At 34.1% G+C, this 72,089-nt stretch overlaps 1 protein-coding gene and 1 pseudogene across 1 annotated transcript; one reads left to right on the top strand and one right to left on the bottom strand.

Annotated features, from left to right (window-relative positions):
* Positions 1 to 12,879: 12,879 nt before the first annotated feature.
* LOC132554755 (perlucin-like protein) lies at positions 12,880 to 15,897 on the bottom strand (annotated as a pseudogene).
* Positions 15,898 to 32,849: 16,952 nt separating this feature from the next.
* LOC132554750 (uncharacterized) lies at positions 32,850 to 43,320 on the top strand. The gene is made up of 9 exons (XM_060219060.1): positions 32,850 to 32,998; positions 35,616 to 35,740; positions 37,916 to 38,361; positions 38,648 to 38,701; positions 39,097 to 39,235; positions 39,671 to 39,786; positions 40,459 to 40,537; positions 42,600 to 42,937; positions 43,300 to 43,320. Exons 1-9 carry the CDS (start codon positions 32,850 to 32,852, stop codon positions 43,318 to 43,320), a joined length of 1,467 nt encoding a protein of 488 aa, XP_060075043.1.
* Positions 43,321 to 72,089: the final 28,769 nt, after the last annotated feature.

Below are 72,089 nucleotides of genomic sequence, written 5' to 3' on the forward strand. Positions count from 1 at the left end.
TTTTTTATCCGAATGGTGAGGTTGTGATCTGAAAGGTGATTTTTTTTTATCCGAATGGTGAGGTTGTGATCTGAACGGTGATTTTTTTTTATCCGAATGGTGAGGTTGTGATCTGAACGGTGATTTTTTTTTTTTTTTATCCGAATGGTGAGGTTGGTGAGGTTGTGATCTGAACGGTGATTTTTTTTTATCCGAATGGTGAGGTGGTGATCTGAACGGTGATTTTTTTTCATCCGAATGATGAGGTTGTGATCTGAACGGTGATTTTTTTTTATCCGAATGGTGAGGTTGTGATCTGAACGGTGATTTTTTTTATCCGAATGGTGAGGTGGTGATCTGAACGGTGATTTTTTTTTATCCGAATGTTGAGGTTGTGATCTGAACGGTGATTTTTTTTTATCCGAATGGTGAGGTGGTGATCTGAACGGTGATTTTTTTTTATCCGAATGGTGAGGTTGTGATCTGAAAGGTGATTTTTTTTTATCCGAATGGTGAGGTTGTGATCTGAACGGTGATTTTTTTTATCCGAATGGTGAGGTTGTGATCTGAACGGTGATTTTAACGGTTTTTTTTTATCCGAATGGTGAGGTTGTGATCTGAACGGTGATTTTTTTTATCCGAATGGTGAGGTTGTGATCTGAACGGTGATTTTTTTTTATCCGAATGGTGAGGTTGTGATCTGAACGGTGACTTTTTTTATCCGAATGGTGAGGTTATGATCTGAACGGTGATTTTTTTTGATCCGAATGGTGAGGTTGTGATCTGAACGGTGATTTTTTTTTATCCGTATGGTGAGGTTGTGATCTGAACGGTGACTTTTTTTATCCGAATGGTGAGGTTGTGATCTGAACGGTGATTTTTTTTTATCCGAATGGTGAGGTTGTGATCTGAACGGTGATTTTTTTTTATCCGAATGGTGAGGTTGTGATCTGAACGGTGATTTTTTTTTATCCGAATGGTGAGGTTATGATCTGAACGGTGATTTTTTTTATCCGAATGGAGAGGTTATGATCTGAACGGTGATTTTTTTTTATCCGAATGGTGAGGTTGTGATCTGAACGGTGATTTTTTTTTATCCGAATGGTGAGGTTGTGATCTGAACGGTGATTTTTTTTTATCCGAATGGTGAGGTTGTGATCTGAACGGTGATTTTTTTTTATCCGAATGGTGAGGTTGTGATCTGAACGGTGATTTTTTTTTATCCGAATGGTGAGGTTGTGATCTGAACGGTGATTTTTTTTATCCGAATGGATAGGTTGTGATCTGAACGGTGATTTTTTTTTATCCGAATGGTGAGGTTGTGATCTGAACGGTGATTTTTTTTTTATCCGAATGGTGAGGTTGTGATCTGAACGGTGATTTTTTTTATCCGAATGGTGAGGTTGTGATCTGAACGGTGATTTTTTTTTTTTATCCGAATGGTGAGGTTGTGATCTGAACGGTGATTTTTTTTTATCCGAATGGATAGGTTGTGATCTGAACGGTGATTTTTTTTTATCCGAATGGTGAGGTTGTGATCTGAACGGTGATTTTTTTTTATCCGAATGGTGAGGTTGTGATCTGAACGGTGATTTTTTTTATCCGAATGGTGAGGTGGTGATCTGAACGGTGATTTTTTTTATCCGAATGGTGAGGTTGTGATCTGAACGGTGATTTTTTTTTATCCGAATGGTGAGGTTGTGATCTGAACGGTGATTTTTTTTTATCCGAATGGTGAGGTTGTGATCTGAACGGTGATTTTTTTTATCCGAATGGTGAGGTTGTGATCTGAACGGTGATTTTTTTTTTATCCGAATGGTGAGGTTGTGATCTGAAAGGTGATTTTTTTTTATCCGAATGGAGAGGTTGTGATCTGAACGGTGACTTTTTTTATCCGAATGGTGAGGTTGTGATCTGAACGGTGATTTTTTTTTATCCGAATGGAGAGGTTGTGATCTGAACGGTGATTTTTTTTTATCCGAATGGTGAGGTTGTGATCTGAACGGTGATTTTTTTTTATCCGAATGGTGAGGTTGTGATCTGAACGGTGATTTTTTTTTATCCGAATGGTGAGGTTTTCTGAACGGTGATTTTTTTTATCCGAATGGTGAGGTTGTGATCTGAACGGTGATTTTTTTTTATCCGAATGGTGAGGTTGTGATCTGAACGGTGATTTTTTTTATCCGAATGGTGAGGTTGTGATCTGAACGGTGATTTTTTTTATCCGAATGGTGAGGTTGTGATCTGAACGGTGATTTTTTTTTATCCGAATGGTGAGGTTGTGATCTGAACGGTGATTTTTTTTATCCGAATGGATAGGTTATGATCTGAACGGTGATTTTTTTTTATCCGAATGGTGAGGTTGTGATCTGAACGGTGATTTTTTTTTATCCGAATGGATAGGTTGTGATCTGAACGGTGATTTTTTTTTATCCGAATGGTGAGGTTGTGATCTGAACGGTGATTTTTTTTTATCCGAATGGAGAGGTTGTGATCTGAAAGGTGATTTTTTTTTATCCGAATGGAGAGGTTGTGATCTGAACGGTGATTTTTTTTTATCCGAATGGAGAGGTTGTGATCTGAACGGTGATTTTTTTCATCCGAATGGTGAGGTGGTGATCTGAACGGTGATTTTTTTTATCCGAAATAAATCCGGTGAGGTACCCACAACCTTAATCTTCAATAAGTCTTTTTTCCCACGGGTATTGGTGTAAAATTTCTTTTGCATACATTTTACCCGCGCCTCTATTATTTTAACTACGATTATTACTGTTAACATATCGGTATTATTTAATAGTTCACCAAATCATCAGATGGTTATCGGAACTCTGAACGACACGGAAAAGGCTTATTTCTCTATTTGGGATGACCCATCGACTCCCGACTACCCGTTGTTTCTCTTCTCAAAACCAAAAACAGTGGCTCATCGATTACACAAAGGTATCTTCAATAAGAATTTGTAACATACTTGTTTAAACACTACTGAATACAACACAGATATACACCCTTACTAAAGAACATCATGTGCAACACTACTGAATACAACACAGAGATACACCCTTACTAAATTATACCATGTACAACACTGAATACAACACAGAGATACACTCTTACTAAATTATACCATGTACAACACTGAATACAACACAGAGATACACTCTTACTAAATTATACCATGTACAACACTGAATACAACACAGAGATACACTCTTACTAAATTATACCATGTACAACACTGAATACAACACAGAGTGCACTCTCACTAAATTATACCATGTACAACACTGAATACAACACAGAGTGCACTCTCACTAAATTATACCATGTACAACACTGAATACAACACAGAGTTGACTCTCACTAAATTATACCATGTACAACACTGAATACAACACAGATATACACTCTTACTAAATTATATCATGTACAACACTGAATACAACACAGAGTGCACTCTTACTAAAGAATAGGGTACATAACACTACGTGATCCGAGACACAACCCAACACTGTTGAATATAATAATCGATACCCCCACTAATACTATAGATACACAGCCCTACATAATAGAGTAATGAAATTTACTTTCCAGCGATACACAGCACCACTGAATATAACGCAAATATACAACGCTGCAAAATTAACAAGATATGTTATATTTGCTTGTTACATGGCTACAAAATAAAACAGTAATAAAAAGAAACTGATTTGCATTTACTGGAGAAAAACATAAATCAAAGCTTATAAAAATACCCCCTACATATTGAGTGCATATTGTAATAAGATACCAAACATATTTTATTTCTAATTCTTGTCGATATCAGAAAATAAATCGCTTACTGTATTTATTCAATGACCATATATTTATTTTATCATTTTATTTTTTCACGTGTAACAAGTGATGTAAGACGAATGATTCAATTACTTTACGTTTAAGCTGTGGCTGGGTCATATACATATGAGGGATGCTATCATTGGGGCGATACGATCATGGAGTATTTTATTCGAGATTCTGGCATCATGAGCTTGGATGTATGTGCAGAAGCTTGCGCCTCTTCATTGGAACCTTTAATCGCTGTAGAGGTATCATATACTTGTATTTACCAATTAAATAAATATCAAATGAATGATTTTTTTTTCAATAACAAGCGATACCTCGAGAAAGCTGAGTACCATTCAGGTACTTGGTGGAAGGGGCATAACTCTAAGTATAGGTTTCTACGCACTTCACGACCATAATAACCATTTTAAGCGCGCAAGTAATCTAGTCATCACCACACGGGCCTGTAACAATGTTTTAGGGGATAAAGGTTTGTATGGTATAATCAAACTAGTACAGGAGACCAAAATACCTGAAAGGAATTCACCACCTTCCTGAATGTCGCCGGTTTTCTGTGAAATACTGTTCAACCACACATCTTTTGCTCACTGTAAATGATGAACAAGACCGGGGAATTCCCCGAGGTAACATGTCTGTTGTTGGTCCCCGTTACTGGTCATGTGTACCATACTGACCCTCATTTCCCGAAAACATTGTTACGAGCCCCCTTGGTCATCACAGTCACATGCCTCAGACTAGCAGCAAAGATTTGACATTATTGTAAAGGTAAAGAAAAGAAGTTTTCAGTAAGACCATGCACTTTCTTTACTGGTTCTATGGTCATAATTACGTAAAACCAAACAACTTTTACTGTTGGTTGGGATTTTATTTTATACTGAATGCTGAACGTTCAGGAAACATGAACTACATCTGAAATATAAACGTTTGAACGATTTCTTTTTGTAACCCCTATTTTTTAAAGACACTGGTGCCATTAGTTTTTATATGCACACAGATAGACAAAAATAAAGAAATGAAAATAAAATATTTCATCATCTATTTCAATCAGTCATAATTAATACGTTTTTATTTATTTTAACGTTTTTTCTGTTCATTTCCCGACATTGTAATTCCAAACAAGATTAAATTTTAGTGTTGTATATATGTGAACATCTTTATCACTTGTTTGTTAGAATAACGAGCATTGCTTGTGTGGTAAACTTCGCGAATCAGCTTCCGATATGGGTGAGGTCCACTGCAATAGATACAGATGTACAGGATCCCAGGATCTGTGTGGTGGATCAATGGGCTACCATACTGTGTATTCACAACAATTAGGTAATATATACTTCACTTCATGAACTCGTTGTACATTCAAAAGTGTGTAACATACATTGGCTTACCTTTACATTGAATGGTGCGAGATTGTCAAGTGAAGGAAGAACTTCATTTTGTAGTTGACGGCAATCAACACAATACAAACAGTAAAAAATCAGCTTCACAGATATGCTAATGTATATAGTGTATTTGTCCGTTGAATTACGTTAAATGATATACAGCAATATGTCATTTAGTTGATTTTTTCCAACTGTAACACATCAATTTACTTAATGAGAAACAGTAGTGAGGACTGATCTTTATTTCACTTCGCCAGTCCCATCACCAATGTATATAAATACATGAGGTTCATCTCGGCAGTGTGCAGTGCAACTGTAAATAATAGTAATAATGATAAAAACCTGTTGAATCATATGTTTTTAATATAAAGGTTTTTATTAAGCAGCTATGATATGTCAATAGATAAAACCTGACAGTTATCCGAGGGCCTTCGTTAAATCTGAAGTATTTATGGTTTAGTTGTTTACGAGGCTATAACTTGGTGAAGGGTGAAAGTGGTGCCAAAGTCGTAACAGTTTCCTTTTGGAAAATAGTGTAAAATAACTCGAGGTCGCAGCAAAGGCTGATGTCTTAAAAGGATATGTTTTTATTTTATGTTTTATTCATGTCTTAACTGACATTACAACTTTACATTCCAGCGCCAGTACCTGACACAGTGCCGACAATGCCACAGGCAACTGGAGCAATTGCCTTCGCAACTACGTATTACATACACTCACCGGTAAGCGAACGCTTTCCCTCATTTTGAACAAATTTTAATTCCTGATTTCATGTGACGTCATGTTAGTATCATAAAGCTTTGGTTCAAGATATTTCACAAATCAATTCACAGTTTTACTTCATATTCACACTATAGCCTCACCCTTACAAGGCTAAAACTTCGACTTTAGTTCACCCTTGATCACTTTTAAAATAAGCAGCTTGCGTACAACATATGTCAGATATTTCAAAACATCCTCGCATCACAACATTACACTGTCAAGCTCTATAACAGATACGATTTTGTTGTCATCGGTCAAAGTTCAAATTTAGTAATATAAAGTATTGTTTTATTATCAAAGCAGGCAGTACGTCCTTACCTCTACACTTATAGAGATTTATTTCCGGCTTGTCAATGTAAATTGCGAGCTTGAATAAAAGCATCTATTCTACACCACTGTTTCAAACGCTGTGAAACGCTGATCATGATAACATCAGAACGAGGTTTCACTTAATATTTTTAGCGGTGTATAAAAGGCGGAGAGACATCTCATTCTGGGTCAGTTTTGTCAGAGATAGCAGTCGTGTTAGTTACTTTAAGTAAACACATTTGGGCAGTTCATATTGACAGGGAAACTGAAATCTTGGATATGAAATATGTCGGGGCCGTGTCTCAAAATAAGAAATACCTCGAGCTTCAATGTCACTGTTCTTACGTCATAGGTAAACAATGCTTCTGCTTGCAACATTAATTGCCGGTGAACGTATTGATTTGTATGAGTCAATTAATGGGGAAACGGAGAGAGTCTTGTTGGGTGCCTAACATACTCGAGACAATGTTGAAATTCTGAGATAGTATAGGGGTGATATAGTTGTGATGATTTGAGAGTAGGCACGTGAACGCGGACTCCATGGTATTGTACATGTTTAAGGATTAACATCTGATTTATAAGATATGTCAAGTCACACAATTTGTTATCGGTAACGGTATCATAGAGACGATTATGTTATTGTTGAATTTATTAGATCATAAACTAAACAAAATATTATGCTTATATTAACATTTCTTGGAAATACTTTGATGCATTAATCCGTCAGTTATAAATATTATGTGTAAACAATGGGTTATTTTGTTTATCGGAGGACAAATTATGGTATGTCTTGTAACATTCATTCAAATACTACTAGACTTCATCTAGTTTTCCTTTTGATTACGAAGCAAAACATATTTTCAATGATTTTCATAAAAAAATTTGTCACATGATTATATATTTTGACAAATCAATTCCATGAAAATGTATGTTGATTCTAATATCGAATTTCTGTTTAATAAAACACGTGATTTATGCAGCGATACAGTTAATGCCGAATAAACTAACATACATAAGAAGTTCATCATTATTGAGGCTTTCAAGTAGAAACACATTGCATGTATTTTGATTTATGAAATATATTCCGTCTTAATGTAATGGTAAGAGAGGACGTAAGATTAGAAGATATCTCGTGTTGTTTGTAGTATCGTCAGCCTGGAGAGGACGTAAGATTAGAAGATATCTCGTGTTGTTTGTAGTGTTGTCAGCCTGGAGAGGACGTAAGATTAGAAGATATCTCGTGTTGTTTGTAGTATTGTCAGCCTGGAGAGGACGTAAGATAAGATAATATCTCGTGTTGTTTGTAGTATTGTCAGCCTGGACAGGTCGTAAGATAAGATGATATCTCGTGTTGTTTGTAGCATTGTCAGCCTGGAGAGGATGTAAGATAACATGATATGTCGTGTTGTTTGTAGTATTGTCAGCCTGGAGAGGACGTAAGATTACATGATATGTCGTGTTGTTTGTAGTATTGTCAGCCTGGAGAGGACGTAAGATTACAAGATATGTCGTGTTGTTTGTAGCATTGTCAGCCTGGAGAGGATGTAAGATAAGATGATATGTCGTGTTGTTTGTAGTATTGTAAGCCTGGAGAGGACGTAAGATAACATGATATGTCGTGTTGTCTATAGTATTGTCAGCCTTGAGAGGACGTAAGAAAGAAATTTTGTGTTGTTTGTAGTATCGTCAGCTTGGAGAGGACGTAAGATAAGATGATGTGTCGTATTATTTCCTGATGTTGATAAATTAAACTGTTCCACAGAAAGTAACATCGGATTAATGATGATGCGTTGATACACTTGTGTAGGTGGATATTGGGACCCATGCTGCCTTACCATTTTACATGACAAAGATATACCTGCATTTAACCGATGTATCTACGTTTTACCACATATACTACAATCAATACCATCCATGCAATTTCACCAAAAGGATGCCATTGAAAGACCAGGGCGTCATCACGGTAATTATATTCAATTAAAAGTGAAAATTCTAGAACGGACAAGACGTACATTGGATAACTCGGTTACATTTGCGTGATTGTATGATTATTTGTCAGACTTCAGGTGAGTTGGTAACAAATATGGAGTTTTACACATGATGATGTGGTGTAAATAGGACTAGAAGACAGCTGAATCACCCAGTTATTACGATGCAGGTCGGTGTCTAGGGATCTCGGAAACTCTGTAAGTGATTGGTGACGGTCTGGATAACAAGGCCAGAATATCATTCAGTGTCTGTCTTGCTGTCAGAATGAAGACGGCGATTCATATGATATACATGTATTTGGTCTGCATTGAAATGTGTCCACATTGATCCACTCTCAAAATTTAACTCTGGTCTATCAAAGTCTGATTGCACCGAGGTCTAAATATTGCAAGCCTAAACTTATGACTATATTTTCACTATGTGTATTCACTTTACCCAAGGAATTTCAGACGGGAACTCTCTATTCTGTTGATATGGTTGAGGTAAGCTGTATTTGGATTGAGATTGCGGATTTGGCCTTGAACGGTACAACAGGATATTTGAGGTTAACCCACATTGGTGAGTAAAAGGGATAGACGTGCGATTAGGTAATAGTAAAAATAAAAAACGTTTATAACATCCAAATTCTAGCTGAAAAATCTGTAATTGATTTACCACGTGTTTACATCAAACAGTGCAGTTGTTCATTCTTGGTGAGATATAGATAATCTGTTAATGTTATTCTAATTTATCGCATTATCCGCCTGTTATCCGGTGAATTCATCCTTATGATATTTTTGTATATGTCACTATGAGTTATGTGAAACAAATTACCTTAACCTAGTTCAGGTTTTATATGAGGTTGTAACAATTTTACTTAGAAGAGTTATTTTTTGTAAGCAAAAATAAACAACTAAGACTCGATCATAAAATCTCATATAAAACGAAAATTCCTTTACGATTCTATATGGACTTGACATGGGCTAAAATGAATAGCTTTTGTTAGGATTATATTTATGTACTTAACATGGGTTACATACATGTAACATTATTACCTCTATCTCATATCCATTGCTAGAATAATTTTCTGGTTATTCTAAATTTTTTTTTTGTCTGTTGTTTGATATGGGGATACACCTCTTTAATAAAATAAGGCATTTTGACATGGTCTATATCAATATAAGGTATGCAGGCATTAACTGTTTAAATCTTACTAGGTCAGAAGAAACTGGATCATAATTTACAAAGGCAAGCATCCGACGGAATATAACTTTCACCCATTTTGTATTTTGTTAATAAACAGTAGCTGAAGTTTTAAGTTAAAGATGACTTATATGCTTTTGCATGTTATCACGATTGTAGGGCTAATTCAACTCTGTTTATCTGTATGTAGCACTTCTGTGATGTAGAACCTGATAACAAAACGCATGATTTCAGGATTTATGTTATATTATACCAGTTAATCAAAACAAGGTAGTGTTAACGAAGGCTAGTGGATACCAGGTCCTGTGTTTACCACAAGTGTAATTGTCTGACACAAATGTAAAGTCGGCAAACAACTGCAGAATGTAAATTCTATGACAAACTAAATAAGACGTGTAATGAATTCAAATAAGCTAATTTGAATTTGAAAAATCGAAATATTTTGTCTAATTGTATTATTGATCTTGTTGCTGTTTTGATAGATCCCGATGAACTGTTTATTTCCGCCCGCTACATCGCTATTTTGGGTTGGTGGTCAGGTGAGTGTAATGTCTTGTTTTTTTTATTTGTGAACATGTAATTGAGTCGTTACAGGAAACCTCCCTCACGGATCAAATAGGTCAATAGCACACATTTCAATAAAACCTTCATGTTATTTACCCATTAAATAAAATTAACTTTAAAAGGACGTTATAATAAATAAATAATAAATATTTCAAGAACTGGTGTCTAATAGGTCTTTATCGAATTTTCCTTTTTTAAATTAAAAAATACGGATACACGGAAGTAATTATAGTTGTTGATAAAAATTTAATTTATAAACCGAAACAAAAACCTCTCTTATGTGGATTGTTTTCATTTTAGTTAAAGCATATTTACGAGGGCAAATTATAAAACGAATTCAGGGTTTCTAAGCGATACTTGACATTAATCGTCCAAATATTACCATATAAAAATGCAGACCTAAACGTTTTGTGGATCTTTAGATTATAAAGCGGGAGGCTCCATTTCTTCAGTAGTCTAAAATAGTTCTTACAATGCAACAATAAGGTTTATAACTCAGCATGCTATGTGGCACGAGCATTTATCTTCAGATCTCATCTTGGTTGAAAATTTCATTTCATGTCACTTGTATGCAAAGTTGTTCTTAATAGCTTATATTTATTCTATCACTTTCCCTGTAACAACAGAAGTCTCAAGAACAACAACAACAACAACAGAAGTCTCAACAACAACAGAGGAATCATCAACAACAACAGAGGAATCATCAACAACAACAGAGGAATCATCAACAACAGCAGAGGAATCATCAACAACAACAGAGGAATCATCAACAACAACAGAGGAATCATCAACAACAACAGAGGAATCATCAACAACAACAGAGGAATCATCAACAACAGCAGAGGAATCATCAACAACAACAGAGGAATCATCAACAACAGCAGAGGAATCATCAACAACAACAGAGGAATCATCATCAACAACAGAGGAATCATCAACAACAACAGAGGAATCATCAACAACAACAAAGTCAAAAACAACAACAGCGGATGCAATGACCACAGAATCAGCAACAGACAGTACACTGGTAGCATTAAACGAGCATACAACAAGAGTAGAAAACACATTTGTCCCGGAAACCTCCTCAACGAAGACTGCATGTAAATGTCGATGTTACCAGAGCACAGCAAACAAAACTAAAGAGGAGCTGATTGCCATGTTGAAGGAGCTAAGAAATGAGCTCGGCGTGAATGTAACAGAACTCTCATCGCACGTTCGGAAATTTATAAGCGTTCCCGACAACCGTCCGTCCGCCGTAGGGGTAGGGGTCTTGGGCGTGGTTATCCTTACATTTGTGTTCGGTACCATTGTTGTATTTGACATCACAAACTTTTTAAAACCGAAATAATGGAGAATGTATAGCCTTTTACGTTTATTTCCGATAGTATTAAAAAGTAAAGTTAAAATGTTTTATTTTTTTTTTAATTTTTTTTTATTTTTCAAGAGTTTTTAATGTACATAACAATTACATCAACAAAACATCATCAAACATACAACATACAATATGCTCACGCACAATTAATAAAAATAATGACACTTTACTGTGATGTCTCTTTAAGAGGAATTCTCAGTAGGCGGAAAAACGAGAAAAGAATGAAACATTTATAAAGAAAATGAAGATCAAAACAGATGGGCGCTGAGTGATTTCTTGTTAAACATCTTTTCTCAGGGAACTTTACAACTGTTAATTTTCAAAAAGTTCATAGAAAACAGAAAGTATTAGCAGAAACATGATTCATTATTGTTTTATCAAGTTTCAATATAAATCTTTGCTGTAGAGCAACAAAATCCGCTATAGTGCCCATTGACGTGTAAGCAATGCATGTTTATAGTGATGTCAATACCTACACATTATAAATAGATTTGGATAAGCTTTTCAATATTATATTAGTTAGTTGTGTATTTCTCTTGTATTTGTATAACAATGAAACACCTGTTCTCTTTCTATTGTACTTTTTCCATAATCTGCACGTAAATCATGATCTTTGTTTTGCTCTCGTTTGATCGATATTGTATTTGAAGATGGATTTTATTGGTTTTATTGTATTCTGGTCTTTTTTATAATTGCTGAATAAAAAAAAGATGGGAACCTATGGGAAATAACTACGCCCCTGTTTTAGCTGACTTTTTTCATGCGAAGCTGAAATAATTGAAGATCTTATCAAAAACAAGTCATAAAGACCTTGCAAGGTCGTTTAGTTTCCCTTTCAGATTTATTGATGACGTCTTGTCTTTAAATAACAAGAAATATATTGAACACGTCCATCGTACATACCCACCAGAATTGAAAATCAAAGGCAAGACAGACTCAGCTTCATTATCTCTATGTATTTCTACAATGGAAGCAATATAGACAACTTTCCAACCAAGCTGAATGATAAACATGAGGATTTCAATGTCCCTATTTTGAATTTTCCATTTCTGGATCGCAATATTCCTGCATCCCGAACCTATGATGTTTACATTTCGCGGGTCTGTTCCCATTATCACGATTTTCAGCTAAAAATTGTACCTCGTTTCAGCTTACAACATATTTTGTAATCTGGTCTCTTTTATCACAACGTGTCCGAACCTTATCAAGTTAAAAAAATAAAAATATTTTAGCAATTATAACTAGTATTTAATCAATTACTTCAACTGCCTTTACAGCTGTTTGGTCATGCTGTATATCGTCCGTTCTATGAAGTGAAGCAAGAAGTCGGAATTCAAATGTAACATGAAATAAAAAAAATAATATTTTTAATCCGACATTTACATTCTTTTCTCGCTTTGCTAGAATGCGAAAAAAACAACAGCACGATCGTTGATGATACCACAGCTACCTTTTATTTATATGGGTTTCTAATATCCATGAAGCGATATACATGGCTTTTAAATCTTAAACCCTGCATTGACACATGTTGCCGTATCCCTGTTAAAACAGAAAACAGAAAATATCAGTTGAGAAGAAAAGATGCAGAACATTGGTAAAAAGTACTATATGTATATCAATGAATATTTATACCAGACCGTTTACATTACATTCTGTTTACATCCTTGAAGTCCCACAGGTGATCGGTGTCACCAAACAAAACGGACATATTTAATCATCTATAATTGTTAGTAACCACTAGGTATTTTATTACCGGTACTCCGTAATATTTTCTGTCGGCTTGTTACTGTGTATATTTAAGAATGATTATATTCAAGGTTTTTGAAAGAATTATCGGATAATACGTTAGTGCTTAGAGATATTCTTTCCGCTTTTTTTGAGTAAGTAAATAATGTAGTCATTTTGTCCAATGATAAAACCTTTGTCTCCATCAAATATTGGCAAGAATGGTTTAAAAATACACTCCAATATATGAGTATGAGAAGGAAAGAAAATATATGATAATGATGAAATATATAGTAGCCTCAACCCATCAGAGCCCAAAATTTTACCCCTAGAAAACTTGGATATTGGAAGTTAATGACAACTTAAAAAATGAGAATAGAATTGTTGTTGACTCTAAATCGCTTAGGGAAATGATAATTAAGAAATGTATCCTGACCACTCACCGTAATTTTTTCACAGATATAGTTCTTTTTAGAGCCACAGTCCAGGTCGTCCCATCGAAGTCTGCTCTGGCCCAGAGTAGCATACAGTCTTGGTTTCCATGGTAATTATCTGGTTGTCTTCTCTCCCAGTCCATACAGTCTCTGTTCACCCGAGTATTGTACGGGTGCCACACCCATTGACCCTCAATCTTTATGTCATTACCACCCATCCAAAAGTCACCACCTTTGGATTATAAACAGTATATAAAAAAATGATCTAGTGGTGAACATAAATTAAAGAATAACAATTCTTATTTTAAAAGGGACATGGTTCGATTTTGCCATCAAATTTACCGACACACGAGTAATATAGATTCCATAAATTCGTCATATGTTGAAAATGTAAGGTGGCTAATTTTCACGTGTCAAAATTACCTCGATTGAACGATCTAAAATATTTTCGCGAAATGAATTTCACGATATGGATGTAAAACGATATCTAAGACACACGGATCACAAAATATCAGGACAAAATTTTCGCGACAACGTTTATGAACCGCGAAATTGCAGAAATATCAACCCCGCGAAGATAACTAGTCATACCGTAATTTTTAACATAAGCAATGTATTTAATATTAATGTTACATTATAATTGAAGGCACATCTTTACTAATAGAAAGATCTAACTGTAATAATTCTAGAGAGCTATTGAATGTAAATGACTCGCTACTTTTATTAATAGGAGAAATTTGCAGGTAGAATGATGGAAATATTCTATTGATGTGACGTTGAACTTTCTTCGCAATTCTTCGGTATACTTCACGACATGAGTCTATTATAAAGATGTCGGTGACACTCGTAGGCAGAGCCGGTGCAGTGGACATATCTGGTACCCGATATCATCTAAAATATCCTATACCTATCATTAAGCCTAGTGACGATAAAGGTATTGTTCTATATCATGCAATGCATGGCGGATTCTTAAGTTCTATAAGGTTTTTAATGGGACTTTGAACTCACGGCACAGTTTCTTTGCATAGCCCTTCACCCATGATAATTCATATCTGTTGTTGATTGCGACCAAGGTACCTCCCTTTCGGGCACATGTAAACTGGAACAAAACGTAAACGTCAGGTCAGGTTAAACCAAATGAGGGATCAGAACAGTTGAAAAACAAATGAGGGATCAGAACAGTTGAGGGGAGACATTGATGTAGCATCAAGAATTTCCCGGCTAATGATCTATAATTTATACTCATTTATTGTAATTGCAATTCAAGTGGAATAAACTGCAAAATATCCCCCAAAACGACGAGCAAAAGGATGATCTAAACCTATATTTAATGAGTGATGATAACTCGTAGATATAGGAACTTAATACAAATAGCCAAAAAGGTACAAAGTTAATTTAAGGTCTGGTTCACTGTAAAAAGCATCTGGAGTCATAAAGTCAAACTTAATTACCCAAAACCCTGAGCGGTTGGTTCTTTGTCGAAATCTATCATTGAAAAACATGAGATTCGGGATTTACGACATCTTACCTTCTGGAGAAAGAGAATCACGTCAACTGATGAACGTAAATGACACAGCAATGCTAGTACGTGTATACTTACCGAGGCTTGATACCAGGACCGTTCGTCACTGCTAAAGAAGTAACAATGGTTACAAAACGACACCCAACCTTTATCGCATCTCCATGCGGACACTGAAACATTGTCAATTATTTTCTTTATAAAACCTCAAATGGACATTATTATACTTTACCACGTACTATTGGAGGAAATATCTTCTAATCGAATTTCAAAATAGTTTTTTCTTTGTTAAACCACTTCTATACGACTATAAGTGAGTCGTATTCGCCACAGAACGTCTCTGCAGTGGCTCTAATAATATCTCGTTAAACGTTACTGATGGCTAACTTGCTTGCTACAAACCTGCATTTTAAACCTTGTTCAGAATATATACACTTTTGTCGTTATATTAACATCGTTCTAACAATCACTGACTATTTTCGAAATTAACTAAATGTTTGAAATTCATATACACATTTATATTGATTTATTTTTTGTCTTCTTGATTTCGTTGAAGGTAAGCACAGGCTCCTGCATAGATTACGAAAGAGCTACAGGAACGAAAAAGATAAAATGCTGACCACATAAAACTTTTCTACAGGAACGACAATCACATTTTTTGATACGTGGTGACTGGTAAGCGTTATTTTGTGTTCTGAGTTTACCATTTGTTTACCACGTCAGTTATATATTGTATAGGATTTAAAAACATATTAATAAACATAAAAACCACTTATATGTACAAAGTGTCTTACCTTCAGAGATGGCGATAACACCAAAAAAGGTTGTAACCAAGAAACTGTTCATGATGGAAGGAGACCTCGAGATGGTAAAGAGGGATCAAAAAGTATTTATATACTGTGTTATTAACTCGGCACAACACCTTTTTCCACCTTCTAAAGCGATTACACATGTTAGAGGTGCCTTAAAATACCTTTAGTGTATGAAAAAGTACATGTAAAGTCGAATTCCCGTTGTTAACCCTAACAAAGCGTTACGTACTTGTGTATCATTATGTCTAATGACTTATCTTTCGTTGACTCATCCACACTGCTTTATGTTTTTCTTTAATGTTATCGATGCATGTATATGCAAGTGTCAACGGAAAAAAAACCCGACTTTATGACATTTTCGTTCATTTCACTTTCATAGTAAACACATATTCCATCACCTTCACAACTTGATCAGGAGAATTAAAAGGTGATTTAATATTTCCATTTGCAAATAAAATGTATCGAAACATGCCTTTTTTCGGCGTTTTATTTTCGGATTTGCGGGAAAATTAAATTAGATGATTGATAATTTGATCATAACCTGCAATCTTCGAGGTTGTAAACACTGTTTGTGGACTTTAAATCCCCGATACATGCTGACTATAAATTGCATGCCATGTTTTCATTCATTGAATAGTGGCACGGTTTAGAAAATACATAATTATTGAATATAAGAAATTTACGAAATTTTCCAATTCTCGGGCTAGTACAGCTCCCAATATAGATTTTGATATCATTTTCGGTTTCGGATTTGCAGTAACCGGACTGTGCACAGTTCAATTTTTTGAAGTATTGTTATAACACTTGTTCATTTCTTGCTGTTCGCCGTGTTTTTAGTGTTGTTATTCAACATTGGACAATTCGCAGTTTGCAAATTCTCCAGTAACACATGTAATGTTTCAGTACAACAATGGGAGCATTTTACAGGCGTTTCTTCAATATGATAATTCATTTCCCGTTGTTAACCCTAACAAAGCGTTACGTACTTGTGTATCATTATGTCTAATGACTTATCTTTCGTTGACTCATTCACACTGCTTTATGTTTTTTCTTTAATGTTATCGATGCATGTATATGCAAGTGTCAACGGAAAAAAAACCCCGACTTTATGACATTTTCGTTCATTTCACTTTCATAGTAAACACATATTCCATCACCTTCACAACTTGATCAGGAGGATTAAAAGGTGATTTAATATTTCCATTTGCAAATAAAATGTATCGAAACATGCCTTTTTTCGGCGTTTTATTTTCGGATTTGCGGGAAAATTAAATTAGATGATTGATAATTTGATCATAACCTGCAATCTTCGAGGTTGTAAACACTGCTTGTGGACTTTAAATCCCCGATACATGCTGACTATAAATTGCATGCCATGTTTTCATTCATTGAATAGTGGCACGGTTTAGAAAATACATAATTATTGAATATAAGAAATTTACGAAATTTTCCAATTCTCGGGCTAGTACAGCTCCCAATATAGATTTTGATATCATTTTCGGTTTCGGATTTGCAGTAACCGGACTGTGCACAGTTCAATTTTTTGAAGTATTGTTATAACACTTGTTCATTTCTTGCTGTTCGCCGTGTTTTTAGTGTTGTTATGCCGATTATCAACATTGGACAATCCGCCTCGCAGTAAGTATGCATGTAATATCTCCAGTAACACATGTGATGTGGGAGCATTGTGTACAGTCATGCCACGTTTCATTTTAATATGACTACATCTACTAAGGACGAATGTCCTGATAATGGGAACAGGCCCTTGAATATCGAATCAACAGTGACATGTAAATACCATAGGGACATTGCTATCCAGAAATAGAAAATTCACAATAGGGAAATTGAAATCATCACGTTTATCATACAACTTGATGGGGAGCTGTTAATGTTGGTTTCGTTGTAGGAAAAGATCGAGATAAGCAGCTGTATAACTTGATGGGTGTCTACATTTCCATTGATTATTGGGATATTTTTACGCATTTTCTTGTTTCGATGTTTTCTACAGTTGACAGGTTTTATATTCGATATGGTTTGCTGTACAATTGTATCTTATAATTGTTTGACTTTGTCATATCCGATATTCTGTATCCTAGGTGTTTTGACAACTGAATCGAATTTCTGATTTGAAATATCTTCGTCTAGTGTAGGATCTTCCAGTAGGGTATTGGAATACAACGTATACAAAAATCGAAGTGAAATGTGCAATATCTTGGCTGACTTATTTTTGTTTTCATACGAAATTGACTATATCGAAAACCTCAATGTTGATGATATCTTTCATTAATAAATAATAGACCATGTTTATCGTAACACCAATCGAAAGAAGTAGGTATATGCCGCTAAACGCTGTTATCAAAGCCTGTAAGGGGTTCGTAGGTTCGTCTTAGAAAACCGCTGTCAGTTTCGTCGTGATAAAAAAGGGGAGAAACTATCTATATTTAACAATCCAAATAAATTGTTCTTAATTATGTAAACGTGTTTAGTATTTTATGTATTTATTCAATCATAAGAACATTTCCACAAATGTACACCATTTTTTCTCAATTAGTATTATGAAAACAAATCGTATTTACAGTTTTTATTAGGTCAGATGAGACAAAGTCTCAGGGTGACCTACATGTATTGCGATCCCCTTTTGTCAGTTGTCGTGAGTCTTAAACTTTTAACCTGAACCGATTTTAATGAAATTTTACAAATCCTTCCGTGGCTAAAGGTGCAATGAAATTGAAAATTAGATGGTTGCCAACCCCAGGAGCTTAAGGGACGGGACTGAAAAGGGTCAAATCGATTGAAACTTCGAAAATCTTCCCAAATTCCACGTACGCTAGAATAAAATACTCTTAATGGATGTAATTAATTGTAAATTTCATGACCCCAGAGTCTCGCAATCTCAATGGGGAGGGTACTTTATATAGGAAATTAAATTTTTGAATATAATTTTTATATTTTCTCTTATTCTATTTGAACTTGGTTAAAAATATGAGCATAAGTTGAGAGTTCGAAGAGGTGCTATATTGACCTCGGCTGACCCCAGGGGCAAAAAAATGGGTCAAAATGTCTGAAATTTTAAGCATGCTGTACTTTTCATGGATGAAATATTTTATATAGGAAAATGCATTTTTTGAGTTTTATTTCTTTTATTTATAGGACAGCAGTTAATGTTATGCACAATTTACATTTGCAATATGTGTACCATTTAGATAAAGTTATCATATATTTTTTTTAACAAAATCATTTCTGACATGTTACAAGAAACATTTTAACTCAGGTGACCGTTAAGACACTTGGGCCTCTTGTTCAATAAACCAATAATGTACGAGTTATCTCCGCTTGATTAAGTTCAAAACGGAAACACTTGTAATCCTTATGAGATTGTATGTGGGTGGTAGACGCTGCTGGTGCACTGACGCCAACACTTTCTCCATAAATGTGCATACACTATGCCATCTTTAAACTCATTCAAATAGCTGCACGGTACAGAATAAACTCGTCTTTAATGTTCTTTTATCGTTAAATGTATTAACGTTTGAGATTTGTGCATTTCCTGTTCAATTTCTGGCTATTTTGTGTTTAATTTAAAATTTGTAGTGAACAGTGTTAATCAACTGTGTGTGTTTTGTGCAATCTCATCTTAACACCAGTTAGATCATTCGCTGTTTTAATAACAAATGGGGTATCGTCTCCAAGCTTGCTTTTGCTGACTAAATATACGTTTCCGATATATATGGAAATGGGATAAACCGTCCTTCCTCAAAGGCTTATACATACAAATGTATAAAATACCGTTATCAGATATGTATTGAATGGGAGATAAATCTTTCTTTCTTTAAATAAAATTAACCTGAAGAGGTAACTGCCTTGTACAGGTGCAGTCGGTTATTCTCACTTCCAATATGGTTATAGCATAATTTCCCCTATATATGTTACATAAATATTTTGGTAATAGATTAATTATCAAGAAAACTGATTCACTAATGTTTGGAAGTAAATGAAGAATGGTCTTTTATGAAGATATCGGATAATAGGAATGTTCTTGTCGGTTACTCAATGTTGACTCAGAATCTTGTAAAAACACATGGCTTTACAGTTTAATTCCAATTTCACACCATCTAAGTTGAGATTTCCCCCAATACTTCTGTGTGACTGATTTCAATTATGGCGATGCAATACCAGACATTCATCCTAGCATACCCTAAAAATCTAAAATAACCTTGCATTTGCTTTGTATAAAAACAAAAATAATTCGTGTCTTAATATTGAGTAGACATTTTCCCGATGTCATTATGGCGGCAACCATTATAGTTAGATAAATTTTTCATATGTATTATGTACATACACTGGGCGTTCTTTTCAATACTTTCAAGGGAATATTATAAAATTTATTGACATTTAGGGTTAATCCATCGCTTCATCCATATTTGTATATTTGTTTTGTCCAACTGTTTGCCTCACGTCTTTTTTTCATGTGTGAATAAAAAGCAATGAAAAATAATCATTCGTATCAAAAGCAAACATCGAACGATTCTCACTTAAAGTAGAAACAAAACAGCTCAGTTTAAATGATATAGTTATGAGCAGACAGAATAAGGAAAAAAGACTAAAAAATATCTATTTACTGAAAAAATGAACATAAAAGTCTTTTTGCGAGTATATTTTTTTATTTTGAATAAGTAACATTTCTGATCTCTTTGTGCGATATAAAAATTGACATGTTTTATGCTCGTTAGTTTGACTTGTTCTCTTTTGTATACGTGACACTGCTTACTTAGAATGACCAAGGTCTACATGGCAGGTGCCCCAAAGTCGACCGTGTCTTGTTTAAGAGGTGTTCTGACCAATAAATAGAACGCTAGTTGACTTGGTGAATGTATATTAGGTAATATTGAAGAATTTCACTTCAGGATGATTTACAGTTTTATATCTTATAACTAGGATGATGTCAATTTTTCTTATTATTAAGACTTTAACGCGGACTTCAGTATCAGCTGTCTTTATTTCATACCTTATCTTAAATAAACTTAAAAAAACCTCAGTTTCCGAAAGAATTTGTTTGCAACATCAAAGATTTATAGAATAACTTGCTAATGAGAGAGGCAGACCGAACAAAACCAAACACAATTTCTTGCCCGTCCGTCTAACCATAACTGGAGATAATATATCACCTAAATGGCCACTCAGGAGGCCGGAGACTTATATTTATAACGGCTACTTGTACCAAACAATGGTTTATGGCAATATATTATACGACTTGACTTTTAGAATATCGGCAGATTTATTGTTACGTTTTAAACTACCAATGAAGTACAGTAATTCCTAATTCTCCTTTTCCACTGAATATGTATTTTGTATAAAAACGCAGACTGTAACTAACTATTAAACAGTATATGTCAGGAACGTGTGTAATATGGAGGTACCCAATGATAAACAATCACCTGTATCAATGATTCCGGGAAATAAAGAAGTGAACTCCCCGGTAAAAGGAACCAAAAACAGAAGTCGAAGAAACAGGTATGATATAAGTATAAAATGAACATAATACGACTGGGTTTTAAGGCATTATGTGTGGTAACCATGGTTACTGAAGACAACACACCTTATGATATTCTTATAGAAGATATGTGTTGCCTTTTCATTTCCCATTTTGATAAGATGTTATAGCGTTATCAAAATTAAAAAATCAACATTTAATAAAGCAGATCGGAGATTGACATGTCCATTTATAACAAGTAACTTACATCGTGTGTCATGTAAACGTTTGCTGTCATTTACTGTGGGCCAGGAAGAGATTCATAATTCACAAAATTATGTTTTTGTCGTCCTTTGCTCTGATTGATTTCATTTGATAGCAGAGAACAATTGGCAAATTTGATCGTAATTATTTGACAAACAAGTTGGGGAAAAGTGTACAGTTAACATTCAAATCTTTTACGCTCAGAGAATCTTACAGAACCGCCTATAACTTACTTCAATTTGGTTGTATCACGGATGATTCTGTTTTTCTAATGAAACCGACACAACTCTGAGTTACTGTATAATGTAAGTTATGTTGGAATGTAAACCAAACAAAACAAAAAAATCCTTGATAACGCAGTTAAGTAATCATAACTTTTCTCGCCAGATGATAAGACAACTGAGGAAGCGATCTTTACTGATTATTACATAAAGTGTCTGATTTTAAAATCTGATAATTACAATGCCTAGCACACAATTTTAAAGTAACTAAACTTTTGATGATACTTTTGTATTGTTTGGGTTATTTTTCTTACAATTGAGAATTGAAAACAATATTGGATTCGATTTATATATCATTATAATACAGTGTTTTCAAACCGGGCGTATTCATTCGAAATGTGAAGAACTCAGTGTATTGTAGAGGCGCACAGAAACAAAAAGAAAAATTCCAACAATGTGATTAAATATGTTGTGTTTGGCCAGGCACTCATTCCCAGAAAAAATAGATGATCTAAGATACCTGATGCCATTGTATAGGACATTGATATTGGGAATCTTATTAGAAACATACTTTGAATCCTAAACCAGCGGAAGTATCTGACCATCTGATGACCTGATTTCATTTACTTTGATCTATAAGTGAATTACCGTTACAATTGTCAATTAATTACCGCTTTCTAATGACAAAAAAAGATCCAATGTCGTTCAAAATTATGCAATTCCCTTTATTATTTTTTCAAGGTTTTTATTTGCATCCCAAAACAAATTTTACTTCTTCGCGATGTATTAATTTTGACGTGTTCAGTGTTCAAATATATGAGATGGTTTCTTATCTATTGTTTCGGTTTTATTTTGAGATCATTAATATTTAATATTTTAACTGTTTTAGATAGGTATGGCAGTGTCGTTGCTAAAAGAATAAATAGTCTCGTCTCCTTATCTACTGTCACGTTATTTTCTATAATAATAAAAAATAAACCTTCATTTAAAGAATATATGTAATTGGGATTTGTTCCAAAAAGTAAATTTTTCTACAAAGTTTCTAATTGTTCTTCGCGGTTAAGCGAATTTCAATGCCAAAGCAGTGATCGGCTAATATCTTGTAAGGTATAAAAAAGCATACCATCATTTCTAAATACGATAACAGGAAATGTATTTACAGAATATCACAATACGCATAACTCTTAACTTTTCTTGTGTTGCCTAAGTAAAGGGATAAAACGTACGGGTGTTGTTTTCAAAATAACACAATACATGTATATACATACATAAAGAGAATCGATTGGAGTATAAGATTTGGCAAAATGGATGAAGAGAGTGAAACGTGTTCTGATCCTTTAATAAAATTCAAAACTTATGACGTTACTATCTCAAATTGATCGATGTGAAAATGATATATGTAATTGTGGCAGTGTTACATTCCTACATACACAAGCTGAAGGTGTAATTGAATTTAAACGTTTTATGCGCATACCTTGTTAATTAAATGGCCGTATCGGTAACGCCAAAAAAGTCCCTATTAATATTATTGCAAATGCATTAGAATTCAAAACGATTTACGTGTTATGTGACAATATTTAGTGTAATATCAAAATAGGTATGTTTCATCAAATTAACTACGGCAGATGCCAAAATAAACATTTTACAATGTCAATGAAAATGCAATGCATGTATAAAGGAAAACACGTAACATGTTAAATGAAGAATTTGTGTATTATGTTCTGGCGAAGATATCATAAAACTGCCACTATATTATAGATAGCATTTTATCAATTGCATTTGATATCGTATAAATCACTTTTGAAGTGCTCTTACGTTAGGTTTTGTCAAGGACAGTCCCGGCAGGAACCCTAATTTGGTGGTTAAGGGATTGAGCTGTTTGGGTGTGTTCAGGGTTTATGTTCCAGGTTGGTGGAGGGGTTTTGGGCAGAGCTTATGGTTTTGGTTTAAAGTTGGTAGCTGTTGGTACAAGGAGGTAGTGTTATGATTTAATTTGGCAAACCTCTTCATAAGGAAACAAACAAGCCATGCTCAGCGCTTCGATTTCATTCATTTGATGAGATATCACAATCTAATTACACTTGAAGTCTGGTTTATAGCTGCCGACGTCCAATGACAAACTGGATGAAGCTAGGCTAATTGATATTTATCATCTACGTCATCGATAAGGAAGTCAAACCTTTGTTGAATAATCAATAATCGTTGATTACAATTTGAATTATCAATTGTTTTGATTAGTTATGTCCTTGTTATCTCTGTCTTTTCATGAGTACATTAAAACGCTCAACTAAAGCTTTATTCAAATTTATTTAAAAAGTTGAACTGCGACAGTTTTTCTTGAAGGGCCAAAAAATATCGTGAAACCCGTTCTGTTAACTGGAACATGACTTTCTAAATACCGCGTCGGATTCATTTTCATAGCGGAATATATCAATTCAGTCTATAAGTCTTAAAATAAAACTTTAAAAACTGAAATGGAAACAAAACACTAAACTAAAATACACTAAATTGTATGTCATTGTGCTCGCCAACAAGACATCTTATAACTTAATTCTGATTAGCAGACATCATTACAATTGTCCATCAACCCAGTGATACGCAGTTCCTACATAGTGTCAGTTGTTTATGATGTGGTCAAAGGTATTTATGACATAAGTCATATTTCTATATGGTCATTTCGGTACATTACTGTCACAGTGGATAGTGATAACAGTAAATTAACCCAATATAAACAAAATATCGTAAATAGATGAAATTTACATATAATACACCACATCGTCACAAAGAGGAATACTCACGTGTGCTTCCGTTCTTTTGTCACATTGGCAGGAATTTGCATCCTCTTTTTCACATTGTCAATTATTTTTATCCTCTTGTCACATTGACAGATTTCTCCTTTTGTCATATTGACAGGAGTTTCTATTATCTTGTTATATTGACAGTTTCTATTATCTTGTTATATTGACAGGAGTTTCTATTATCTTGCCATATTGACAGGAGTTTCTATTATCTTGTCATATTGACAGGAGTTTCTATTATCTTGTCACATTGACAGGAGTTTCTATTATCTAGTCATATTGACAGGAGTTTCTATTATCTTGTCACATTGACAGGAGTTTCTATTATCTTGTCATATTGACAGGAGCTTCTATTATCTTGTCACATTGACAGGAGTTTCTATTATCTTGTCACATTGACAGGAGTTTCTATTATCTTGTCATATTGACAGGAGTTTCTATTATCTTGTTATATTGACAGGAGTTTCTATTATCTTGTCACATTGACAGGAGTTTCTATTCTATTCTTGAAGAATGGTGAACGGCGGTATAAATATATGGTTGTGAACTATACATATGGGTATTTCATGACAAATACGTGCAAATGAAAGAAGAAATATATGGAGAACGAAATCATAAAAATTATTGAATTTCTTCGTCGAGTGTGGTGGTAAGATCTTCTAACAGACTACTTGCATATATATGGGAACTAACTGCGCTTCTATGTTGACTGGCTTGTATTTCCTTTGTCTTCAACGAAACCAACAGCCAGCTTTCCATCAAAAAGTTTGATAAACGTAATCATTTTACATTCCCTATTGTGAATTTTCCTTTTCTGAATAGCTATATCCCTGTATCCCGAACATATGGTGTTACATATCGCAGGTGTTTCGATATTTAAGGGCCTGTTGCCATTATCACGATTTTGTGGTGCAAGAACTCATCAACTGACGGACAAACTCTTAACACAGAATTTCAAAGATGCAAGTTGATAAAATTTTGGGGAAGTTTTATGGTCACCATAATGATCGCATTGAGAAATATTCTATTTCTTTGTGCGATATAAAGCTGTCATGTCTGACGCTCGTTAGTTTGCATATTGGTTCCATTTTTGTTTACCTTGTTGAAACTTGAACACGTGACATTACTTACTAGGATTGAACAAGATTTTACATGATAAAGCAGAAGACTTTTCCGGAACACTTGGTCTTATCCTCTTTTTTTTCTGGAGTCTCCATGTAAATCTTTCTTTTGTTATTATTTTGCCATAGTTTTATGAAATTTGAGTTTGGATTATGATTATGTTGATATGTTGTTTTAAATGAAAGACGAACATCGCTTTTAAAAAGTTACCGCTAAATTAACAGAGGATGACTGTAAATCGGAATATTAGATGAAAATGGATTGTATTCTTACGACAGTATCGGAAAAAGAAGTGCAATAACATATGTTTTGCTAATATATTACTTTCTAAACTTTTACCTTACAAAAAAATTCAACTTAACAACATTTTAAACAAATTTATGTTTTTGGTGTTTTTTTCTTAGAGTAGTACATCCTTAAACGTAAGTGTTAAATTGTGAATTTCTGGCTGGAAATTTTCATCTATGTGCAAAACAAATGTTAGCATGTGTAACACAATGACTAAACACAGTGTTTACTTGGGTTGACCGAAACTTTTATTTCATCGTATAGTGGTTTTCCATAGTTAGTACTTCGCGTTAGTATCCATTACAAAAGATAGTTCCTAATCAACATACAGCATCATGTCGTGGCACCAAAACTCAACACCTGTGTAAGGCAGACAACAACGAAAAACCTGCCCGTCCATATCAAAGAGTTCCATACAAAATTTCATGGGCCAACTTGGCCAGGACCGCTCCATCGCGGAGCAGGTAATCTACGGGACTCTGCCCGTCTCCACGTCCGACTGTAAACTCTCTCTCTTGCTAATATTTTGCCATAGTTTTATGACTAGTTTAGTGCTGGCTATTATCTTTGTATAAATAATGTTGTTTTAAATGAAAGCCGAACATCGCTTTTAAAAATAACCCGCCCCTAAATTAATTATGAAGGCACGTGACTAGGAGTACCCGTTATCAACTTCGGAATATTTGATGAAAATGGTTTATATTGTTTACTTACAAATGTGTTCGCCAGCGCGAGGCATACAAGAAAGCATCTACCTTTTTTGATCAATATATTACGATATTCTAAACTTTTACCCTTACAACCCCGCCCGTTTCAACGTAACAACATTTTTAACAAATTTATGTTTTAACTGTTTTTGACCTGATGTACTTTAAACGTAAGATGCTGCTCTCTGAACACACCATTCCAAAATTACCATTAAACCCATTTTTTTACTCATTTTGTTACACATGCTCAATACTATTTTTGCTCTTTTATTTGATTTGAGTAATTATCACCATTTACCAACATCATTTACTTCATTACGTTTGTGAAATAACTTTTCCAAACCCATATAAATTACTCTTGTTGGCACGGATGGAAGCGCTCAAAGGGTCTTACTGTGTGATGGAGCCGGGGTACTCGGGATAAACCAACGTTATTGGGCAGGTTACCCCCTTTTTTCCGTCCCTAGAATCGCGTTTGCCTAGATCAAAGGCGATTGCGTTATCACTGTGCAATCCGACCATCCCCATTTTTAAATACTGTTAAGACATAATCGAAATACAAAATGTAGGATAACTGTGAAGCGAGACAGTAAATAGACTACGTACTAGAATGTATCTTAAGATTTACGTCAGCACTTTTAATGCTGATTTGTCCTTCACAACCTTTTTAGTTTAAGAGGTGAAACATGTCTTTTGAAAACTGGCCTAGACAGATATTCAAATACAGGCCCAGTATAAGGGCGCATTAAGTCACATACTCTTATTTTCACCGTCAGACTTATTCAGCTTTAAGAAAATCCATTGTATACATCTTGTGTAAACTATGTTATTTACCTATATCAATAAAAGAATATTACACGGAAGTGAAAAAAATGTAACATACCTTTTTTAATTAAACATCGAGAGTACAGGATACTGATGTAGAGATTTTGTGATTATTTACAGACTACGTGATGTTGTCTGATTAGAATGATTTATAACGGAACATATTCCACACAGTCCAAGTACTAGTAAATACTATAAATCCGTGTGGCCGAGTGCCCTCCTGATCAGTCTGGTTAAAGTCTGCACATTTCAATGTGTACTTAGAGTGTCTGGTGTTGACATTATTTGAAGAAGCTTGTATTTATACTCGTGTTTCTCGTAACTCGCGTTATAAATAAGATATAGTTCGTATTTAACAATATAATTAAGTACACAAAGGGGAGAGTGAACCATCATAAGGTACACTGACAGCCATACCACCTGACCATAACATTGTTTCTTAATAATCATTTCGAGTGTTGGACGAAATTCGTAAGTCGCCAAAACAATCTATAATCAATAACATCTTGGCATTCTTTATTTCATATCTAAATGTAAGTTTTAAAATGACAAGGGAAAATATGTTTATTTTAAGATTTAACGCTATTATGTATGTCTTACGTCAGCAATTTCGTCAAGGTTTTTTTTTTCAATTTTATGAAATAAGAGTGAATTCGTAATAAGAATTTTGGTCCAAAAGTATATAAGTGAATAGAACCTTTATTTGTAATTAGGATAAGATACAGTAGAGACAAATAATGAAGCAATTATTCAGGCATGTCTTTCCTCTATGGCTCATCAGTGATACTGCAAGGTTAATTTGTTCATACCTCGGAAAAGAACGAGGAAATTATAATTTGGCGAACACAAAGTAAAGAACAAGTGCGGTGACTACAAGCTTTCAATTTCAATATTAAATGATTTCAAAACATTCTCAAGTGCATGAACATATTCTGAACCGTGCCACACTACTTGTATTTGAAAGAATTAAATCGGGGCATGCAAGCCATGACAAACAATCGGGACTTCAGACCACCAGCAGTGTATACCGCTGTAATCTGAAAGGATTGTAAATAAGACACACAAGTAAGAGGCACGACCTACATATAAATCTATCATTTCTACTATTATACAAAGGACAAATTTTGAATAGGACCTTTTAAAACAAATTTAGAATGAAATATAATATAGAAACATTCGCATCCATTGTTTCTGATGAATGAAACTTTATGATGAGATAGATTGTATTCATAATAGTCCGGTATATTATGTTCATTGCTCTCTTTTGACAAATATATCTTGCCCCTTTTTCAGAAATTACAAGCCAACAAATTCATGTTGGTGTGTTTGGGTGAGTATATATGTATCCTGGTACTTTTTTTGAAAATTTACGATGGTTCCTGTAACTAGAAAAGTCATTTGGTACATTTACCTACGTAAGTACTGTAATTCATGGTAATGACACACATCTTCAGTAAAATGACCCGCAAAAATAAAACGTGTGCACTTGAATGAGTTTCATGTCCGCCATTAATGAAGGGTCGAATTGTAAATCTGGAGTAAATCAACGACGCACACATCAGTACTTCCTAGTTTCCACCATGTGTTAGAAACCTTAATAGATTGTGCTAAACAGAACTAGAATATACATTAAGCTACTCACACGGAGAAAGATAAGTTTTTGTTGTACAACTCATCTTTAAGATATGTCATTTCGCCACAAGAACTAAAGTACGTAAATAAGATCAGTAAACGTAAACTGATATCAAGTATATTCAATAAATAAAACTGGTCAATTAACTACACTTTTTAAAGTTAGTATTGGTTGAAAACAACAACAACAACATCATAAAAATGCAACATATTCACAAAAACAACGAGGAAAAAAGGTTCTAGATGAATGGTAAACATAGGATACATCTCACTTTATATCGTAATAGAAATAAAATCCAAAAGAGGTCATGGTGGCGATTATACAACTTCTTCTTCGTCGTGATTAACGTGTTCCTCTGGAAAACATTAAGCTGATGGATGATAGTTGGATCAAACACTCGATTAACTTCGACATACTTACAACTCTTGAAGCTATGTTTTACAATCTAGAGGTGGAAAATGCACAATAGAAAAAAATCGCAATCATAACAATTACGACACATCATGATTTCAGTTGTTAAGGAATGGATCTGGTAAACGGTCTCTTGTTATTTGAAGTCAAAACGTTACAATATATCTTGCATTGCGAATCATCAATAAATCATGAATTGAAATCTTTCAATTACTTTTTCTAGAAAAAAAATTCTCCAATGAATGTCATTATGTGTTTGATCGGCCGTAGAGAAAGTATTTGAAACGCAGTATGGTTTGTTAGGTTGTGGTGCTCCGTCATTTCATTGTCTTCTATTGATATAACAACAAAAAACAAAAGAAAACAAATGTTTGTACTGAATATTGCATCCGAAATATATCAGTAACACTTACTTATCGGTCAATTACGTTCAGACTACTAATTACATGTCAGGTGGAAGACACTGCTAGTGGACTTCAAGTCCTCGAGGTTTGCTGTAATCTACTTGCCATGTTTTAAGTCAATCGAATATTGGCACGGTTCAGAATATACGCATGATTTGATTACCCTCCACAATTTTAAGCTATATAAAGTGTCCTAAATATCGTGAAACCAAGTCCATTAAAACCGGAATGAAGATTTCTAGATACTTATGGATTCCGTTGAAATTTTGTCAAAAAGGGATGAAACGGAAATCCTGCGTTATATTAAATTGATTTTCCGTTCCTGGATAGCAATATCTCTGCATTCCTAACATATGATGTTTACTTGTCATAGCTGATTTTCAAGGACCTGTTCCCATTATCACGATTTTCGTCAAAAGGTCATTTACTAACAAACAAACCCCGTAACACATTTTCAAAAGATGCAAGGTGGTGAATATTGTGGGGAACCTTTAAGGTCATCATAGTGATATCAATGAGAAATATTTTATGTCTTTGTTCGATATGAGGCTGAACGTGTTTGATGCTCGTTTATCGGCCTGTTGGTTCCGTTGTTGTAAATCTTGTTCATGTTTGAGAACGTGACATTACATACATGGCGGGTGTCATTGATTAAGCTGAAATCATATTGTCTTCCTGATCACTTTGTCTCTTTTCAAGAATCTCCGTGTAAGGTGCTTTCTTGTTTTTTAATAGAAGTTCAGTTGATATATGTCTCACAGAAGGTGCTCAAGTAAACGAACCAATTAATATTCATTAAACGACAAGGAATATTATTTAAACGGCGTTTGTATAATGGGACTTCGTTACACATATATTACGTTTCGAAGAACCTGAAAAGTAAAAGACAAACTCTAAAGCATAAAGGACTTACTGTAGTACGTTGTATTACTATCATCAAGAATGACACGATTTTGTAACGATTTTAAAAAAAAATATATGGTATGTCCTAAAGATCTTTGTTCAATCACCATTTTCATTTTGTTATGTCACGTTTAATGATATTGCACTTTTCTGTATGATAAAATAGTTATACTATTTTGGTATTCTACAAATAGCATGACACTTTAATGTTGTTTGTTCCTGTTTTGTGATAAATTCCGTGAAGTTCCTTTTAGTGTAAAGATGTCAGAGTTTGTTTAAATTATATCTATATTACTGGGGGTGTATAATGTCAAGTGTACTTATAGAATATACGGATGAAGGTATAACTGTCAATCACAGGCTGGTCACACCACACCGGGACACGTGACACGTGACACCAGACTTTAAGATGAAGGGCATATATTTTCAGACATTTAATAACCTCAGATTGCAAAATCATAAACGTGAATGTAAAAAGTATTATGTTTCTATGTGAATATATTTTTCACGATTGTGAAACACTCGTAAAAATATAGATATCCTGTCACATATGATATTGAACCGGAAACCATTAAAGATGCGATTTTTATAGTCTAATAATGTCACATATTACGTATCACATTCATTTCCGTTCTATATTTTAACAGAATAAAACTAACTAACGATTCACAAATGATAAACGAGTATCGATATGTAATGAGTAAACATACTAAATGACTTGTTAATTACCAAGTAAAGTATCTGTGTTTTCATGTCTCCTTTAATGCTTTATTTAGAATTACAAATGGGTTGAAGAGTAAACAATTTGCGTTATCTGATGTCGTGGAATTTCCATTAAGAACTTTCGTTGCAGTCTTGAGCTGAAGAACATTTGTAAAGGAGATTTATGCCGATGTTTAAAAAAACAATAATCGTTTTTTTCAACACTTGAACAAAAGAAAGGTTTATACTGAGAACCTAGAAAAAGTACTGGGGTAATGAGACCATATGTTCCAAACGGGAAAGCGTTTTCCACTTCATCGACGACATTCGCCATCTAATCTTGGTTAAATCAAGTACATAATGGAACGTTATCATATGACAGCAATGTTAACAATAACGTAACCACCAGATAATCTCATAACTCACAAGGGAATGGATAAATGTTTTCAGGGAACCATACTGGAGACTGTATGACTCTTCCAAATACCTATCAGCCAGCTTATCTCGAATCCCTTGGTTGCAGATTAATATTTCTGCTATTGACACCTTTTTTAAAAGATAGAAATTAAGATAAAGCCTTTGAAAATTAAATCCACTGCAACAGGTAAACACTGTATGTTCAGGGGACCACATTTCTTTAGGTAGAACTATAGTTAACGGTTAAAAAACATGTGTTAAACTAACTTTCTCTAGTATCCCTGAGATTATTGATTTTTATACCTAGCGCCAAAATGATCGAGTTGCAATACATCAAATCAGAATGTCAGAACAATGGGAATGTCACGTGTAACATGACACGGGGTACTCACGTGTACCATATTCTGGTAATTTAGTGAAATGTTCGATATGAAATCACCTGAAGAAAAACATTACGATTTGAAAACAGATGCGAGCACAACGGAATGCTAGTATTCAGATTTTGCAACACCTCATACCTGATAATTAACCTGAACTACATGGTTCAATACAATAATTGTATATTAGTCCTACAAAATAAACACTTAATGTCAAATACACTTGTCCATTATCTGGTCCGTGTATTTATGAGCACCAATCCGGATTCGCGGTGAATGTCTGTGTTGAATTTACAATTTCATCGTATTTGTTTTATTCTCGACTTCTTATGATATGGACCAAGACCTACTTATCTGACAAGTGAACAGTGACTTTTCTGTGATAAAGCCCCGGCAAAGAAAACCAGCCGTATTTTCTCCTCATGTAATCGTTTCGGAAAGGGTATGGGTGTCTACCAGAAAAGTCTTAACTCTAGCGGCAGAAGCCTGCAGTCAATGGACATATGTCTGATGAAAGTTGATGTGGGGAACGAAAAGAAACTACCGCGAGTGAAACACAAACTTAAACTGAAGAGGAAATCAAGACAGTACAGGTACAATTAATATAATTAACCAATCTCATTAATTTATTCGATTTTTTGAAAATTACACAGTTCGAATATCGAATTTGAGGCTTATGACCGACCCCGTCTGGACATTTTTTTTTCAAATATAATTTTCTCATCCGCCTTTCAGGTGTAAATATTCAGACCCTTAACATCATTGACGAGTCTTAAAAGGACGTCGTAGTTGAATTCAGTATTTAAAAGTATTTTTATCTTATGTGTCTTTTAGGCAATCCTTGCTAAGGTAGTGTTTCGTGTTAATTATAGTGACAGAATAGTGTAGATACATCTATTTAGACCTTAACATCATTGACGAGTCCTTGAATAACAAAACAATTGTATCATGCAGCTAAATTTGTTATCTAACTCTACCATATATAATTTTAATTGAAGTTTACATGAGTATATGTGATGTATGACTGCATTTCGTTTGTTGTCCTATGTGGTACGTTAAAGAAATAAGGACTAATTGTTAGAGTTAACCCTAACCTTAAAACAAAGCTGGTCATGACTTTTTTGTTTCATCCTGAAAGACGCATTTTAATTGAATAATATGTGTCGTGAAGAACCTCGGACTCACAACAAAACCACGTTAATATCGACGGAAAATGTTAAAAATACAATAAAACTTTATATCAAGATATTAGACCATTTAAGTCATATTAACAATTACCGATTTTAAATTAATACGTGGAAGAGAAAAATATGTTCAACATCATAGCACTACATGTAGGTCCGACTAACACTATCTTTTATACAATTATGGACTTTTGTGCGAGTGATATGAACCTACAATAAACACAATATTGACCGATGTTCATAAACCATCATATTTACCATCACAAAAATCCATGATTGTACAATAAAAGGATATACAAAAGCTACATGTTTTTTAAACGTTTAAAACGGTCAAATTACACATTTTTGGAGCGAAGCCGTAAATAACCGTATGATCAACACAATTAGTTGTAATCACAAATCAAACTAATTAATTTCTATTATTCTTTTATTTTGGAAAAACAATTAAAACTTATAAGAAAACAGATAACTTACTATATATGTGAAAAAAACGATTCAATACACAGTTATTTCTGATACACAAAGAACAAACTGTACGAAAGGTTTTATAAAGTAGACCGTATACGAGTCTCTATAGGTTTGTGAAAGCTGAATGACGTATTTCGCACTTGCACTTTTAACAAAGCGTCCAAGGCCGGTATCCAATATGTGGGTGAACGTCAGGGGAACAGAAACCTAGATATTTGTTTCTTTGATATACAACTATTCACACATATATTACGTAACAGACCTTCATATCAAGTTAACACAGTCTGTGGCTTCAAACGAACTATTTTGTCGTAAATCACCAGTCGTTTGAAGTGATATTTGTATTAGGTCAGAGAGTCATGTTGAGACCTCTATCATTCCAGTTTTACGTATGAACTGTTGTTTGACATGTCTCATGTAGTATACAATATGATATTACTACAGTTTGATGTTATTGAACGGTTCATTGGATGTAAGTATGCCCAGATGGACTTTCGCAACAAAAATGTTGTTTGATCATGATATTTACAATTGAAAAATAGAAAAGAACAACAAAATACGTAGTTGTATGGTGTTAAGCGGCTGTAAACATTGTAAATATTGGGAAGTTTCAACTGCAAGTGTGCCGATTTTGGTCAAGTTCGTGAACACTGGCAAACGGTTTTTTTTTCTATTTCCATCACATTTTAAAATTGTTCTGTTTGCACGGTTCTGGCATCCGGTTGTGCAAGACTTGCAATGACCTTGCTGAGTTGTTTTTGTAAATTGAAATAATCTTTTACAGTGTATCACTTGGCATTCTGCAAAGTTTACATTTGGAGTAAGGGCCTGAGACTATTGATTAACGATTGAAGCTTGTTTGTTTATGTAACAGTTTAAACGATTACGGCCTTTCGGCCTATCAGAGAACGAGAAAGGGTTGGAAAATAAATAAAGAAGAAATGGTATGAATTAATGGGAGAGAGAGAGGTTCTATCAGACCTGTCATTATACTATAACTCTGTAGTCGGTCATTAATCTAGGTTTAGCCCTAACCTAGCTCTGAGTAGCCACGCTTCATACCAGTCGTGGACAAGGAAGAAAATGATGGGATCCTATTCTATATGAATTTAGATATGTCTATAATAAATGGAAGCCTGTCTGAATTTATCAATTAATAATTCTTATACTGATCAAGACCTTAACTCTTGGCAGGCGTTGTCATGCTTGCTCTTTCCCGAAAAAACCAGCAGACGGACATTACCGCACGGGCCACATTTTAGATCCCATGCGACGGAGTGCATGATAGTGGGTATTTGTTTATAAGGTGCTCGTGTAGATGTACATTTTTATGAGACAGTGCCACTATTTGGAGAAATAAAGGAGATGGGTATGAGGAATCTTCATTGGTGGGGATGTCGAACCTGATTTGCTTATTTATTTATTCTGTAAATTATTGTATGATGGAGTTCACAATATGATCTGACTTCTCAAGATCTGCCAAAACAGCAAAAGGCCTTGAGAATCAGTCGTCTCATTTTCTTTAGATATATATATATATATATATATATATTTCCAGGTGCCGGAGACGCTTATCCCAGCTGCTACATACCCACGTGGTTCTGATATCGGTCTGCATCCTCAGCGCTCTTGATGCATCATGTGTTCTAGGACAAATCATTTGTGATATACTCATCATGTCAGGTACGATAACTGTGTATATACTGCAATACTCTCTCTCTCTCCGAATGATGATTCCACTTACAATCAAATGAGGTACAAAATTATACATAGATATTCTCACTAATATTTACAAAAAAATAATTATTCCTTCTATAACAACCAAAATGATGACTATCTATCCTGTCAGACATTTTTTTAATCCACCATTATGTAGAACCAATGAATATTTTGACAGAGTTCCGAAATTTAGAACTTTTGAGTTAGTAATCGGAAAATTTGAGATAATAACCCGAAATTTAGAGATAGCAACTCGAAATTTCGAGTTAGTAATCCGAAATTTTGAATTAGTAAGTAGAAATTTCGGATTACTAACTCGAAATTTCGAGTTCCTATCTCAAAATTTCGCGTTGCTATCTCGAAATTTCGGTTTAATAATATCTCAAAATTTCGGATTACTAACTCAAAATTTCGAGTTGCTATCTCGAAATTTCGGTTTAATAATATCTCAAAATTTCGGATTACTAACTCAAAATTTCGAGTTGCTATCTCGAAATTTCGGTTTAATAATATCTCAAAATTTCGGATTACTAACTCAAAATTTCGAGTTGCTATCTCGAAATTTCGAGATAAAATAAAACACAAAGTGGCCGGAATGCGCTTCCGTATAAAAATACTGCACAGTTAACACTGCGTATTCTGATTTTCTTAATTCTTGTAACGTTAAGCAATTGCTTGAATAAAAATGTTGCTTTTATGTTGAATCTGTTTTAATTTTCAAAGAGAAGATAACAGAAGTGCCAGTATTATTCTGTAACATCGAAATTCATGTAAAAATTAGAACTCGGCTTTGATAGCACGGCCCTCTTACAAATCGTCCAATTTGTATCTAGCCTGCTGAACATATAACAATAACCTATCAAGGAAATACATAGCTTTATTTTCTTTATATTCTTGGAAATCATTATCTCATTGATATGAACATTCTTCTCCAAGGTTGTCCTGACTGTCGGAGAAACAAATTCTAGAGAATATCCATTGATTTGTCTGTATCAACCAAACTACAACATATTGATATTAAATTACGTAAACGATTCTACTTGACTATTGACGATGCACTTATCTTTACAACAGTAACACTTAGTGAATGTATTTAATTAATAAATTATATTAAGTATACCTAACGGTTATTGGTAGCAGTGATCTGTGGGACTAAGATCCAAGTCTGCCAATATCTGTCTGTGATGGAGATATATAAGTAAACTTAGATCTTAGATTTTTATACATGATATATATCTATATACTGAAATTAATATACATGTAAATGTAGTTGTATGTGTGTAAATGTGTATGCGATATTTAAGTTATCATCATGAGTTACTTCCCCTTATCTTTATTTGATATATTATAGGCTTTGCTTGTCGTTCGATTCAATGGATCCTGAATCCTGTCAATAGGATTTGATGAAATGAAACCCGTTTGAGTTCTCCTGTTGGGATTCCCTGATATCAATATCACATGTTTTTACAATGGAGATCATATAACTGATAATGTCAGAGTCTGATGTCTTATGATTATTCATAACTAAGTGATCCATTATACACATTTTGATGGGTGTATGTTTTCATGGACCTATTGTCGTACCATAGCTTTGTAAAGCATCGAATCTTTTGAAAACTGCCAAAAACGTTATGAGGTTCTAGGACTTTGAATTGGTTGGTCCAAACACTTTATCATGAAACCTTTCTAAAGCATAACTTTAGGGGTTTTTGGAGTGCAGTGTGGATTTTAGATATGTCGCAAGCTGTTGCTCATGGTATTGTAGGAAGCCTGGTTGTAGAACAATGTTTCGTTCACGTATATTCTGATTTGTAAAAATTTTAAGTTTTCAAAGTCTAACTATCCCTTAAATTATTTACAAATTGTACAGAAAATGATCTTAAAATCTTATCAATATTGACTATAAAAAGTCCCCGACATAACTAATCTGTGCACAAGAGGAGTATGGCTGTCGTTTTTTTTATACCTAGTATCATATTCAGACAAAACAGTTTCCCACTGACGTTTTTGATACTTGGACAAAACAATTTCCCACTGACGTTTTTGATACTTGGACAAAGCAGTTTTCCGCTGATGTTGTATTTCCCGAGTACCCGAGAGGCGATACTGATACCCTTCCTATCACTTTGTTTGTCACAGACACCCAACACGAGAACGATATCCTGCAGGAGGAGGCTGTGAAGCAGTTTAAACTTCTGTGTCCTGCTCTAGATCCCCATCCAGACAGTGATCACACACTTGGTTTGGACGAAATACTGGAAACACTCGAAAACAATCAGACGATCTGCAGTGCTACGCACTCCTACTCTCCGGTCCCGCATGCTCATAACGATGGAGAATCACATGAGACGAGGGTCGAAACTAAACCGTTTTCCAATTTCGACCTAAGGTCAAAGGGATCAGTACAACACAAGATAGATGGTTGGTTGCTTCGGAGACGGAAACGTGCGGACGAGAATGGCCACCACCGATCAAAACGTGCCGCTGGAGGAGACTCACATGACCATGGCCATTCCGTTACGCATGAGGTCACACACTACTTTCATATCGGGAGTATGGCTATATTGTCCATTCTGTTGTTAGAGGTTCGTTAATTAAAATTTTATCGGTATATTAGTAACACACGTTTATCAATGTATATACCCTGTATTGCATAATTATATTTTTATCTAAATATCAACACCTTGCTTGCCATCCTCATCGTCAGTGCCTTTTGTAAATACGTATGTCGTACTATAATACATTTATCTTTACTACTGTACTTACCATTTCCTTAAGCTGACAACTATACTAGACAAGTATACAAGTTACAACAGAACTGTTTCGCTCTCATGATCAGTTCACTTATAAATTATGTTGTATATTTACCAGGTGTTTTTGAAAATAATTGGAATGGGACGTCACTTTCTTCAACACAGACTTGAGGTAATCCAGCTGTATTTTGTCAATAAACATTGTAGTAATCACACTATGATATATGGCTACTTCTTTTCACCTGACTTAGTTACGATCGTTTTACTATCTCCTTACATTTCATTTGGCTACCGTCACTTAACTAGTGTTTGATACACACATCTTTATCTTTACAGTAACTGTGAACTTATCTATGACAGGGTTTCTCCACATCTAACTTTATATATCAATATGTCGAGTAACCTCCCCTTAACCCTATCATTTTTCACTATTCAATTGATCTTCGGTGAAAGAAAACGATTCTTTATGGTAGTAAAATATGCTCTGATTTAGACGGCTTCAAACTCATTAGCTACAATAAAGGAAAATAGGTAATTTAGGTAACACTGTGCGTATTTTGATTAAAGGTTTTCGACGCTTTTGTCGTGACTGTTTCCTGGTGCCTCGATGTTGCTTTTTGGGAAGGTATTTGGGCTCATCCGGGTACCGAAGCTGCAACCATCCTCATCATCATTTTACCTTGGAGAATCATTAGGATCGTCAACAGTAATAGCTTTATTTTGATACTTTATCAGTAAAGTTGAGTCGTGTAGCAAACACAACAATATTAACATTTTTGAAAATATATATTAGTAAGATAAAAGAAAGACAAATAAAACAACACCTGTGTTGAAATGACGTCCGTTTTTTCCACAACGTCACGAAAATGGCAGAGGATCATGATTTTAACCTTTTGATATAAAAGTTTTTAGACCCCTTTTAAACCATACGTCTTCATGCTGAATGGACTGAACGGGACAGTCTAATATTTGAGTCAGATGACCGGATTAGAAAAAGCCTGGTCAAAGTTTCGTTTTATAGTCATTTAAACTGTCTCCGTTTTTAATTGGTATTTACTGATTGGAGTTCCGTGTCATCGCCTTTGTTATCTCTAGGAGTGTTTCCCAGTCTCCAGTTCTCTATTTGAATTCTGTTTATCAGGTTTCGTTTTGGTCATCAAGGAAAAAGATTTGGTCGAGTTGAAGGTTGTCAAACAGCAGTATAGATCAGCCGTGAAGGTCGCAAGGGCATTGAAGCGGAAACGAGATATGTATCGTGTAAGTTTTTTTTCTAACTTTACTTCAAGATACAGTTTAATCAATTATTGGACTCCATTTAATCTGTTTCTAAATTTGTATTGAAAGGTGTTCTTCATTTTTGTATTTTTTGTACAGTCATAGAAATAAGAGAACAAGTTTAACGTGTAGGTGTGGACGATAAAACAGAGGACGTTTGGCCTTCCGGAACACCTGATTATATTCTTCTTCCTGAAAATCCTTGGCCTTAGTTTCATCGAATTTGAATTCTGCTTTCATGTTGATCTCTTCTTTGATGCTTGTATTGTAATACTTACAAAAACAATAAAATAGTTTATGACCACGCGTGTTAATTGACAGAAGTCTAAAGGTCACATTGATTTAATAATGACGTCGTAACTAGACATAGTGACGTCATCAATAAAGAGAAATGTAATGAAAGTAAGGTTTATAAAAAAAAGAGAGAGCGAGAGAGAGAAAAAAAATGTATTCCCGCAGTCTCAGTACTGTGATCAACCGAATCTGGTATTGGTTTCCATTTGGTATCAGATTTTTGAACTCGTCAGGGTTTGTTCATTTTTTAGTCAAAGACAATGAAAATGAAAATTTATCTAAAACTTTAAATATGATCGAGTGACCAGGTAGTAGTTGGGCATTTACCGACTGTCCGTAAATATTTGATGTGTTATTTAGGTTGAATCCAGACAACTGCAAGGCCTTTGTAGGAAACATCAAATCGACGAGGCTGAGATCATATCTTGTGCACCAATAGGTAATTATGAAATACATAGTTGTCTCCCCTAGGTCGTGATGCTCGGTCTCCCATGAACGCATTGTGATTTTATTATTGACACAACAACTCACATACTATAACATTTGACTTAAATGTCGGAGTATTTATATCGAAACAATATGTTGGTGGCCATATAGAGCCAAAATAAAATTGTTTTCTACTTTACTTCACAAATATGACAAATGTGTTGACATTAAAGGATATTTGAAGAAGGAGAGGTGACATTCCAACAGGTACCTTGTCTTAAAATTAAACAATGTCAACTCACAGTTAGAAATACTAAGAAAACTAAATTCACATATGACAACAAAAGGATACAAAAATTACACTTTTGTTGCCAACATATAAGTTTATACACATGTACACTAACTATATACACAAGTATATGCAAGTGCGTTATTTCAAGCGTCTCCCTCTTGCATCAGCGTGACCTGGATAAAGAGGTGTTGTGGAGAGACCGCAATGCACTCTGGGACAGATTACATGGATCGTGTAACTGTAGTTGTCTCCCTTACATCGTGATTCCAGGCCGCTACAATCTATTTCTTTCGATGTTCTGTCGAACGAAAACACAAATTGTAATGCTTTAAAACTAAGCAATGAGTCAGCTTGGTTTATCATTTTGTTGATCTATTCACAGATCTTTTACTATTTGAATATAATTTCTTTACTACAATATAGGCAAATTCCCAAAGTATATGTTCACACATCACACAGTATTCTGGCACACAAACATGAACAATTATGTTAAAGTCAGATTTTCCTTCTTGGATAGATAGAGAACGACAATTTTATATGATAGAAATGTACATATCTATTATAGACAAATATGAAAAAAAAATTTTACTAGCCTGAACTTGCTTAGTGGACCAAGGCCCGAAAGTATGATTATGATCGATGGTTCAAGTTGTCAAACTTCCTAAGGTATATTCCGAGTATTCCCATTGGCTTTCGTTTTACACACAAGCTTTTTAAAAAAATTTCCTTTCAAGTTCTATTTTATAAATGAGAATGCTCATATTTGATATTCCTATCAGACCATAATTAACCAGTCTTTACCAAATTTATACACCAAAATCTTGAAAATTAGCCGACTTCAATATTTAATCAATCTTGAAATTGAGTCTGTAGTTTTTTTTACTAAATAAACATTCTTTTGCTTACTATTAAAGAAAAGATGCCGAGTATTATTTTCGAGTCTAAAGGGTATGTAAATGCCACATTTTCATACCTCTATATAAATGATTTACAAGACAAAAATACTTCAATGTGACTCTGTTTTATCAATACTAACTTTGTCAGGTATATTCGTCCAAGAACTAAAGCTAACTTACGAACTGCCAAGAGGGAAAGTTTACTGCCATTTTAAGCGTGTATAACACACACCAATTCCCAGTATATGTTTCGACTAGTCACCAAAAATAGAAAGTGACCCTATGTGAGCAATATAACAAGAGACAGATAGCGAGTTTCTATGGACAGGTCAAGGATACACATCCTCTTGTAGATAATGTACACATATATACTGACCGAGACAACTATTACAGGCCATATATACATGTATATATATTGTTATTTTATATGAGATATCATCTGAACGACTGACTCCTACACGAATTGACTTGCCCGCCTTATATTGACAGATACATGGACAACATTAATAAAGATACGTCAAAGAAACCAATCTGATTTTGAACAATGACATCGTTAGGCTTTATACAACCGAATCACAGATACATAACACATTGAACAAATTTCCCACGCTATATCATGTTTCTTTATAGTTGGATTTCTTAGATGGTTATTTTTGGTGACTTCATTGTCACTGTCTGGTATAACGTTTCTGACTCATGTCCAATGGATGTCTATAACCAATATTACAGGTATAACAGAGCGGTATATTTTGTTGGTACCCCTAAACGGAGTTATGTAATGGCAAAAAGCATATATTTCTATGAGGATATTCAGAACAAAGAAACATACATATACCTACAATTATTTTTTTTATGATAACAACTTTATGTATCTTTTTATCTTTAAGTAAAGCAGCGTCGCCGCAGCAGCAGCCTGTTCCCGGTACTGTCTAGCTTTGCCTCTTTAGCAATGATTGGTGCTGTAGGAAACAGTGTTCCCGATCTTCATGAGCCCTCATCAGAGGAAGAGGAGGGAGAGAGTGACAACCTAGCACGTACCAATAGCATTTCAGAACTGTTACGGTCCGTATCGACTGAGAGTGATCTGTCAGGGACTGTGACATTTAGTCTCTCTCCTGACCCTATGGACAGTCCAAGAGATAACTCAGTATTTACATATGATGGTACAAGAAACGATTATAAGCCGCCACGCTATGACGAAGTCAATACAAGAAATCTTGCCGAGGTGGGTGTTGTTCTAGCGTCATACAGAATGATACTTATTAATCACCACAGACATGGCATCATCTTTATCAAAGAGATTGTTTCGGAAAACACATTATTATTACAGATTACGTTTCATTACTGTACCTAGTTCCTATTCTCTAACGACAGTTATGTCTACTTAACGCAGTGATACTTAAGTGAAAGTTTATCTTATTTATAAAAAATATGAGGCTACTATACAAAAGATATATTTACACACGACAGCCTATAGATTTCATCTGATTATGTCCACAACTATGGAAAAGCGAAAATTCCTTTGAAAGAGTACGTTCTATACCGTTCTACACCACATTGTTAAACTGTACTATCTTTGTTTTGTAGGGTCTCCACACTCGACTTTGATATGGTACGTGTGTCGGAGAAACAAACGGAAAATAATCAACATTGTTTACCATTGGATTCAAACTGCTATACATTAATAAGTACGTAAAATTGCAGTAAATAAGTAAAGATTCAGTAGTAACTCAGAAGTGAATATTACATATATATTAATGAAGAAATGCTGGATTCTGTGATTGCTACATATATATCTAGTATTGTGATATCGGAAACTTATAGATGTCACGAAAAATGCCATTCAATACGTTTCTTAATGGCATTTTGAAAAAAAGATCTAATTGTGAGACAAAATTATGATAGTATTATAACGAATAAACTCGCAATGATGACTTTAGAAAACTAAAAATAAATCATTGCGGAATGACCACAACTAAAACCCTGTCACAAAGAAAATTGTCATTAAGACTAAATAATCTAACCACGTGCTCTGTGACGTTTTATTTATACATGTATATAATGACTGTAAATGGCATTTGGTCCAAATATTATTATTATCATTGAATAAAATATACCAGCTGTCTATGTGTCGATTTCATACATGCTATATACAAGGAGGTTTTCATTACAGTATAACCTTGTACCTGTATATAATTCTTACAAATAAGATGAAATTAAAGATTATTTTGTGTGTACTTTAACTTTAATGAAGTGTATTTCCTGAAAATGCATCCAAATCAAATAAAAAGTAGAAATAAGATTGATGCAGTGTCTGGTTGACAATATCCTCCCTGAGTCTGAGTTTGATGGTAAGATCTTCCAACAGACTGTTGGCACACCTATGGGAACTGAATATGTTTGTTGTTTTCATACAAAGATTTTTTTTGCAAAGAGCTTGTCAAACATGCAGCAAAGACCTTGTAAAGGCGTTTACTTTCACTTTCGCTTTCACACACACACACACACACACACACACACACACACACACACACACACACACACCACACCAACACCCCCCTCCCCCCCCCACACACACAATACACACACACATATACACACACACTATTGTGAATTTTTCCATTTCTGAAAAGCAAAATCCCTGCATCTTCCAATCTATTAAATTTGCATGTCACAGTTGATTTGATATTCAAGGGGCAGTTCAAATAATGATTTTCGTACAAGATGTCGACAACTGGCAGTCAGATTCACAACACAGGGTTGTGAGAGATGCAGGTTAATGAAAATTACGGGGAACTTCTACAGTCGTCATAGCGATCTCATTGAGAAATGTTCTATTTCTTTGTGTGCTATGATACGGGACATGTCTGATGCTCGTTTGTTTGCCTGTACTTTCCGTTGTTGTATACCTTGCTCTCATTTGAGAACGTGACATTACTTACTTGGATTGATCAAGACTGCGCGTGTTGTCGATGAAGAAGATGATTACTCTGTAATATATTAAAATGTCGGTATGTTCGTTGTTGTTATTTATGCAATCCTGTTTAGTTTTGAATATTTTTGAGGTGGGTCATGAGGAATTTAATGTTAGGCGAAAATGAAAAGTTTTATGCAAGGACGAAAACCACCCAGAATATTAAAAATAAAGAATATCAATAAACGCCAAATAAATATTATTTTTATTCTCCTTTCCGTGTAGTTTTTTTTCTTTATACTAGACTTCATCGACGATGTGTTTCAATTAAGATTCTGTTGATATGTCGGCATTTTCTTTGTTTTTAGGTCTGGGTGATTCATACATGTATATGTCTATATGTCAAGTAAATCGTGTCAAAACATTGTCATATATATTACATAACCTGTCAGTACGCTACAAAGTGAATGAATAGACTACAGAGTTTGCCATTTTGATCTTACGTATGTAGATATATAGATCATGCGTGTTTGTCGATTGCATCCCTACCTTTACGTACACAATACGTGTGAAATTTTATTTTTTTAAAACTTTACATTATGACTGATTTAATGATTACAAAAAATGGATACATTGTTGTATCAAAATAGAAATATTTGCCAATTCCGTGACTAACGTGAGTGTGGGTTTTTTGCATTCGTCACTTGAAGCTTTCTTTTCCCGGAACAACGGTATATATCACAATTTGATTTATATGAATTCAATTTTATTAAGATCTTTAAATATATATATATATTGCTTTCATTAAAGTCTTTCCCAAAATAATAATTTGCATATTTGATATAGATTGAAGAACTTATTTTAACCTGTATGTTTCACTTATTATCCCTCTGCCAAACAAAGTTGGCGGGGGATATACAAATTGGTTCCGTCCGTCCTTCCGTCCGTACGAATGCTGCTTTCCGCACGATATCTTTTGAAGGACAAGAAAGATTTGGATGAAACTTGGTTGGTACAACTGTTATCATAATGCTCTGTCCAAGTTCGATTAACGGCGAACCGCGCATATTTCATGAGGCTGCTGTGACCTGATTGACTGATTAATCACTTGATGGGAAATCTTACTTCACATTATCCTATGAAGGAATGATAAGATTACTAGGAAAATAGCTTGTAGATAAATTACCTTAATTCCTTGTCCAGGTTCGATCATCGGCAAATTCTATTCATATTATATGGAACTGCTGAGATCTGATTGGCTGATGTCTGTCGGCTTTTTAATTGAATGCTTTCTGCACGTTATCTTTTGAAGGAACAACTGGATCATGATTAAACTTGCTTGGTAGACTTGATACCTTAATCCCTTGTTCAAGTTTGATTATCGACAAATTCAGTGCATGTTTAATGAGGCTGCTGTGACCTGATTGGTCAATATCTTTTCCATCGTTATATGCTGCTCATTTTAAATATATATGTTTTATAAATGAACATGGGCGGGGAATCTTGATGACTATGTCCTTGTTTGTATTAGTTTACCGTGCAAATACATGTGCGTCTGCATACTTGCTTGCAATGGAGATGACTCATCCTGGATGTATTTATACAGCTTGTATGTTTAAAAGTGTAAACGACGTCTGAATATCAGAAATAAAATGTCATTATATTTTAAATTGAGACTATTTCAATGTAATATAGGAAATGAGAAATTCTCAACAACTATATAGAACTCAACATGCACTTATGAACTGATATCGAAAATTAGAAACCCAAGACTATATATGTTGTAAAAATGAAACAAGAAAATGGACATGTATTAACAATTACCCTCTACGAATACACATACGGATATACATTCAATAAACCCCAACAGATTTAAGTGATATTGTTAAATGAACTTCACAACTGTACTGAATGGTACGATGAGATTATAAGTCTAGTTATTATACCATTAGGCGCGTTCTGTTGTATATAATAAGGTGACATTTTCAGTCAGAAATCTGTTCTTCACCTAATAAAATACTTGTGACAAGCAAGTATAAAATATGTAAGGCAGGGACTTGTGTCCTTTAAAACACCTAAAACTATAAATACACGGAGGAATGCAGAATGCTGCACATTTCACTGGTGATTAACATGCAAGGAGATGTGTCTACCGTCGGAGATGTCTCAACCTTCTCACTGCGGTTATTTTTGGTTCATATTAATTTGTCTGTTTTCATTGGTTATAATTGGTGCAGTGTGCCGCAGTCACGTGGTGACCCTTTCTGTGTGCTCATTAGTATGCTAAGATTAATCTGCAGTGGCGCCATCTGCAATATTATTTAAACAGAAAATAGATAAAGAAAATGAGTACAAATTCTCATGGTTTCTGCTTGTTGCTGATACATTTTATTAAAAACACACGTTAGGGTAACCTTTCATTATTATTGTTATTGCCATAATCTAAAGGCTACGTGATATTTTGATAAACCTGCATGAATGACGTTTAAGGAATTGTTAACACTGTATATACACACTTAAGCCGTCTGTTTTGTCAGTAGCTTGAGAAAAGGCGTATACCAACACTCCTTACATTTCCGTACACGCGAAAGTTGAGTGAAACGTAATCACCCTTCTGACGTTAAACATGATATCGATCAATGCCCCTTTCCGTCCACAGAGTCATATCCTTTCGGCTGTGGTTTGTCATAAACACTACTGCCATGTTGTGTCATAAATCAGTCTTGTTTTACTTTTGGTTAAATAACCTTACGAAGCTTACACTACGAACATCGAGTTTAAGGAAGCAGGATGTGCCTTATCCAGGTCAGCAATAGCTTTTGTTTTTGCAAAACAGGATATGAAGCAGGTAAAATAATATGAACCAAATAAACTGAAAATATTGATGTGAAGGATCTTACTACACTTTTCTAGCATACCTGTCGGCATACCTGATGCACGTATAACTGTATAGTTTTAAAACCATCAGCTTGTTCTTATGTTGAAAAGAGTCATGGAGGTCAAATTATTGTTCGAGGGAACATGCCAGTTGAAAAAATAGAAGAAGTAAAATCAACATATACAAAACAGTTAATAATTCTTATTGAAACTTTGTTGTTATATAGTTCAAACTTGCCATGCCAATGTTGTCGAGCCGCCATATTCCTCTTTGACAATTTCTTTTCTATGGTATAATGGAATAATGGGGTGAATTTAAATGTTTCGGGTAAATAATATTTGTCCTTCTCACAATATGACAAGTGTCAAATAAGTTATATCTGTTACCGAAATCCAGACTCATCATATCAGTCCAGTAGCATACTGGGATGTACTGATATTTGATATAAATATCTTTTCAAACAAAATAACCTTAACCCAATTGCTCCCTAAGTAATCAAAGAGATCCGGGTTACGATATTTTTTCAGTAACATTCTTGGATAAATATACTTTTTTTTAATGAATGACATCGGTCAACTCTGAATGTCACAAGGTCAAATACGTATACAGACCAGGGTCAAGGTCATGTTGAAATGAAGGGCTTCTATCAAAATCTTATTTTCATGAACTTCAAAATAGTTATACAGTACATGCCTATTTGATCTCATGTTTTCAGAACTTTCTGATACTCTTAAAACCATTACGGTAATAATCCTCACTCTACTAGTTAAAAGAAATTCAATTTACGAGGGTAATTATGAAATATTGTACAAAAGATTCACAAATGAAGAACACTTTTCAACACAATTGTAGAATTACATTCAGTAAAACGAATGAAGTGAAATGGATCACATTGATAAAATATTAGTCAAATTCACAAATATAAATATAAAAGTCGTGAAAATATTGGAAAAAAATAGCTAATAATGTATATTGAAACATCGACTTTATCCAGTTTGTTTCATAGCACATAGAGTGATCTAGGAGAAATTGTTATGAAGTATATATTTCTTTTGAAGTAATTATGTTTTGATTGACAACATGATATGTATGTGTTCTAAATAGAGTTGCTACGTTTATTGTCGGAATATCATATCAACAAAGATATTGTTATTTATTTGTATGTTAAGGTTGACTGATTAACGTTTCCTATTCATTTTAGTGAAAGCGAAAATTTGAATTTGGTTAATCATTCTTAAAAACTCGACATAACACTATTAGCGTAAAACAATGGTCTATTTAAATCCATGCACAGATATCCACCAAATATATTTGTAGATGTTTATATTCGTTAATGATTTCCACATTTGATAAGTAAATAATGTATTAAAATTCATGCGTTTGTGTTAGAGTATAAAAGTCCATGGGAAAGTAAAAATGCAATATATTAACCACATTGTTGACAGTGGCTACTACATTCTAGGATCTGCATGGTGACTAACTAGATTCGTCATTAGCATTGACGACAGAAGGTAGGTGACGGGAATAACCTCCATGATTCTATTCCGGGAAAAAGACATATTAATGTAGTAGACATGTTGACTTCTGCTGAAATAAATTACCATTATCAAAGTATTTTGCATGTCTGTTCCTACAATAAGGCGTCATAGGGAAGAAATATTTATATATAATTGAGAATCATTCGTGCAGAAACTAGCAGGTATGACGTCATTTCGGCATCAATTGGACAACAGGTGTCATAACAAGCGTTTGCAGTTCATAAAACATATCACTGATTTCTGTCGTGAGTCGCGTACACTCACCCCCAAATTCTCTTCACTACAGAAGACTTTCTCTATAGTGACCGTTTACGGAACTTTAAGAACCATCAAATTTGAAACATAACAAGCCTAAGGTAATTAAATAACTCATGGAGAAAACGACTTCGGTTTAATGGCAGCTATGATGACGTATCCCAAGAGTGTTTACGTTTTTGACAGGTATCACCTATGATCTATATCAGATAACTGATCTGTGTACTGCTTTAATGTTTTATAAAAATAAACCAATAAAACAATGGCAGCTATTGTTTAATATGTTTTATAATCCATCAACTGTGACAAGGTTCGTTATATTTGGAATAGTACGTACAACATTAGATTATTCCATTACATTACGTGGATCGCTAAACCAACACAATTTATCAACGTTATTGTTTATAGATTTGACAGGAGTATACATGACATGTAAGGCCTACTTTGTCAAATGAGATGAATTTCAGACGTGACCTGGTCTTCACCTATTATCACTTTCGTTTGTGTTACTGGACTAGGCTTAATCGATGCTTGTTAAAGTTTGCTGTATGTAACTTATTTCCGCTGAAAAATACGACTTTAAATACTGCATGATTTTATCAACAAATATTCTGTTTCAATTTTTCTTTTATAAAAATTCTTCTTATGTTGGAATAATTGGAAAAACAAGAAAATGCTCTAAGCTCTAATTCAATAAAACCAGGGCAAAATATGCAAAAAGGAGATTTACATGGTGACGCCAGAAAAAATACAAAGATAATGAGTCCAAGTGTTCCGGAAGATTAAGCTTATTCTGTTTCATCGCCGACATTCATTATGTAACTCTTGTTCAAAGTTATATTCGCATGTTGTTACCGCCCTATTTAAAACTGAAATTAGACACTTCCTCATATAGCAATTTTATACCTTGTTACCTGTAGGTTTCTGCCGTCATGTCCCCTAAATTCTTGATATAACATAAATTCTGTTATACAATTTTAACGGTCCCTTCACTCCTTGTTTTCATTTCAAAAGGTATATTTGTGATAGCTACTCCCTTACATTGTCTTATGGTATTATAGGTCTGGCGATGTCAACATCGTGCTTTCCGTTTTCTTTGTTGTATTTAATGAGTTTTATCATTATTCATCTTTGTTTGTCAGGATGGTCAGAATGTAAATATGTTTTTTTAGAGGAGAAAGTTTGAACAATACACTTTATATCATGTTCAGAAATTGAACGATTTGAATAAGCTGTGGTTAATCTCATGCATATAAAGATGCGTATCTAGGTGTTGGTGTCAGGTTTTGTACATTGACAAGCCTTTTTTAAAGACGGATATTATTTCAGGAGAAATTCTACAGTAATCTTTAACGTCAAATAATTATTTCCTGCACTAGTAAATCCGTTGTTACGTTATCGAACGTTTATTGTTCCTTACACCAAGTACTCTCCTGTCAGTGCCTGTGGAGGTATGCCTATATCCGCCCAACACTATAAATTGGTGGTGAACCTACTCTCTGACAATTATAGTTTAATTACTAAGTTAAGTGCTTGACTATACAGAATGCTATTATAAATACATAAAGGCGACTACAAAAGGAAACATCAGACATAGGGCAACTGTTTTAATTGAAATGATTTTCCGTCATATAGATATTGCGTTCATCATTCTGTAAACTTGAATCAAATCCTTAACCAGTTTAGAACACAAGAGCGACGTGTAAAAACAACTTACAATAATGCTTTATGATATCCAAAAGATATTTCAGTTAAGCAATTAAAAAAAATAGAACGGTCTTAATTTGGTAATATGAAGGGAAAAGATTTGGTAACCTATGTTGTTGAGCATTTTTTAATGCAATTTTGTTGTCATTTTAAATATATTTATGTGTTCATTTATAACGTCAACTCCAAATTGCTCTATTAAGGTAGTCTGAAACAGCAGTAAGAACGTCGTATTAACATGCTTCAAAATGGACTTAGCTCCTTGATAGCGTTAAAGTCGTCACGATAATGATTTGCAATGACAATGAGACTTCTACCGGATATGCTGCCTCAGATCACCACACTACCCCAACCTGTCGCTACAAGCATTATGCATCAAACAAAATCACAACTCATCAGCGACCAAACCATTGTTCAACCGCCGTAAGAGCTAACTCTGGCGTCACCGAACGCAATCAAGGCAATAGTCGCGACGGTGTCACGTAAGGTCAGGGCCTGTTTAAGGCTTCCTCGCACATATTCGGTGACGTTTAAACTTGTTACGATTTGTCTGGCTACCTAACCGCCGACCACGCAGAGTTACGGTTACCGTAAAAACACCCCTTGGCCGGTCGGATGTTGAAGCGGTTGTATTAAATCGTTGCTATAAATGACATACCGTCTTTTGGTTTCATCCGTACCGTCTTGCAATACCGCGTTGAGTTACGCCAACAGGGATTCCTTTCCCCTTTTTTCTTTCGACAGATGTGACATTTTGCTAATCTTTACAATTCAAAACGAAATAATGATTATTTCATAAAGTGTTGTACGAAAATAAACTTATCAAATCTCGAGTAAAGTGAAGAAATTGGTTTTATTCTATAAGACAATCTTTGAATTTCACACCCGATGAATTTCACTGAAATGTTGGCAAGTAATCTACAGATTCCGATAAAACACATTAGTAACAAATTGGCCGTTTAATCAACAAACGTTTGGTAATCTGATAGCGTTTTTAATTTGTTGCCAATGGAAAACGATCTATAGTATACTACGATAGTGACATATAAGCCAAAATATCACACGGGAGAATTCACTAAATAACAGCCAAATTATGTCATAAATATGTATTTAAAAGATAGGCAGCCAGACCTAACAAACCAATCTGAAGAAATAATGATGTTTTTGCTCATCGTCACATAATGATATTACTTACTCTACATATATACTAATGTTAAAGGTTTCTTCATAAATACATTATGTATTAGTAACATGATCGATTGTACCATTTTCACTCGATTTGTATTGACAAGGAAAATATCGAAGGCAACGATGGCCAATCTAGAGTTTAGTATTTTATATCATTTGTAGTTTCACTCGTTGAATTTTATTGTCATAAAAGCCATACTTTCCAGAAAATTTACAAGAGCTTTTATTTTTAAACTTAAAAGAACGTACAAAATATGCATAAATAATTAATACCTTTCATAAAAAATTTCGAATTACATACGGTAGAGTCAAAAATGAATAAAACGACATCAGAAACATTATACAATACAGAGTCGTAATAATTTTTACTGGATAGATAATCTTGATATATAATGTTATATCGTGGCTGTAATTTCTGTCGGAAGGGCTAGATTATACGTTACTTTAATTACATTGACCTGATTGACAAAATATTGAGTCAGAATATCGATTGTAAATAACAACATAGATCAACTAAAACAATATCTATATACACAGTTAGGTTAGGTACAGCGTAATAAAGACGATAGGTACTGACACCCATTTCCAGCTGAACTGCTTGTTTAATTGGATGGTTTGTTAAACAACATTTATTTCGGCACGGAACAGTTATTTGGGAAGATGAGAATTGAGATTGTTTACTTTCACGAGTGCAGCATATACGTTTTTTTTGGTTTTGTTCCCAAAGTGCAGGGACAATAGCAATAGAATAATAAAAATGCAAATTATGCGAATGAAATTTACAAATTTGCATCATGTTGACATTTCTTACTATGAGCGATTAATGTGTTTCTTCAGCCCGAAACAACATGATTACAGAAAAGTTTTCCAGTACAATTAGGGTACATTTTATGTAGTTTCCGTGATAATTTGTATCTGAATATTAACAATAGGATACTGTTGTGGTATTGTACTGAGTTAATGTGGCTGTTGAGAATGACACTTCTAATAAAGCTGCGTGTTACCAATCGACAGTGCGGCTTCAATCAATGAAATTAGCCTTACTTAAAGGAAACACTTTTGTGATGTGATATCGTGAATATGACGAATCACATGTCATTAGATTACCGTCATATGCGGTCGAGGTGATGACGAATTACTACATAACAATGTTTCAATTATAAACCGCTACATACACTGACGAAACAGTTACGAAATAGTAATGTATGTTACAGATATTATACCGTTTTGTAATATCCCCTAGTCTTCCATCAAAATTTTGACATAATTCTACAAGTATATCTAGGTTCAACTCTGAGCGAGGGAAGTCTTTATGTCGAACATAATGAGCTTCGTCAGAAATATATCATCCTTGAACCGTTGAATATAGATCTAGAACAACTTTAGGTGTAAGGTCCAGTGGTGGCAAGATAAAGTTTCCTTGGTGTAAATACTTCTGATAATAGATGTAATACTGAAACGCTTGTGTGAAAGAGGAGACTAGTCTTAACCTCTTCAAGATTTATGGTAACTCTGCATTCTGTCTCATTTATAGGTAAATATACTAACATTAAAAAATATCTAAAGGTTACTAAATTTGTTGAATTATCGCTACAGTTCATTTCAAAACAAGTTTAGTGTGACTTCACAATTTTAAAAGATTTTTTAGAAGGTAAGTAAGTTTCATAACAGTTAATAGCATATATATGTAGAGTATATACTAGATTACCTGTGCTTAACAACAATTTCTGTGACTAATCAGTCAGCTTAGTAAAAGGAAATGCAAAAATCTAGAAGGTGAAGCCAATTCAACCGAATGCTAGATGATTAGGTATATATTGCCATAATTACAATATGTTGTACATTCCAATATTACTTTTTTAAAACAAACTTATAAAACATCATTAATTACTTATATTCATATGAAGATATACAGCTCAGCTTTAAATGTTTTGTATAATATTTCGTTATTAATGTACGGGCATTAACATTTTGTATTTTTAAATGCAAAATGTATGTTATTGAATACTGATACAATTGAGTAGTAATTTATTTTAGAAAATGTGTTTTCAGGATGCCAGATCATATCGAAAGTCAGTATTCATGTCATGTTACTTCGATTTGGTTGTTATTATTTCCATCATAAAGGTAAGTAATTTAACAGCAAATCTAACACATAAGACTAAGGTCACACTTCTGATTATTTTAGAAGTATCTATTTAGACATGATTGGCGTCCTTTTTCATTGTTTTAAGATAGTCCAAGTGACTCATACTTAGCCAATAGAGTATCTGCTGGTGAAGAAATTGGAACGTCCAATGATTTCCCTTGACACTATGGTTTTATTTAATCATATCTTAATATATAATTTATTAAAAATAATGTCAATTATATTGATAAGAATACTACATGATAATTTAAATTCAACATGCCGGTTTCAAATTTAGTTTACAAAAAAGGGAGTTTAATGTCAGAGAATGAAGAATAAGAAATATAAGAACTCATAAAAATAAAAATATCACTAGAGGATGCGACGATATGTAAACTCCAGTTTTCCACAGTGTGGACAGAAGTAATTTACATTTTAGTTTCCTTTTTTTATTTCCTATTTGTCTGGTCAATGAATTTGGTTGGTAGGGACTGGTAAACCGCCTGTTCCTCAAGCTTCAAGTATTATTCGTTTTATTAGGATGTGTGATTTTTTTACCAAAAATAATGTCTAACGAAATTAGTTTTTCTTGTGATTATAATTTACTTTAGTAGTTTTATTCAGCTATAGTTATTTTTAGTTATTGTGTTATATACTATTTTTATGTTGATGCCATGCCTTATACATTATGCATGTTCTGTTACTTTTATTTCAATATTCCTTTTGTGATTTTGTTCTTTGTGTTATATTTTTATGTTTTGTCGTAAAATACTATTCTGAGCTAATATTACATGTTTTATTGTACACGACAGAAAATAAGATTTCTTGTATCTTGTATCTTGTAACTAGGTTCGTGATTTATCTAAGTATGAGGTATTTTCACTCACATAGATAAACGATTCTGATACTCATTTATTGGTCTGTTGGTTCCGTTGTTTTATATCTTGTTCTCATTTGAGAACGTCACATTATTTGCTTTAATTAACCAAACTTTATACGTCAGATATCGTCGATGAGGCAGAGAACGCATACTCTTCTGGAACACTTAGTCTTATTCTTAAGCTTTTACTGAATTTGAATTAGAATAATGATTTTGTTCACATGTTGATATTTTCTTGTTTTCCGCCACAGTTTTGCTAAGACGCTGCCAATGAGACTTTAGAAAAAGCAAGTGTGTGTGTCTTTACTGATATGTAAATTATGGATGATCAAAAAATGCACAATATCCCGTTCTCAAATGAAATCCATGTCACAGGAACGCCCCCCCCCCACCCACCCACATATATATGTGTATCGCTGTGAAAATATTCAAATGAATAATTTTAAATGATGAATTGTCATAAAAAAATTCTCAATAAAGTTTGTCAATAATTTTGATTCTATAGTCATACCTTACGCATTTGTCAATAAAGATTATTAAAAGTGTCAGGGGATGGAGCATTTCGCAACGTTAATCCGTTCTATAAAGCAGATTTCTGTCTCCAACATTTAATTAAAACTGTTGAAATAGGTATCGCATTCTTTTATATTGACATAAACATGCTGATTTCCAACTACACCGTTCACACTTCAAAGACTGATTATTCATACATTTTTTTAGACTCCGACTATGTAAAAATGGACGTCAGGTAAAGCAATGTAATGAGACATATATGAATATCAATGTTGAATTGTGTTAGAATTGATATCAAAGTGTTATATATAGCGTGACCTGTCTACCTCTTCCCATATATACATGAAAATAAAAGTCAAAACAACGGTAAATCAGCATCAGCAAGTTCCAATCAGTGACAAAGAGTAATCACTGACAATAACTGATTTGGTACATAATGTACCCATTGACATGTCTTTGTAACGCATACCACCATGTGACCACGAACATTTGAGCATGTCAGCAAACACAACATTATAAAGTGCCATTAAACCGTTGTATTTAATTGTTAAGCATTAAGGAAATATGACAGTCAACGACTTTAACGGTGAAGTTCACTATACCTAAAGGACAGTGTGACATTTGGTAGATAACAACATTGTTTTGTGCAATTATATATGTTAATAGCAAGTAATTTCTTAATAAGTCGCGTTAACATCCTCCCTAACGGACCAGGAGTTACTTATCTTGGACAAATAGTGTTTTTGGGAGAGTTACATGTCATGCGTGTTAAGAATATATCACAGCTTTTCTTAAAGAATCTGCATTCTACTGATTTAACACTAGCTCGACAGAATCCGAAAAACCTAAATTTCCCTCTCGATGAAAAACTAGTCCCGGTTATAGTTTTGATTATATGGAACACTTTACTATGAATACATCGAATAAGATAGGACTGCATGTTGAAATGATTAAATTAAGATAGCATTTGTTGGTATATTAGAACATATTAAAACGATTTTAAACGATTATAAATCATTAAAACGTTGAGGAAATAGCTTTGTTTTTTGTTGCTTTCCTTGTATTTCCTCAATGTACTTTTCCCATCTTACATACTCTTTTATCTTTTTTTTAAAGCATCGTGAGGATAATACCATTTGATGTATTTCTGTGCTGTATCCATGACACATGCAAGTCGTTATGATGCAATTGTTAAGCGATATATCACATAATGTACAGTAAGTATACATTATAGATTCTCGTAGACAACATATAGTGGCATTTGGATTTTTTTATTTTGCCATAAACAAAAAGAACTAACCAACAAAGTCATACTAGGCTTGCGGATTTGTATTGGCATTGGCATATTGATAATTGCTATTGTTGTTAACTTTGAAAAAAAATATTTGTAAAAATATCGTACATTTCAACTCTTAAATTAGGTTGAGGCATTTGTTTATTTACAAACAGAAACAATAGAACACATGTTTTATAACAATAACAGAAGTAAATCGTTACCCCTACGTAGAGAAAGTGTCATCGGAGTTGTTGTGATTTAGTTTTAATTGATGTAGAAAAAAAACCCATAAAGACTTTTTTTTGTTATTTTCATGTTGAACCATCGTACATTTTAATATTAATAACAATCCTCTCTTTCTTTATGTATTATTCTCTCTTCCTGGCACAGTGACAGATAAACGCCTATTATAAGAAGATTGACAATCATTCTTCAAACAGTCACGCTGGTGGAATGTTGCATTGCACGGACAGCGTACTTGTCATTTAAAATTGCACCTTGAGATTGACAGCAATGCATGTCCTAACGTGCACCTGACGTATCCTGACGGACCGACTTTAGACTTGCCGTGATATGCACAGAAGGTGTTGCTGTTTATAGAGTCATTGTTATTCTCAGACCAATGATGTCAACAAAGTGCATTCTGTTAAGAACGATTTACGTTTCTAACCTTCATCCACTAAATCAATGTATGCACAAACTATCTATTGTTCAGGAATATAAGCATAAGGAGTATACAGAATATAACAATGGCTTCAACATAGTTCCATCTGAACATATATCCGGTATATAACAGGTGATGGTCAACCATCGTACTACTTTTAATTCATTTATCTATTTGTTTATTTTATATTTCAATTTCATTGCCTTTCGAGTTATCACAATAGTTCATATAAAGAAGAACAATGATAAAAAATGTTTGTTTGTTTGCAAAGATAAATTTTTTTCTTAATCATGTATTTTTTATCATTCTTGAAAGAAGATAAAAGGCGGATGTTATGATTCAATTACTTTTATACTCAAATAAATGAAAATGACCATTAACAATTATTCAACATCCGGAACCTTTGGTTTTTAATGACGCAAGTGATTCGTTATTTATGGGATTGTTTCCAATATCACGATTTTGGATGTTGGCAAGTGATAGAAAAAAATAGAGAATTTTCGAGAATTAAAGGCTGATGAAGATAATTGGGAAATATTTACAGTCGTGATAATAATATAATTGGAAAATGCTATAATTCCTAGTGCGATATGAAGTTTGACGTTTTGGATGCTCATTAGTTTGTTGGTTCCGTTGTTTAACAGCTTTAGCTCATTTTTGGAATGTGGCATTACTTACTAAAATTGACTTTGTTTGTCCTTGTTACATTAAATCGGACTTTGAATTAAGATCCCATTGACATGTAGGGTTGTTTTTGTTTTGTTTGTTATTTTCGTTGAGACCTTGGTGGCGACTAGAGAATGCCTTTAAGTCGCTATTTAGTAATGTTTCCATCTTAAAGAAAAATAGTAATATCGCATGTTTGCAATTTATTATAAATTTTGAATTTATATATGAAATTCATTTCCAAATGGATTTTAACATCCTATAGGCCGGATATCATTGTCATTCATCGTAAAAACCAACTGTCAAGATGAACGACAAACGTTAAATCGCATACATAATGTTTTTAATGAAGGTATAATTTCAGTCTTTTAGCGCTGATTAATATACTGGAGTTATATGGTGTTTATTAATAAAACATAAACAATAAATAAAGTATAAACACTTCAACTGTCGCATTCATCAGAATACAGCTGATATATGATTCTCAGTCTACCTCATTCATAAAAATTGCTCTTTGTTGCATTAAATAATCGTTTGAAAAGCGAATTCTTTCATTTGTAACACTGTTTTTACCTCAAACATATACACTTTCTCGAAAGCAAATGACGGTTTAAACAACGCTGTATAAATAGTTGATTATGATCAAAGAACATGTACTAATATGTTACGATGGAAAATAATAAGTATTTACTCTATACCGATTGAATCCTAAATGATACGATATATCCACCCCTGTCTATTTCCCAATAGGGAATAGCCTCAACAGAGAAAAGTTTAAAAATAAATCGTAAATTGATTTCGCATATTTCTTCATGAAAGCAAAGAATGTTAAAAACCCTATAGACATGGACGACTTCAGACTAGTCTCACCTCGTGTGGACGTGGACGACTTCAGACGGCTCTTACCTCATGTGGACGTGGACGACTTCAGACGGTCTCACCTCGTGTGGACGTGGACGACTGCAGACGGTCTCACCTCGTGTGGACGTGGACGACTTCAGACGGCTCTCACCCCGTGTGGACGTGGACGACTTCAGACGGCTCTTACCCCGTATGGACGTGGACGACTTCAGACGGCTCTCACCTCGTGTGGACATGGACGACTTCAGATGGCTCTTACCTCATGTGGACGTGGACGACTTCAGACGGCTCTTACCTCATGTGGACGTGGACGACTTCAGACGGCTCTTACCTCATGTGGACGTGGACGACTGCAGACGGCTCTCACCTCGTGTGGACGTGGACGACTTCAGACGGTCTCACCTCGTGTGGACGTGGACGACTTCAGAATGCCCTCACCATGTGTGGGGCTGTCGCTGAATCCGCCTAATGTTTCGGACTGCCTGCCATCATACTTATAATTATCACATTGCCACACCACGGTGGGAGCTTTATTCTGAATTTGGGTTATTGATTCATCAACAGACAATAAACAGATGTGTTTATCCATGGTTAGATTCACATTGAAAGCATCATTATCATATATTTCAGCTTTTATCTAAAAGTTTTTGCCACCGCTTTATTTTCTTCTTATTGACAATAATGGAACGAATTTTCGATAATTGGTGCTGATTTCATAATGACATCTCTTACATTAGTATTTAGAGTATTTATATACATGAAAATATAATTATATTCCAAACTTAACTTAAATCAAACTAGGACAAAATATCAAACAAAGGAAAGGTTTATACGAAGACCGTCGTTCACCTATCTTTGAACTTGGAAAACAGTATCTTGGAACATGTGAACGAAGGCGTTTTTTCAGTTTGGGATGGTGTATGGTGGTATATAAAGTGGAAAAATCTTCTTTTTTTTAAGGAGGAATGTTTTGTTTTGATGAGGGTGTTGAAGATTGACCAGATAGTGTAGAGAAAGGTAATGAGAAGTTTAGACAAACGTACGTCTAAATAAATAATTAGACGGACTAGCTAGCAATGAAACGAAGTTCAAATGTGTATGGATTCGTGTAAAGTTTAGGAATCTAATATAAACGGGGGAGGTCTGTATCCTTATCATCAAAAGGTCATCTGAATGGTTGTACATATTACTGAAACATGACTAGCCTGTATTTCTTCTGCAAAAGACTGCTTAATGTGTAGGTAAGATGTTCTTTGTTATCAAGCAAGCCTAGTCTATTTTGATTTTTGTTTGCAGGAAAAGGTAATGATGTCTACAGAAAAGAATCAAATTATTTAATGCCTTATCTGCAACCATAATAACACACCTGTCATGTTAACCTTTAAGAGTGGTCGTGACATCAGGATCTAGGAACCTGTGTTTTCTTTCCATTTTCATATTATTTTATCTTAAGAATGATTGACCGAATAACGGAAAACTACAATCCTAACACCATATGTTATATATCAATCAACAATCCTAACACCATATGTTATATATCAATCAACAATCCTAACACCATATGTTATATGTAAAACTACAATCCTAACACCATGTGTTATATATAAAACAACAATGCTAACACCACATGTTATATACATAACACTACAATTATATGTTATATATAAATTTCATTAATGATATCAGTAACATATTTTGTGCAAATATTTGTGTTTATTTTCTTGACACAACAATAGCACTACTAAACACGATTCTAATAGCAGTGAAAAGACAAAACAGTTTCGACTTTTTCATGCTCATATGTTAACATTTTTCGTATCTATTTTCATTTATCTCCCCTTATAATATTTATAAAAACTATTGCCAAATATTTATCTGTAAGAAAAAACCAAATGATTACACCAAAAGTTCATTTTGGATTATAGAAACATGACATTATCTATCAATTTCAAGATATCTTATGCGATGATGCTGTTAATTAAAGTAATTTATATACCAATATATTTTACTTGAGATTCATGACGATAAAGTTGATACATTTATGGACGCTTTCAACCAAGGAACATGACATGTCGTTGACAGGTGAAATACATGTCACATTAATGGGATTGGATTATTTCAATAAACTCATGTAATCACTTTAATATAAGCCTGATGATGCACGCTGGCTCTTAATTACTGACAAGTGTCCATCATTTAACTCCTATAAATAGTCCATCTGATGGAATAAATGTATGAAGAAAGGAACACGTACAATATTATAACTAGCACCTGTTTCTGTGTCAGAATCTGTCACTTCATTGAAGTCACGTATCTATAATCCATTAGCGTCGCCAGCTGTTCAAACACCTATAACACATACATATCTTAAATGTACTCATATCATTCTCGTGGACTAAAACAACATTTCAGAAGATCAAACTGATGTAAAGAATATATTAAACGATATCTAAAACACCTGATATTGACAATTATACAATAAATCATCTTTGGAATGGTTTAACTGTGATGAATCATTGTTGACCTATTTGTACTGACGGATATCAACATCCACACTGATGTATTTTGATTAAGAAATTACTAATTAAGGCATTTTCTTTAATTATGAGTATAAGCCAGTGGTTTCTTAGCTTATAATCACACAGGCTGTAGTCATTCGTGTTCTTGTTATATAATCTATTGAATGTGCGAAATGTCTTACTTTCTTCAATGACCTCATAGTCAAAATACATGTCCCTAGCTTCACTGACGAAACCTTGACACAAGAAACACCTGTAAGATGTAGTCACTACTAGATCTAATTCGAAATTTGTGTTGAAAGATATAAATTCATTTATTTTGTACAATAATTGAATTCGGAAGGTGAAAAACTGTCGTAAGTAATTGGTTTAAGAATGGATTGGCGTGCAGCATGAAATGTCCGTTAAGTAGAATGTTCATTGAATACTGTAGACAAGTTACGAAAATGTAATTCTACGAATGTAAATTCAAAAGGATATCGAGTACCAAACTGGAAATAAACCACTGTTTTGTTATTACGAAAGCTTCATTTCCTCAAATTAATAGAGCGACGATTGTTTGACTGTGAAGTAAATTGAAACTTTGGATGCTTAAAGCTTAAGAATATCAATATTCACCTCTCTATCACTTGGTGTTACTTATTGTGATGTAATTTGCATTGCCAACTCTATATAATTTCATGTGATGTAGCATTATGCACGGAATAATGATTTAAATCATTGTCGTTTCTACGCTGTCCTATGTGACTTAATATAGGATACGGACTATTTACTTTGTTGTGGTCACTTTATGTACAGAGTATGCAGGGAGTTTTCTATATCCCCTGTTTGTAAAATTTCTTCGTGACTGCCGAGGGACTTTTATTCCAGTATTACGCAACCAACACACAATTCTTTGCCAGGACCCAGCACCAATATTGCACCATACCGTCGAATTTACTTACAAGATGACACACACACACACACACACACACACACACACACACACACACACACACACACACACACACACACACACACACACACACACACACACACACACACACACACACACACACACACACACACACACACACACACACACACACACATATGTATTGGTCGAATTCGTTAATTGTGCTACAATGTCCAAAATATCAATAAATTATCACAAAGAGTCATATACATTGATTTTGTAATCCAAAGGTTCTGAATACACCAGTAGTAATTGTACCCAAGTTTGTGATGTGTTGTAACAGTGCGACACGTGTTCATATAACGTAATTAGACAATTTGCCACTATGATGATGTCAAGAAAATTCCCGCTGCATATAGAGAATGATAAAATTGGAAACAGATTATTTGGCTTTTGTTTTCATCAATTATAAATTTGTTTTTGTTATTTACGTTTTTGAGCCTGAATTTATATTATATAAACAACTCGGTGTTGGTTTAATGTTTATATAATGATATTCACTATTCATTTCTTACAACATCAGATACATGTATTACACAACATCTTAGATAGAAATGCTATTTTGATTTATGAATAATAGAATCATTTCTGAACCAGACCGGTTTTTTTCTCTCTGATTATAAACTTCCACAGAATAGATTACAATCAATCACCTTTCTCCGTCAGTGGTGACCCACACTAGTTTACTAATTAACTTGACCTAAATACGTATCAGACAAAATGTACGAAATAAATCATCGACAACAATTCAGGAAAATCATTAATTAGGATGTTGTGAAGATTACAATGTAAATGACAATTTTGTCATTGAGTGAAAGCAGACCATGACGGACTAATTGATGAGTTGTATAATATTGTCGTATCAATGTATACCATGAACATTTCGTGTCTATAAAGATCCCGAACATTTCTAAACGTACTTATTTAATAACAATTGCGAAACAATTTTTTCAAAGTTATATTAATCGCTTTTGTTTGCCCGTTGGATTCTGAATGTTTGAGTAAACCGGAATACCAGGGAAAAAGTCACGTGGTCGGGCAGGTGCCCCCGTATTTTTTCATTCCATTCCATTCCATTTCATTTCCATTCCAAGAATCGAACCCCGGACGGCCAGGTGACAGGAGATTACGTTACCACTGCGCCACCCGAAAACCCTAACAGCCAGACTAGTATGGTTGTAGATGCGTTTCTTTGGTATTGAACCATCTTTCCCCACCTCTCACCCCCATCCCCCGCCATGGACTAAGGGTCGATAGGTTTGGGGAGGGGAAAGGTAGTAGGGGCTGGAAGGGGGCATGCTACCCTGGCAAAATTCTTTCGCTTCTACTTCTTCTGACAAACAATCAAACCATCTGAAGTCATTACTACCGATGAAGGGAAGGTGTGAACGTTTCAAGTACTGTAGTACTGAACGAAGTATTGATAGTATTGTACTGAAGTACTTCACCAATCGAATTCCTTAAATTTATGCAACAAGCTCTCTGATTGGCAGAGCCAAGTCTAGATCGATTGTGGGTGGAGCCAAGTGAAAAAATACTGTGCAGACATCGGCATTTTACAAACACTCGACTGTCGCGAGAGGTTAATTGGAAGAGTCCAAGTCACAGGTGGCTTCAGATCAGACCAAATTGGGTTGTCCCATTTGTTTCGTTCTACACCCAATGATACCTTGCTTTTCCATCGATGGTACAACGAGAAAACGAAAGTTACTCAGTACTAAACTAATTTACGTACAAAATATATATCAACAGGTTAGATCACTGGGACCGGAGAATTCATAACATCTTAACAGTGAATATAGTCATATAGTCATTCTGTACTAGTTTTATTTATTTATTTATTTATTTATTTTTTGAAAGGGGGGGGGGAGGGTTGGCTATATGTAACAAAGAATTACGAATTACCTGGGACCTCCTGATATATGCCGATAATTCATACTGCATTAAAAAATAAAGGAATTCTGTGGTCCCATATATTTTTTATTTTATTTTTTATCTTTCCATCGAAAATTATACATATCCGCAACATGTGAAAAACTTTGAAGTTGGTTGGGCGGAATATCTAGAGCATTTACTACTGCAAGTTCCAGAAATTCTGACACAAGTCGGGTATTTGCCCGAAGCCTCTGTCTCATGACATTGAATACATATTCAGTTACGTTGTATTCCGGGGAATAAGGCGGCTGAAAAACCAGGGACACGCCATATTCTTTCAGCATATTTCTTACAATGCGCTCTCCCTGTCTATGGTGATGGAATCCACAATTATCCATCACAACCACATCGCCTTGTACAAAAACAGGATTCCCCATATCGTTCGTATCGGACATAATTTCGTCGAAGAAAATTTTGCGTACTGTTGCCGTCGTCGGACATTTTTCCAGCGATTACTTAGTAATTGTTATGTAACTGATAGTGTACATTAACTCCGCCTACCGGAACAAATTGGGTGTCAGATCAACTATTCAGGTTTAAACTCCGCCCCCGACCAATCACAGAGGTCGTTGTATACTTGACTCGATTATTTGAATACTTCAATACGATAGTATCAATACTTTGTTCAATACTATAGTAAGTGTGTCGTTCACACCTTCCCTTCATCGGTAGTAAAATGGTGCATTATATTTTATTTATTCAATTATTTTCTCCCGAATATGCATGGTTCAATTAAATAATTTGCTTGTTGACGTTTTTTTTTAATTGAAAAAAACACAAATACAAATCTTTCTCTTCTTTATTGTTCTAGTAGCATTTCCAAAGAAATATATTGGATTTAATCTGTTATACTTTAAGTACCTTAATATTATCACATTTTACTATGTATCTATGATATGTATCAAATCTAATACAGTAACACCTACCTATTTAAAAGTTTTTTCAATATCACGGGTATAATTGACTGCTGATACGGGTAAGTTAATTACTAAAGACAAGTAGATGTTCAGGTTATGATTCATTATGTCTCTTTTAATTTTATAAACACTGGAATGTTTTGAAGTAGTAAAGATCCATCTATGGTAACGACATATGTAGCCTGTATGTCGATAGTGTGACCAGGAAGCAGTAAAATTAAATCATTATGAAACATTAAAATTTTTTGATGAAAGTCAACATGCTACATGTAAATGACATAGCTAAGTTACAGATATCAAAGCAATTCTTACTCTTTCTTTCTGATTTATTCAAGCCTTCTACTTATGTACATATATGGTATTTTATGAAATGATCATAGGCCATGAGGGCCTCCCATTCTCCAGTTAGGATGATGACCATTTGTGCGAGTCCTGACGCAGGAGTTTATCAGTGATAGTATTGTATCAGAATAAGTATATTCACTATCAAGCAGTAGAAGACTAAGGATATAAAGCTGGTAATCAAAAAGGTTTTTTTATGCTCCCGGATCGAAAGATCGGAGGCATATTGCTCTTGTGCAGTCGGTTTTTCTGTTGTCAGCATTAACCTATCCAATAATTATTGCTCCGTAAGAGGTAGGGCTTTCATGTTTGTGTGTTTCTTGTGACAAGACCTTTCTGGTGGTTACAAATATTTTGACTAATGATTTTACTTTTGTTGCAACCGGGACATATCATTTCCCAAAAAGATCTTGTTATATGTGTAACTTTTGTTTTGTTACGGTGAATAAGTTTACAATCAAACTCGAGTAGGTCGATACGTTCTACAGTGTTAATAAAAAGTAGATTTTATTGTACAGGGAATAATCATCATAGTGGAAGTAACTTGAATTAAACTGTTATCATATAAAAAAATGATGTAGAACAGGAATATACCTGGCGATGCCACTAGTTCACTCAAAATATAAAGTACAAACACATAATTCTACATCATTAAACCTATCCACAACTTAAAGGAAATATTTGACCCTATGACCATATAAACTGACCGTATATCTAAAGCATGGCATAGAAGAAATAATACTTGGTTATGACTGGAAACCTCCTTTTTTGACCTTTTCCTTCATCGATAGCTGGGTAAGGAATCATTTTGATACTTTATCGAAAAAGAAATACCGATCCCCGATCTAAAAATAGATTCAATATAAAATGATCAAATTTCTTCGTTTTCGGGGTTAATGTGCTTAATCTAGTTTTTGAAATAAATTTTGACCAATTTTGATTCCCATGAGATTCCCAATAAGATGCAATAATTTAGATTCTTAGCATTATTGGGGGTTCCTAGAAGGTCCTATCTATCCGCTATCTGATCTAATTGATTATTTAGATCTATCTAATTCTATATTGTATTTAAATGTGTCAATGATTTGTGCTTCTCTGAGATTACAGAAGCAGCCTTACAGATCCCTGACGTGTCAATTAACACGTCTAATCAGAGGGCTGATCTGTACATTGTTAAAGATTGATTTTTTTCTCTTCTTCTTTTTCTTTTCTTTCCTCCCGTTTCATTGACCAACTCATTAACACAATGCGAATAATTATTCTTAAAACTGGCTTAAGCTTGTCTTGTTTGTCGACATGAAATCTAATCTTACCGATACTTAGAATTAAGGGTGTTAGTAATTGCCCTCAACCATGGACGAAAAGTAAATATGTGAAAGTAATCGATTTGTTGGGTTTATGAATTAAAATAAGCATTTTAATCATATTTAACATATATACTTAAATATAACGTATGTCGTTCTTATCAATCTGCAGTTGTTAACATGAAAAGTGATCTCAATAACACAACATTCCTTGTGTTGGCCAATGAAACATGACGTTACAAAATATTGTGATTTTTATGCTTTTGGATGATAACATTAACCCATTGTCCAATGAAAATGCTTGTTTATAGAGTATTGAATTATAGTCTTTTATATCCTAATCACAATTTCGATCTAGGATTAAAGTGAGTAGCTCATCATAGAGATCTTAGCGTTAAAATCATCATCTCGTATAACACAAGACTATTGTCGTCCTTTCTTTGCGCAATGGGATGTTTAAGTCAGCAACAAAATACATTGTCTTATTTGGTATCACTGTGATGGAGAGTGTATTAGTTTAAATGTTTCCTATTTGCAATATCAATATCAATATCTTTAACATTAGTTTATTTAAGGCATTAAAAAATCTACGCATTTTAGTTTATTAAGAAATAACATCCCTACACATTTCGCTAATGCCTAGTAGCTGTGTAGTAAAAACAAAGGTTGACGAATCATCGTGTTGAAATTGAACCCATCTACATTACAGCATATACCTCCTGGTCATCAGCACACATCACAGGCTGATTGAGACAGGCTGACAGATATAGTAAATATACAGTCATGACAAAGTCAAAGTAACACCAACATATATTGGGGATAATTGGCGTTATATAACCACACCTTGACATAATATATTGATTTTCTTGTAGATGGCTAATTGATTATCAATTAGCATAAATTTTCATCATGACATGTGTTTTTCATGGAGAGTAAATCTGTAGAATCTCATTATAAGGACTGTTTTGAGACACGACCTAAATGATGAAGCAACATTTTTGACTTATCGATCAACTAATTGGCGGTATTAAAAATATGACGTATGTCAATTTAAAATCCGAAATACAATTAAATGTAAAGTTCTTAACAGACAACTTGACGCTGATAGCATGTCTAGTACGTTTGTCAAGTGATTTCTGCACACCCCCTCCTCTCAAACAAACGCCCCTCTCCACGACAAAATATATTTGTTTCTTGTCTTCATTGATCCCATTATATCATTGTTATTGAATTAATATTTATCAATTATGGACCTTTGATATGGTCCGTTTTCTTCAGGTTGGTGATGCCATTAAAATAGAAGTTCTTATTACACAACCAGTAAAAGATTACTACTCGGTCACTTTCATCAGACAAATCTGACTTTGAGATTTGTCTGATGAACGTGACCGTATATTCATCGAAAAAGTGATAGAAAAATATGACAAAATCTAGATCTGGAGGTGCACTTGGTCCATTCACAAGTAACGGTGGGGATTCAAAATGGCATAAGAAACAAGTATAACAGCTTAAATGTCCTATAGGCAGCCTCTGTAGTCGTACGTTTACAAATAGGTATTTAAGTCCAAACATGTACATACGCAAGAATAAAACGCTCTTTTGTGCCAAAAACGAAAAAGCATGCTTCTTTCGGGAAAATGCTGAATTATAATTTTATGACACCCAACCCATTCCAAGTAAATAATGTCACGTTCTCAAATGCGAACAAGGTATACAACAACGGATCAACAAGCAAACAAACGAGCATCAAATACGTCCAGCTTCAGGTCACACAAAGAAATAGAATATTTCTCAATGAGTTCACTATGGCGACCATAAAACTTCTCTAAAGTTGTCACCAAACCTGCATCATTTGAACCATTTGGTTACGAGTTTATTGGTCAGTTGACGACTTCTTGCACGAAAAGCATGATAATAGGAACAGGCCCTTGAATATCGACTGTGACATGTAAATACCATAGGTTAGAAGTGCAGGCTTATTGCTATCCAGAAATGGAAAATTTACAATAGGGAAATTGAAATAATCACGTTTATCATACAGCATGGAAAGCTGTCGGTGTTAGTTTTGTTGTATCAAAAGATCGAGATAGGCAGCTGATTGGAAGAGTCCAGTTCTGGTTGATATATATGATGGACGTCAATAAATTTCTTCTTATTTAAAGACAAGACGTCATCAATATATCTGAAGGTAAAATTAAACGACTTGGGAAGGTCTTTGTGACCTGTTTTGATAATTTTTTTTCAATAAATTCATCCTCGAACAGAGGGGCGCCGTTGGTTTCAATAGTCTGTTGGAAGATCTTACCACCAAACTCGACGAAGATGTTGTTTACCAGAAACTAAATCACTTTTATGATTTTTTTCCCTATTTGAGTCCATTCGTAATTATGTGCTAAAATCATTTTCAAACAGTATTAAATAAACCATCCGGAAGTAGTAATTAGGAGTTTTGTGCAAAGTTATATAAATTGATTGACAATATTGCTTCGTATGTGTTTAAAACTGAAATATAATGTTTACACTACGTTTTGTTAGTACAAAGGGACTGTCACCTACGATAATAATCCATTAAAAGAGTAAAATTTCATCTTCCAAAATGTCCATAATGTTACCTGATAAACCAAAAATTAAATGTTCTTACAACTGCTGAATCAATATTCTAACAAGAATGCTAGATGATAGATTTAAGTTGATTTACAGATTAAACCACCTAATCTAGAATCCAATAAGACTTCTTTGTCCTGATTGGCCATGTCAGTGTTGGTCTACATACTGCTATATGTAGTTCTAATTTTCTAAAATGGCCATACCTGATGCCTTGAAAAAGATATTTGTAACTTGTACTAATTTCCTTTTGATTTATTGAGTTAGAGATTGAAATAGAAAGTATTACTTATCAATATCCCCTTGTTATTTTTGTTGACCAATATTCTAAGTTGTAAATTACCGAGCGATACCTCAGAACGATTCAATGTTCAAATAATATGACGGTAAATAATATAACATTGGGTACAGAGTCAAGGTTTGCCAGATATAATCTATAACGGAGTATTTAATGTTTACAATATTATACAGGATATATCGCCTCCATTTTATAACAAAACCATTATTTTATATAGTCATTTACTTATGATAATTACACACTGCTACTGACTTGAATGTGTTTCCTAAATATTCATTGGAGGACTTATCATGAAACTGCGAGTCTATGAGGACCCGTAATGGATGAAATATCAAAAGAATTCGATCAGTGCTATATCGACCTTATATGAAAAAATGTATATCGATGACTGTGCCACAAAGTCAAATTCCGTACTAGGTCAGTAATGGTCTGTTTTATGTCTTTCAGCCAAGAGACGTAAGCAGGAAGGCATGTATGGACACTTGGTCGACACTGTATACCTTATGAGTCAACACGTCATCATCATCATCATCATCATCATCATCATCATATCATCATCATCATCATCATCATCATCATCATCATCATCATCATCATCATCATCATCATCATCATTATGTCCGAGTAACACACAAAAGATAGACACTTTATATTCCTACAGATATTGTTCAGCGTTATCTCAAGGAATAACAATATTTGGCATTTGAACTGAGTTGGATACAATTTTTCTTTTAATATTTCACAGAAATCTAAAACAATGTTTTGGTTCGAAGATTTATTAACTAATGTCTGATTTTGACAAATATGATGACAAACGATCACTGCTTTTTATCACATTTCCATGCTTTTCCACTTTTCTTGACATTGACACTGTTACATGTCAGATCAGTTGTTACATTTTCATTGACTATCCCCATTGTTAATGATTCTGATCATTTATAATAACACATATCCGTTAACTTTTTTCTGTGTTTTTTTTTTTTTTTTTTTTTTTGTGCTTGATTAAATCGTCCTCGTTGACATCTTTGAATTACCTATTCCTTTTCAATAAGTTTTATGAAATAATACATGTCTTTTTCGAAGCGATTGATCAGGTTTGTCACTTGAGTTCTGTTCAAATGTATCTTGTGATACATCTACTTGTTCTTTACTGACATATTGATGTCATATACACTGTTATAAATCAGAAATTATTGAGTTTCTCGACACTATGATATTTCTTTCCAATTCTAATACACAATGATTAATCGACGGATATGTGATCTCTGACCTGTGTCATGCATCGATAGTCCCACGGTCTTTTATCTGTCATTCATAAAGGAAATAATCATTTTTCATATTGGCTGTCAAATTTCCTAATAAATCACTATTTCATTTCAGCTTTACCAGAAAGGTAAGACAGTTTAATGAAATAATGTTTACAGGAAAGGCGTGAAAAAGTGTGTGATTAATTTGTTTATTTTGAGAACAGTTATATATACTTTTTTGGAACCGAATGCCCGTGTCCAATATAGATTTTTATAGTCATATATTCATTAATTAACACATAGATATTGAGCACGGTACTGAACAAATATATATAGAGCACGGTACTAAACATGTAGATATTAAGCACGGTACTAAAACAAACATAATGAGCACGGTACTAAACACATAGATATTGAGCACGGTACTGAACACATATATAGAGCACGGTACTAAACATATAGATATTAAGCACGGTACTAAACATACAGATATTAAGCACGGTACTGAAACACATAGATATTGAGCATGTTACTAAAAACATAGATATTAAGCACGGTACTAAACGTATATATATTAAGCACGGTACTAAAACATATATATTGAGCACGGTACTACAATGTATATATAGAGCACGGCACTAAACACATAGATAATGAGCATGTTACTAAAAACATAGATATGGGACAAATTACTGAACACACATGTAAGGAACTGAACTTTACATGTAGAATTCGGGGAACGTATTGAATAAATATATGTAAGGCTAAAAAGGAAAAAATAGATTAAG

The sequence above is a fragment of the Ylistrum balloti genome, unplaced genomic scaffold, assembly GCF_031769215.1.
Source record: "Ylistrum balloti isolate Yb309-2 unplaced genomic scaffold, AGI_CSIRO_Ybal_v1 Utg370442, whole genome shotgun sequence".
Lineage (NCBI taxonomy): Eukaryota > Metazoa > Mollusca > Bivalvia > Pectinida > Pectinidae > Ylistrum > Ylistrum balloti.

Coding starts and splice junctions, on each gene's coding strand:
- LOC132554750 (XM_060219060.1), top strand. CDS start 32,850: ATGGGTGTCTACCAGAAAAGTCTTAACTCTAGCGGCAGAAGCCTGCAG. Junction 35,741..37,915: donor TGATATACTCATCATGTCAG/GTACGATAACTG, acceptor TGTTTGTCACAG/ACACCCAACACGAGAACGAT. Junction 42,938..43,299: donor ATACAAGAAATCTTGCCGAG/GTGGGTGTTGTT, acceptor TTTGTTTTGTAG/GGTCTCCACACTCGACTTTG.